Source organism: Manis javanica, chromosome 11 (genome assembly GCF_040802235.1).
Source record: "Manis javanica isolate MJ-LG chromosome 11, MJ_LKY, whole genome shotgun sequence".
Classification (NCBI taxonomy): Eukaryota; Metazoa; Chordata; class Mammalia; order Pholidota; family Manidae; genus Manis; species Manis javanica.
The window spans coordinates 61330387-61402475 of NC_133166.1; the positions used below are offsets into that span (position 1 = coordinate 61330387).

The 72089-nt window shown below is 37.6% G+C and overlaps 2 long non-coding RNA genes across 2 annotated transcripts; one reads left to right on the plus strand and one right to left on the minus strand.

The window, feature by feature from the left end:
* The first annotated feature begins 1749 nt into the window (after window positions 1–1749).
* On the plus strand, window positions 1750–58614 carry LOC140844282 (uncharacterized). Its single transcript, XR_012122429.1, has 4 exons — window positions 1750–1884; window positions 2032–2103; window positions 8907–9083; window positions 58254–58614. It is a non-coding gene; the product is annotated as an uncharacterized lncRNA (long non-coding RNA).
* On the minus strand, window positions 43246–45826 carry LOC140844281 (uncharacterized). Its single transcript, XR_012122428.1, has 3 exons — window positions 45739–45826; window positions 44352–44412; window positions 43246–44018 (listed from the first exon to the last, which is right to left on the minus strand). It is a non-coding gene; the product is annotated as an uncharacterized lncRNA (long non-coding RNA).
* Window positions 58615–72089: the final 13475 nt, after the last annotated feature.

The following is a 72089-nucleotide window of genomic DNA, read 5'->3' on the forward strand; positions in this document are numbered from 1 at the left end:
ATTTTTCTCCCATCCAAGTATTAACCAGGCTTAACCCTACTTAGCTTCAGAGAATAGAAGAAGTCAGGTGCATTCAGGGTAATATGGCTGTAGACCCAAGCTTTTCTATTTTCTAGTGTCTATTTTCTAGCACATCACACTCTAAAAGTAAGTAGCTATACCAGTATATAGAGGGTACCCCTCTCACGATTCATTTCACCAGACTGATTCCTGAATGAAAAACCAAAAGTAAAGAGATAATCAGCTGGACAATCTTTCACCTTGATCATTGTATCAGTCAGCTTCTGTGATGAAAAAAGAATAAGCATTCATTTCTTCTTCCTATGTCTGTAGCTTATGTTGAGTGGCACCACATTTAGGATAAGGATTTAACCAGGTGTGGTTTAGGACTGGAGACTGGTTCATTCTGAGCTCTGGCTCAAGGGGTAGCGTCTATGCTGGGGGGACAGAATTTCTTCTCATGGAGAATCATTCAAGTCCAAGATAGCAATACCAGCTCTATAAGCGTGTGGCATGCCTGCTCATATTCTGCTGGCTAAAGAACATCACATAATCAAGAATAACATCAGTGGATCCATGGGCAGAGAAGTATACTCCTCTCAGAAAGATGAGAAAGAGAGAGAGAAAGAGAGATTACTTGCTGAAGATAATCTTATCTATCTTAATCATATCATCATATTTATGGAATCTTGGTTCCTTTCTCTTAATGATTAGGTTTGAAAGTAAGTGTGAATTCAAGTTGTTCTTTTTATTTTCATTAAATCTAGCTGAACTGCTCTAAATTTTAATCATGCTTCTGCTCCTTTTAGAATTCCACTTATTTTGATTTTCAGGACACTGAGCTCTGTCTCACTGAATACTGTTTAGCTTCACATGACAAAGAGCTTCATATATATTTTGTAGATACAGTCAAGACAACTATGACAGTATAGTAAAGATGGTATCATCCTTTAGTGAAAGAAAAATTAATCAGGAAAGAAAATAGGTAAGGGAAAGTGTCAATATTTGAATTGCTGCAAAAGTGGCAGTATTTGAATTGCACCATAAGGGCATTGACAGCAATATAACCTTAGGCAGGTTACTAAGCCTTAGATTTCTCCTTCATAAACTGCGGTTAATGAAGGCATCTATTCTGCAGATTTGTGGGAAGTAAATGAAGGAGTGCTTTTAAAGTACTTAATACAGGGTTCAGAGGGTGGCCATCCAGTCATAAGTGATCAATCATAATAATGTTATTTTATTTTTACTAGATTTTAAGCAATTATGAGTCTTAGTCTACACACTCAGATGTATAGGACATACAAACTCCATTGTTCTTTTTTTTTTTTCTGATGGAACTTACCTTTTTTTGTTGTTGTTGAAAATTATTTATTTATTTATTTTTATTTTTATTTTTTGGTATCATTAATCTACAATTACATGAGTGACATTGTAGTTACTAGACTCCTCCCATCAAGAACAAATAAAAATACTGAAGGAACAAAACAGCAGCAGACTCCATTGCTCTTTTTTACCCAAAAGTATATACAATACAATAGAATTTTACTTTCTAGACTTCACCTGCCGAGCAGAGGCTGACTTCATCTTCACAACCCTCTTTCAGGGTTGTGCCGTGGCTCCAGACCTTAGTTGCTAACAAGTAGCTGGCGTGGGTCAGGCAGGCCTCCCAACAGGTCGCAGGTTACAGACTGTGTATTTGTCACTGTGACAGGCATTATGACTCCAGTTTACTCCCTTCAGTGTCCATGTCAGTCTAGTGTGTGGAAGGCTGCCTTTTCCAGGCTACCTCTTTTCCTCTTTCCCACCACCTAATGGCCCCAAGGCACCCTTCCTCTCTGGGGTCTTATGGGTACACTGCACCCCCTTAACACCTTCCTGAAGCAGGTACTCTGCTTTCTCTCTTCTCTCCCTTTCTGTTTCAGTGGGGTGATTTCTAACTCCCCATTTCTATCTAAGATGTATCTATACCTTCAACCCTCTCCCCTCTGTTTTTTTGTTTTTAAAATCATAAGCACAAATTTTTCTGTTTAGCTCTGCAGCTTCCCTTGACTAAGAAAAAAGCAGAGGAGGTGGTGTCTGCAGGAACAGGGCCAAAAGGAAAGAGTAAGTCAGGCAGAGTGAGACAGGCAGGTATGTGTCTGTCTGCTAGCACTGCCATTGCCTTTGTGCTCATCCTCCCCATCACCTTTACAGTTATTAATATTGACCTAATCACTGGAGTCTCCAAGTCCCTGTTAATACTTTTTTTTAGAATCTTCAACCCAGGCAAATACTTAAATGTTGTCAGTTTGTCATAGAGAAATTTGCAGTTTGGAACTCAAACAGATATGGGTTTCTCATCCCTATCCTACTGTTCACTATCTTTGGGTAAATATGTGTGAGAGTCTAAGCTAATGTCTGAGTTTCCTCATCTCTAACATGGGGACGAGAAGGATCAGCTTCCAGTTTTGTGATGGGAATAAAGATCACTTATGTAACGCACCTGACACAATTCCAGCAATTAATAAACTCTGGGTAGCTATCGTTAGAAAAGGCCTACTCCTATATTTTCCTGCAGGCCTCTAATTTTCAAGAGCACCCTCTGGAATGTTCGGGAGGCTAGAGTGCCTTGCTATTCTGGGTTATTCTTTGTCCATAGTCCCTTAAAACAACCGCAGTCAAAACCCCTGGCCTTATTGCCTTACTTAATATAATTTGCCTCTGCAGAGTACCTTGCATAGTAATGCCAGAAGCTCTAGGGTCAGGAAATAATTATATGGACAGCAAAACCCAGGAAACTCTTTGGCAGGAGGTGCCCCTATAAAATGGCAATTTGTCAGCCACTGTTGGGGAAATGAAGACAGTAAGCCCAACCAGGCACTTCCATTCCCTTTGGCTTGGCACACGTTGCTTTCATTTATGAGGCCATCAGGTTCAATTAAGCCGCTGCATAACAAGTTGTCAGTCACCATCAAGCACCTCCTGGATACATGTCAGAGCAGCCTCCTCTCTGCCACTTCAATCTCCTTCTAGAAAGCTGTGAGTTGGATTTCAAGGAATTGAGTTGGTGCATATTGTATAACACTGTTTTCCTCCCTTCCTGCCCCTGTTGTGTTTCCAGAGGCTTCTGCTGTGGCAGGTCAGGTTTGCAGGAAGCCAAGGGGTGCCAGGCTTGTGAGTCCTCAGGGAATGCCCATCTTGCTGAGCTTTGACAAGGACAGCGTTTTGGTAGACTGCAGCAGCAGCTTGATCAGACTAAGCAGCCCAAGGCCATAGCTTTTCTAAGGGGTCACATTAACGCAGCCAAGATGAAAAATGAGGGGCACAAATCCCAAAGAGCAAAGATAGGTATTGAAAAGTACTCCTTGGGTGGTAGGCTGAGCTGCAGAGTGGTTGGCTCTACTCACCACCATTTAGAGCAGCTGTGCTTCATTTTTTTTCCATCAGACACACCTGACAGATGATACCTGTATGTTTCAAGCTCATTTGCAATTTCCCAAAGTAGCTCAAACACAATCCCTTTGCAACCACTCAAGAAAGTATATCTGAATGCAAATGAGGGAGAGAGAGGTTATTATGTGGATAACCTTGAATTTGCTCCTTTAAAACAATGCATTGAATTCAACTACTCTGACCATTACAGAGTGAGGCATGCACAGGAGCTGTGCTGGGGATGCTCTCTCCAGCCTGATCTTATCAGACACTCTCATACCTCTGTGATAGGCAAAGCTGTTCTTCTAAAAACAAGGGGCAATGCATTTGGACTCAGAAGACCTGATTTGGCATCCCTCTTCCTGTAGTCTATGGCTTTGGACAAGTTGCTGACATGAACTTCGGACCTTCAGTTTCCTCATCTGTAGAGGAGAGAGATACACTTAACTATACATGAGATACATGAGTTGGTATGGTATTGAATAATAAGTTAACTATACACTAGCTAATAGAATAAGAGCTGTACATGGAAGCTCCTACAGGTCCCCACGTTTGTTCCCTTCATATAGATGAGGAAACTGAGGCTTCAAGACTTAATGACAATGTTTCTGAGCCTAGATTCTAGACTTGATACTGACTCTAGAGTGATACATTGAATCACTCTGCTATGCTGTCTCCATTTATTTAAGTGAACAATTGTTGGCCATTCCCTAAAACTTAGCAGGAATTTTTATGTGAGAGGATTTCAAGAAATAATCAAGCAAAAAAGAATAACGATATTTCCTATAAAATGATACGTATATACCATAAAACAATAAATACAATATGTGTATTGTAGTGCCAAAGGATTTCCGTTCCAGGCAACTCCACTCTGGGTTTGGTGAGTCTGAAAAATAACAACAGAGCCTAGGGAAAAACGTTCTTATCCAGATTTATTCTTGCGGAAGCTGTTCAAGCGCTTAGATTATATGCACTGCATATATATGCAGCAAGTCTGCAATCCATAATCCACAATCTGCCTAGAGCCCTGGGAGGAGGTCTTTATACAGCAACACAGACAATAAAGGCTCATTGCCAACATTTCTGTAAGCATGCGCCTGCTCAGCATAAGCATGAGATATCATTGCATGTCTGCAGTGGGTCAGGTGAACATCCTGGAGATAGGAACTCCATTTTCCCTACACATATGTAAAAAACTATGTGCACAGAAATTATTATCACATTTTATGCACTAAGTAACTGTAGAATGTTACTGCTAGAAGAAACTTTAGAGACCTCTTATTTCAGTAATTTACAATGAACACATCTGTAAGGTCCACTTTTAATTTTTTAGCTTTCCAAGGATGCCACATTCTTTGAGTTTTGCCTACCCACATGAGGTTTATCAAGTGGAAGAGCACTTCTATAATTTAAAAAAGTAGGTGTGTACACCTACTTGACATTCATACATAATACCTAAGTTATGAGCAACTACACAGAAATATCATTCAAGCTGGTCATTAGGAGACCAAGGTATTCTTTAGCTTTTCTCTTTCAGTTTATATAAATTATTTCAGAAAGGTTTTGCCTGACATGTAGGCTAGGTGTGGCTCTGTTATGCTGTATTTTCTTTCTTTTGATGTCCGTCACCATTGCTCTTACTTCTTTGTCCATATGTACTTAATGTAAGACTAAATTCCTAGAGAGTGGGTTGTGTAGGAATTGTTTCCCAAGGCACCCATATAAGCAGTGGCATCTGTATAATCCAGTGAGTTGTCTTTCTGTGTGGAATACCTGTGTCCTTCCAACTTCATTTAAAGATATAATAACAATAAATTCTCCAAGATCGACATGGAATAAAGGAAAGCATGGCACCATTGTACCCTCCATCCTTTGAATATGTCCTCCTTACTGAACATCTATATACTCCTTCTCTTTTAACCTTGGATTTATTCAAGGCTGTTTCAAACATCATCTCTTTTCTCCAGGTCAATTTCATTGGAGTCTCTTGGGTATCCATGGCTATTTGGTGCTCCTTTTGGAACTAGTCCTGAGGGCTAGAGAACGCTTCATGTTTTTTGGACTGTAGGAAACAGAGAAGGAGAGATCACCTGTCCTGCTTTGCTCTCCAATGTGTTTTTCTGGCCCATCAGCAACTCTTTTCAGGGGTGATTGGGAGTTGTGGCGGATACACTGAGTGATGGCTACTGGAAGAAGCAATAGGACATCTTCGTTCATCTCTTCCCTGTCTTCCGCTGAAACTCAGAATGTAGATACATAGGTTGTAATATGTAGTCTCATGGCTTTCAGGCATTTTAAGGTGATGTCAGATCACTGTTTCAATTGACCTTTTCTGGGAATTTAGGCAGAAAAACTCTTTCAAGAGAAGGAAAGTGAACTAGAAAAGATGCATAGTTGTACATAAACTTGGGCCATACAGTGATCATATTTTTTTTGTACTTCTTTGACTGAGAGCACAAAGCCAAGATAAAGATGCATATATAGGGAGGAACGAATGTGCACACTTACCAGTAAATAGAGTGCATGTTACAGATTAAGCTCTTATTCTATGATAGATACTCAGATCAATATTTTAGATACGTCACAGTTCAGGGAGGTGGACGTCATCCTTTTTAACAGACGAGGAAATGATATAAATAACAATAGCTAATGTTCATTGATCAGTTTTACTAATACTTTTTTCTAACTGGATTTCTTGTATTAACTTTTTATGCTTTAATTTACTCTCATAGTAACAGGTGAGATACTTGTTTATCTACATTTTATAAATGAGGAAACTACAAAGTCAAACAATTTATCTGAGGTCACACAGTTTGTAAGAGGCAGAACTGGTAATTGAACCTTGTGGTCCAGCTCTAGTATCCATGCTTGGGATATCCAAGATTAGAGAAGCAGCCCCAGAGCCCCTGATGAAATCACCTTCCTTGATCTAGAATTCTGTTTCTAGACTCCAGATATGTTTAACTATAGTCAAACATTTTGTTACAGGTGGCTTTTGTTTTGTTTTTCTGCTACCATGCTAGATACTATAATTTTCTGCTTGCCATGCTAGATATTATTTAAAGAGAGGTCAGAGGAAGAAATAAAATTAAACACCTTTAATCTATATTATTCAAGAGGAAAATTGGTCTGAGTTGCCTGGATGGTAATTCCTCAGAACCTTCTGAGGAAATCTTAACAATGTGATCTTAGCAATGCATTTCCTTTCGTCCCTTTGATCACACGCAATCATCAGTAATTAGCTAAAAAATGGCTGCCCATAGGCTTCTGTCCCAGCAAACCCAAAGCCTCCAATTTTTCTATGTTCAATGGACGGCCTTGGGCTAAAGTTTATTTTTCATGCTGCCCATCCTCACTTCCCACTGTTCCCAAGTAAGTCCCTTTTAATGGAAATAAGTCCACTGGATTAACAAGAATGCAGCTCTAGAGCCCCTGACATTTCACCAAGGAACAAAAATAGTTCTTTGGTTTTGCTTTTAGCAATTCTATCTCCACACAGACAAAAATAAACAGAAGAGGTGCTTACCTAAAAGATGCTTGATTAGCACTTTTTTGTTGTAAGCTTTGTTTTTAGACAGACAAGTCTAATTCAGCTCAGTCTTGTTGAGTGACATTAAGCAGCCTTTCAGAATCTTTTTGCAGACTTAATTATATACCATCCAGTGATGCCACCTTCCCAGAAATCCTGGCCAGAGCACATGAACTATGGTCAACATTCATATTTATATATAGGATTTTTCTTCCAACTTTCCACAAGAGGAGTATGCTTCAGCATTCTGAATGTAAAAGGTAGTTCAGAGTTTGCCATATGTCTTATAATGCTGATTACATTCCACTTCTGTGCTGTTTTACCCAAGATTAAAAAAGTGATAAATTAATTGAAATCAGCTGAGATACCTACCATCCAAATGACCTGCCGTCATATGAGTCAAATCCAATATGATTAATTAATTAATTAATTATTAGTAAAGACTTTTTGGGGTAGTGGGTTTTTGTATTTTGCTCTAGTTTTCAAAGACATTAAATACCCCACGTCAGGTTCTAATTGAAATGTTAGCTGCTTGATCATACAGGTAGTACAGGTTAATTATCAGGTGGTAGCTGAATAATTACCTAACAATTGGCATCTTAGATTAGTGTTATAATTATTTTGGCCCTCTTCACCAAAAGACAGACTGTCCTTGATAATTACTTATAGATTCATGGGACATTCTTAAGAGGAGGCCTGTTAAAAGCTGCAAACAGATGATAATCATAGCCTTTAAATCAAAAGAAATGAAAGAAGGTCCACATAATCCCCCCAAATTTAATGAGGGCTTTTTCTTGGATGTATTGTATATTATTTTATCTTACATAGCCTATGGGAAAATAAACCTCAGAGCGAACAGGCCCTTAAGCTGTGTCTCACTGGAGGGCTTCAGCTCTGAGAAAGTTCACTCTGGATTTGGTGAGACCAGATAATGACAACGGAGTATTGGGGGTAAAAGGGTTTATACCAAGCTTTGTTCTCACGGTGGCAGGTCAAGTGCTAGAATCATGTCTGCATCTGGCAACTCTGCAATTCACAATCCACTTCAGCATCCAGCAGCCAGAGAGCATTGGGTGGAGCTCTTTATATAGCAGCACAGACAATTATGGCTCCTTGTCAACACATATGGAAGCATGTGCCTGCACAGCAGGCCAAGTACATCATTGCATGTGCACAGTGGGCCAGTAGATTAGGGTCAGGTGAGGATCCTGGCCAGGAACTTCCATTTTCCCTACAAGCTGATTATTTAAATGTTAGTGTTTTCTGTAGGAAAGAAGGAAAAAAGTAAGGAAGGAAAAGAGAAGCAAAGAAAGAGCAAAAGAGAAACAAAGGGAAGGAAAAAATAAGGGAGAAGATAAGTACTGGTAATGGCAGGAAAGTCAGAAGATAAGGATTGAAAAGATGGAAAGGAGGGTTGTTATAAAAATAATAAAAATTAAATACTCTTTGAGGTGAACTGAATATGCCCTTCCCCTAAGAGATATCTACATCTTAATCTCTGGAACCTGTGAATATTGCCTTTCTATGACTAAAAAAGACTTTACAGAAATGATTATGTTAAGAATCTTCAGATGGGGATATTATCCTGCAGTATCCAGGTAGTCTCCAAATACAGTCATATCTTTATTAGAGGGTAACAGAAGGAAATTTGGAACCAACAGAAGAGGAAGAAGCATGTGGCCATCGTGGCAGAGACAGGAATGATGGGGGCACAAGCTAGGGAAGGCCAGAATCCACAAGAGGTGGAAAAAACAGAAAATAGATTCTCCCCTAAATGCTCAGATTAAAAATGGCCTTGCCAATACCCTGAATTGGTTTAGTGATACTGATATTGGTCTTCTGGCCTGCAAAACTCTAAGAGAATACTTTTGTGTTGTAAGCCATTTTGTGGTACTTAGTTACTGTAGCTGTAAGAAACTAATATAGTCATTTGGTCACTCAGAAATTTTTATTTGTTGTCTATCAGTATCAGGTGCTGTCATGGACACCAGGGGGAAAAAAAAAGAGATGCCAAGTGGAGAGAAAAACAAGCAACCTTAAATAAACACAAAAGTGAAACAAGACTATTTCAGATGGTGAGAGGTCCTATGAAGTACACAGAGAAAGCAGAAAGAACAAGACAAAGGAGAAAGGGCAACATGAGGTGGGAACAGGGAAGGCTTTAGTGAGAAGGGCTATGTGAACTAATCATGGGAGGATATAGCATTTTCTAACTTCTTTGAAATCACCATCACTTTTCATTTTCAAAACAGCCTTTGAAAATAATAAGTTATTTTACAGAAGCTGAAAGGATTAAAATATTTGACGGAAGGTTACAGTGTTATGAGTGGTACAGATGGTATTCCACCTCAGGTTGGTCTATCCTAAATCTTGAATGTTTTCCATGCAGCATGTAGGTAGAAAGAGTAATTGCAAGGCATAGATTAAGATGTCACAAGAAGTTTTTCCAACTATTCCTAATGAAGATATTAGATTTTCTATCTAGCCCTACATAATTTGACAGTTCATGTTACCTAGGTCATAATGCATCAAGTTCTAGATGGTATCAGCAATTAACAGTTTAGACAGGGTAATACTCCATGATTTTAAGAGCAAAATCTGCTAGCTCTCTGGGTAAATGAGAATCCGTCTTAACTATGACCACCCCAAAGACTCATCTTCTTTCCCCTCAGCTCTTTCCAAAAAATCTTCCTGACACTTAAGTAAAAATGTCATGTGCAGATGGATGTGAAAGGTAGGTTAATGCCCTAGAGTGGGCAGGGAGAAATAAGTTCTACTGCTGAAGGCCAGAAGAATCCTACTTTGATAGTTAGGGCCTTTGGCTTGATTAGTCTGCAGCAAGAGAGAGGTATTCTGTTCTGTTGTGTCAGTTTGAGGCTTCGGGGAATGGCTGACTGTGAGGCAAGGGCCTGTTTGACTTGTAACCAGCAGGCAAGAGCCCACACACAGCACTCGCACTGTGATTGTTAATGGTGGAGCTCGGCTGGCCGCAGAGACTCCCAGGGGAAGCCTACAAGCCTGTCAGTGCTTGCCCGTGTCACTGTGACAACTGGACACTCAGGAAGGAGCTGTAGGAAAGAAGAGCAGCAGATAACAAGGCCACCTTGAGAAGTCCTATGTCTTGAACATGGGGGGAATACCATGAAGGAAATTGGGAGGATGTGGTTCATATTCCTAGCATATGTCCACAGAAGTGTAATGAGTTTTGACTCCACAAGTGAAACCTGTGTACCAAAACAGCTTTTTCCAGACTCACAAAAGGGTTTTAGAAAATGATACTTTCATCATAGTCTTTGTTGCCTTAGAGAGAAGTAAAAATAACAATAGTCATGACAAAAAATTTTAAAAAATAGCTAGCACTCATTATAATTCTGTCTGGTTCTGTTGTGTTTTGGGCATATTAATTCATTTAATCCTCCCAACTGTCCCATGCAATATGTACTATTATATCCCCCTTCCATACTTCAGGAAATGCAAATGGGGCACATGGCTGAAATGAAAGTATTAACTTCAAGAGGATTTTAAGTCATGGGTAAGGTAAAGGAGTCTATCATTGCCTATACTGTGATACAATGTAATTTTAGAGAAAGACCATAAGCATTGACTCCAGTTAACCTGAATTAGTATCCTGATTCTACCACAAATTATTTAGATAACCTTGAGCAAAATATTCAGCCTAAGATTCAGTTTTCTTATCTGTAAAATGGAGACAATAGTATCTGCTTTGCATACTTGCTTGGAAGGTCAATAAATAATATTGGAAAGGTACTTAGAACAATTTGTAATAAATGTTTCTACACAAATGATCACTAAATCTGCTGTATCAGAGTTGCCTGGGCAGAGTCATGCTATCCAAGGTCAAACTTCACTCAGTCTGTTTGCTCCTGTATAATATGTGTCCATTTATACCTGCATTATAGACTATTGAAAGAATTGTAGTTGATTGTCTTAATGTTCTTGTAAAATATTGGACCCTGTAAGAAATACTGGATAATGTCCTTGATATTTTTGCATCATTAAAGTGGAAATAAAATACGCTAGGTTGTGAGGTCAGGGTCTTGAAGATTGGGTACCTAGCACCTGCTGGTGCCACATACATAGTCTTCACCGAATTAATATCACTTCTAATTCTGGATTTATTTTGATTACAGAAGAATCAATGCTTTGGAATGTGCACAATACCTTTATCTCCAACAGAGATTTCTTTTTTAATTTTTAATTTTTGGCTCAAGGAAAGATGTAATTGCACTAGCCAACAAGCTACTTTCTTGTTAAAGATCTTCTTGCAACTACAAGTCAGAAAGGCAACATTTGAACAAGTTTTAGCTCTCTGGTTAATTTTCTTGGGGGGAAAGTAAGGTCATCCTAGGAGAACATTATTCCACAAAATTGTTGAGCCTGCTCATCCTTTGACTTCTAGGAAGGAGCATAACAAGTCATGGCTGGAGAAAAAGACAAGTGGGGAGCATGTGCATTTTATAAATAATTCATGGACTATTCCTCTGTGCAGAAGCTAATTTGAGATGGTTGGAAAGAGGCTGCTTTGGGTTGTTAAAAAAAATACAAAATCACCCTCTTTCAGTTGACTGAGTTTGCCACAAGCTAGGTTATCTTGATGTTCAACTGAAGAAAGACATCTAGTGTTGTCTGCTTGCTACTTGCTAGGCTGATAATCTGCAGATGCAGCTTTTAGAAAAATCAATGATCACACATCATGGTCTTTGGATCCCAACCAGTTCTTCAAAACTAGCTAACGGACTGAATGCCTGTGATGTGGATAAAGTTAGAAACAGCTCATTACTGAAAGAGATCATGTTGAGAAGCCTTGGTTGCTGGCTTTTACGATAGCAGCTAAAGGGAGTCAGTCTCTCTCCAAGCTTACTGAAATGCTACACAATATACAATTCCATCAGTTCCAATCAAGGACTAATAAAACCAAGGAAGAGAAGAATACTTGTGCAATCAATGATGTCATCTCATAAAATCAGGACCTCAAAGTTATTCTCCACAAAGTGTAGGCTTTCACTTTCAAAATACAGTAGTCGAGTAGAGGATGTGGATTGTGGAATAACAGAGAAGTGTTTTCTGTTTGCTGGTAGAAATATAAACAACATAAAATTCTAGTAGCTTTATTCTCCTCAGCTTCTCCTATTCACATATCCATTTTAAAGAGGAGGAACTGTGGCCAAATATGTGCATTACTGCCCCAAATTCACACAGCTAGTGAATAATAGAGCTAACTCATGGATGCATCAGATCCTCAGAATCAAAGCCCTCTTGCTCTTTCCTCTCAGCAAGTTTCTGAACTACTTAGGAATCACTTAAGTCATATGAATTATTTTACACATGTTCAAACACATACCCAAAGGGTTTAAATGACTTGCCTGCAAGTTGTTGGAAAAAACTTTCTGTGTGTCTCAGGCAGCTGGTATTTTATAGGATCGCACTCACTACCCACCTTCAGAGACAGCTCTCCAAACACCATGCTTACCATGCTACCTCCAATAGAACAAGATTCCTTTGCAGACTTTCTGTGTCACTTCAGATGTTACACTATTAATGAGAACTGATAAGACAAATGCTGAGATGGTGAAAGTACAGTAGAAATAGCATGTACAATTGTAGCTACTACTCAATAAAATAAACTGGAGGGTGCCTGGAAGACTGCCAAGAATGGTGAGGGGGACTCGGAGGGTGAAAATAGATGAGGACTAAGTTATAGGAATTAGGGAAGTCCCTATCCTGGAGAAGACTTACCAGAAACTCTAAGTAAAATGAGTCATAGTGGTCTTCTCAAAGAGAGATTAACCTCATTCTTTATGCCTCTACATGTTCAGAGATCAATGGACCAAGAAGATTTCAGAGAGAGAAATTCAGGCTGATTGTAAGGAAAAATGATCTAATAGTCAGGGTCAGCTATAGATGCCTCAAGAGTAAGCACAGAGGTACAGAGAAAAAAAATCACTGAACTCAGAGACAGGGATCAACCACTAATGAATATGTGGCCATGGGCTGCTCATTTATCATCTCCTGGTCTTGGTTTTCTTTCCACTCAGCAAGTTTCTGTAAAAGGGTGGTATTGGAATAGCTTTTTAGGGTTACTTCCTGTTCTAAAACTTTAATTATAATAATTGAGGTGTTTGCACTGAGGGTAGACTGCTACAGGTTGGAGATATGATAGGAGACTTAATCACTAAATATAAGATGGAATTAAATTTACTTTGAAATTTTTTTTTCTAATTCTAGATTCTTAACCCCTTCTTTCAGGAATTATTAACTAAGGCATAATTGACCATTTCACATTTATCATATAATTCTTAACAAAAGTATTTTATTGCAATGTTTAATTAAATGAGAAAAAGGGAGAGGAAGAGGAGAGAAAGGAGAAAATTTTACTCTCTTTGTATAGATTTTTAGATGAAATTATTTTAATGTGCTAAAATACTTTGGCATTCTTGACCTAGAGTTGATTAAGATAACTTGTGGGATGCATAGCATGTAACCTAGGAGGAAAACCATTAAGAATGATTACAACTATACCCAGCTTCTGGTGATGACATGATGAAAATCCTGCAACTCCTGTTTTGTCACCTGGACTGATTCTGCATATCAGAATCGGGCAGGTATATACGGGCAGGTATGTGTGAGTGCAGGAATTCGGCATGCTCTTGTTTTCAAACTGCCAAGGAAGGATATAAAATAAATGTCTAGAATTTTCCATTTCCAAAATAGAGAAAAAAGTGAGGCTTCTTCAAGGAGAGGAAAGGGACTCAGATGCTAAGCAGCCAAGAAGAATGATGATTATCATTGCAGCCATGGAACCCAAAAAAAGTAAAGGTTTCTTAAAAAAATGAAATGGTCAGTTATGTGAAATGCTGCAGAGAAGCCAAGGAAAATTATAACTGAGATGATGCTTTTGAATTTTGCAAATAGAAAGTTGTTGAAGCCCTTTGTAAGAGCTGTCTTAGCAGAGTGTTGAGATCAAACGCTAGATGTTGCACATTTAGAAGTGAATGTGACCAGAGGAAGTATCATAAATAGAGAGTGCATATCTCCCTATTGATTAAATTCTGAAGTGGGCAGATAACATATTTAATTTTCATCAACTCATAGGCAACTGGCCCTATTGCCCAGAGGTGATTGCTACACTCAGGCTCTCTTGTGGGAAGAATTGTGGATGGGAATGGACCTGAAGTGATTTAAATATGAGTTATGCTTACCAACTTAGTGTGCACTAGTCAACTGTGCTTTGTGTGCCTTTATTTGATTCTAGTTACATTTTAAACTTAACAGCCTCAGCTGTCTTTGTAATGGATCATTCTCTCTGTGATAATATGAAAAACAAAGAAAGGGTTATATGGCTTATAAAGACAGTTGGCAACTAAAGTGGAATTTGCTGCTTTTGTCTAAACTACTTTCACACTCAGCAGTTACTATTCTTCCACCTGCTCAGCTTCTAATAGCCTCTCTACACACATTAACATCATGAGATAATTTCAGGCTTTTTCCATTTTTTTATTTTCTATTTTGGTGATTCTTCAAGTATATGATTGTCTTATTCTGTTTTCACTTCTTCAGTCTTAGACATTGAATTTACTCTTAAGAGGGGTTCAGATATAATTCCCTTACTTCTTAGTCTAGAACCAGAGGTAAAATGTGCCCATTCCTTTATCAGTGCCAGTAATCAATGTCCCTGAGCTGATGCATTTCGGGGTTTCTCTCATAAGAAGGTCAAACAAACTCTTGATAAAGTATGCAATTGTTCAATATCTGTGTCATTATTGTGTTTGTTTACTCATTTATTGATTCAACAAATGTTTGTGGAGCACTGTGTCAAGCACTATTCTTATTCCTATTGATTGTCCCATTTTTGTATTTTTCATGGTATATCACAAGAAAGGGGCACTCAATAAATATTTGCTGAAGGAATAGATGTAAATTGAGGGGACATATGCAATGCTGATAAAGATTATATATAAATAGACACCTTGGAAAACTAATCTAATATTGCATATTTGGAATCATAAATAATTATGTGAAGTTAATTTGGTTCACCAAACATCACCAACAAAGATGTATTTTACAGATAAATTAATGCATGAATGATACAGAGATGCATGCCTCATATTGATGCTATCAGTGGGGATGAAATGCAGTTTGAGGCAGCCACTGGAATTCTCATAAAATTGTAGATGTCAGGAAGTGAAATGCCTGGTGTCAAGCAAAAAGGAAGTGTCTGTCAGAGCATCCTGATGAGGGTTGGGTGTCTGCTGCTGGCAATAATAATGAGCTCAACAGGGTCTCAGAGTTCAGAGTTCCAGGAGGAGAAGCGTCACCTGGGAAATAAAATGTACTTAATGATAAAGAATTAAGATCAGCAAGTTATCAGAATTCCAGGTATTTACTCCATGAGGAAAAAGAAAAAAAGCCAAAGAAGCAGAGTTACAGAACAACACCAGTGGAACAGAAGATAGAAAACAGTAAAATCTGGTTGTTCATATTAACATTTCATAGCTGAAGCATACAGTGAGACCTTAACAATTGCTGAGTCTGAATTTGCATCTTGAGCCATGATAGAGAATTCTGCAGCAAAGAAAAACAGAATTAAAAGACTTGGATGCATTTAATACTAACAACCCATGTTATGGTGGTAACTGCCAAAGTTATAGACAGTATATGAAAAGCTGATGTTGAAAAAGAAATATTAAGAATTTGGTTCTTTTAGATTATTTTCAACATATCTCTTGCCCTTGAGATGTACAAGGAATTTGGAACATGAAATAATTATTGATTATTTATTGAAATCCCCAAAGAAAAACCTGTGAATGCTTTGTAATAGAAACATTTAGAAACTTTAATTTCAAATTTATGATCACTTTCAGCATATTTCCAAAGCAGCAGAGAAAAGTAATTTAAACCCTGAGTTTTGGAGAGCAATAGATCTGTTAGAAACATGGCTGTACCTGTTACAAGGAGTTTGCCCTTCATCCTAAGACTTAGTTTCCTTCTATGTAAACTGAGGTAACAGTGGGATCTACTTTACAGGTGTGTTGGATGATTAAATTAGACTATACATTTAAGGCTTAGCCCTAATGCCTTGCGGTTCAAAATGTTCCTAGTCAATAAATGCTGACCATGATAACAGTTAGTCTTTAATTGCAAATGAAAGAAGTTGCTATTATGTTGTCTTGCTCTTTTGGAAGTAACTATGTTTTGCCTCAGTTTTTATTTTTCATTTAATTTTATTCATTTTATTATCACTAATCTACAATTACATGAAGAACATCATGGTTATTAGACTCCCCCTCCACCAAGTCTCCCCCCACAAACCCCATTATAGTCACTGTCCATCAGTGTAGTAAGATGCTGTAGACTACTTGTCTGCTCTGTGGTGCACATCCCTGCCTATGCCCCCCCACATTATACATGCTAATCGTAAGGCATCCTTTCTTTTTCACTGCCCTTATCCCTCCCTTCCCACCCCTCCTACCCAGTCCCTTTCCCTTTGGTAACCGTTAGTCCATTCTTGGGTTCTGTGATTCTGCTGCTCTTGTGTTCCTTCAGTTTTTCTTTGTTCTTATACTCCACATATGAGTGAGATCATTTGCTACTGGTCTCTCCCCACCTGGCTTATTTCACTGAGCATAATACCCTCTAGCTCCATCCATATTGTTGCAAATGGTAGGATTTGTTTTCTTCTTCTGGCTGGGTTTGGATTCCGTTGTGTATATGTACCATATCTTCTTTATCCATTCATCTATTGATGGACACTTAGGTTGCTTCAATTTCTTGGCTATTGTAAATAGTGCTGCAAAAAACACAGGGGTGCATCGGTCTTTTTGAAACTGGGCTGCTGCATTCTCAGAGTAAATTCCTAGAAGTGGAATTCCTGGGTCAAATGGTATTTCTATTTTGAGCTTTTTAAGGAACCTCCATACTGCTTTCCACAATGGGTGAACTAATTTACATTCCCACCAGCAGTGCAGGAGGGTTCCCCTTTCTCTGCAACCTTGCCAACATGTGTTGTTGTTTGTCTTTTGAATGGTGGTGATCCTTACTGGGGTGAGGTCATATCTCACTGTGGTTTTAATTTGCATTTCTCTGATGACTAGCTATGTGGAGCATCTTTTCATGTGTCTGTTGCCCATTTGAATTTCTTCTTTGGAGCACTGTCTGTTCAGCTCCTATGCCCATTTTTAAATTAGATTATTTGCTTTTTCTTTGTTGAGGTGCATGAGCTTTTTATATATTTTGGATGTCACCCTTTATCAGATCTGTCATTTATGAATATATTCTCCCATATTCTAGAGTAACTTTTTGTTCTACTGATGGTGTCCTTTGCTGTGCAGAAGCTTTTCAGCTTGACATAGTCTGACTTGTTCATTTTTGCTTTTGTTTCCCTTGCCTGGGGAGATATGTTCATGAAGAAGTCGCTCATGTTTATGTCTAAGAGATTTTTGTCTATTTTTTTTCCTAAGAGTTTTATGGTTTCATGACTTACATTCAGGTCTTTGATCCATTTTGAATTTACTTTTGTGTATGGGGTTAGACAGTGATACAGTTTCATTCTCTTACATGTAGCTGTCCAGTTTTGCCAGCAGCATCTGTTGAAGAGACTGTCATTTCCCCATTGTATGTCCATGGCTCCTTTATCATATATTAATTGACCATATATGTTTACGTTAATGTCTGGGGTCTCTAATCTGTTCCACTGGTCTGTGGATCTGTTCTTGTGCCAGTACCAAATTGTCTTGATTATTGTGGCTTTATAGGAGAGCTTGAAGTTGAGGACTGAGATCCCCCCCACTTTATTCTTCCTTCTCAGGATTCCTTTGGCTATTCGGGGTCTTTGGCATTTCCACATGAATTTTTGAACTATTTGTTCCAGTTCATTGAAGAATGTTGTTGGTAATTTGATAGAGATTGCATCAAATCCGTATATTGCTTTGGGCAGGATGGCCATTTTGACGCTATTAATTCTTCCTAGCCAAGAGTATGGGATGAGTTTCCATTTGCTAGTGTCCTGTTTAATTTCTCTTAAGAGTGTCTTATTGTTTTCAGGGTATAGGTCTTTCACTACCTTGGTTACGTTTATTCCTAGGTATTTTATTCTTTTTGATGCAATTGTGAATGGAGTTGTTTTCCTGATTTCTCTTTCTATTGGTTCATTGTTAGTGTATAGGAAAGCCACAGATTTCTGTGTGTTAATTTTGTATCCTGCAACTTTGCTGTATTCCGATATCAGTTCTAGTAGTTTTGAAGTGGAATCTTCAGGGTTTTTTATGTACAGTATCATGTCATCTGCAAATAGTGACAGTTTAACTTCTTCATTACCAATTCGGATTGATTGCATTTCTTTGTTTTGTCTAATTGCTGTGGCTAGGACCTCCAGTACTATGTTTAATAACAGTGGGGAGAGAGAGCATCCCTGTCTTGTTCCCGATCACAGAGGAAAATCTTTCAGCTTCTCGCTGTTCAGTATGATGTTGGCTGTGGGTTTATAATATATGGCCTTATTATGTTGAGGTACTTGCCCTCTATACTCATTTTGCTGAGAGTGTTTATCATCATGAATGGATGTTGGATTTTGTCAAATGCTTTTTCAGCATCTATGGAGATGATCATGTGGTTTTTGTTTTTCTTTTTGTTGATGTGGTGGATGATGTTGATGGATTTTCGAATGTTGTTCCATCCTTGCATCCCTGGGATGAATCCTACTTGGTCATGGTGTATGATCCTTTTGATGTATTGTTGAATTCGGTTTGCTAATATTTTGTTGAGTTTGTTTGCATCTACATTCATCAGGGATATTGGTCTGTAATTTTCTTTTTTGGTGGGGTCTTTGCCAGGTTTTGGTATTAGGGTGATGTTGGCTTCATAGAATGAGTTTGGGAGTATTCCCTTCTCTTCTATTTTTTGTAAAACTTTAAGGAGAATGTGTATTATGTCTACTCTGTATGTCTGATAAAATTCCGCGGTAAATCCATCTGTCCCAGGGTTTTGTTCTTGGGTAGTTTTTTGATTACCGCTTCAATTTCTTTGCTGGTAATTGGTTTGTTTAGATTTTGTGTTTCTTCCTTGGTCAGTCTTGGAAGGTTGTATTTTTCTAGGAAGTTGTCCATATCTTCTAGGTTTTCCAGCTTGTTGGCATATAGGTTTTCATAGTAGTCTTTAATAATTCTTTGTATTTCTGTGGAGTCTGTCGTGATTATTCCGTTCTCATTTCTGATGCTGTTGATTTGTGTTGATTCTCTTTTTCTCTTAATAAGTTTGGCTAGAGGCTTATCTATTTTGTTTATTTTCTCAAAGAAGCAGCTCTTGGTTTCGTTGATTTTTGCTATTGTTTTATTCTTCTCAATTTTATGTATTTCTTCTCTGATCTTTACTATGTCCCTCCTTCTGCTGACTTTAGGACTCATTTGTTCTTCTTTTTCCAATTTTGATAATTGTGACATTAGACTATTTATTTGGGTTTGTTCTTCCTTCTTTAAATATGCCTGGACTGATATATACTTTCCTCTTAAGACTGCTTTCACTGTATCCCACAGAAGGTGGGGCTTTGTGTTGTTGTTGTCATTTATTTCCATATATTGCTGGATCTCCATTTTAATTTGGTCATTGATCCATTGACTATTTAGAAGTGTGTTGTTAAGCCTCCATGTGTTTGTGAGCCTTTTTGCTTTCTTTGTAGAATTTATTTCTAGTTTTATACTTTTGTGGTCTGAAAAGTTGGTTGGTAGGATTTCAATCTTTTGGAATTTACTGAGGCTGTTTTCATGGCCTAGTATGTGGTCTATTCTGGAGAATGTTCCATGTGCACTTGAGGAGAATGTGTATCCTGTTGCTTTTGGGTGTAGAGTTCTATAGATGCCTATTAGGTCCATCTGTTCTAGTGTGGTGTTCAGTGCCTCTGTGTCCTTACTTATTTTCCGTCTGGTACATCTGTCCTTTGGAGTGAATGGTGTGTTGAAGTCTCCTAAAATGATTACATTGCATTCTATTTCCTCCATTAGTTCTGTTAGTATTTTTTTCACATATGCTGGTGCTCCTGTGTTGTGTGCATACATATTTATAATGGTTATATCCTCTTGTTGGAGTGAGCCCTTTATCATTATGTAATGTCCTTTATCTCTTGTTACTTTCTTTGTTTTGAAGTCTATTTTGTCTGATACTAGTACTGCAACACCTGCTTTATTCTCCCTATTGTTTGCATGAAATGTGTTTTTCCATTCGTTGACTTTTAGTCTGTGCATGTCTTTGGGTTTGAGGTGAGTCTCTTGTAAGCAGCATATAGACGAGTCTTGTTTTTTTATCCATTCAGTGACTCTATGTCTTTTGATTGGTGCATTCAGTCCATTTGCATTTAGGGTGATTATGAATAGATATGTGCTTATTGCCATTTCAGGCTTTAGATTTGTGGTTACCAAAGGTTCCAGATTACTTTCCTTACTATCTAAGAGTCTAACTTAACTCACTTAGTATGCTGTTACAAACACAATATAAAGGTTCTTTTCTGTTTCTCCTCCTTTTTCTTCCTCCTCCATTCTTTATATATTAGGTATCATATTTTGTACTTTTTGTATATTCCTTGATTGACTTTGGGGATAGTTAATTTAATTTTGCACTGGTTAGTAATTAGCTGTTCTAGTTTCTTTACTGTGGTTTTATTACCTCTGGTGACAGCTATTCAACCTTAGGAACTCTTCCATCTATAGCAGTCCCTCCAAAATAGACTGTAGAGATGGTTTGTGGGAGGTAAATTCTCTCAGCTTTTGCTTATCTGGAAATTGTTTAATGCCTCCTTCAAATTTAAATGATAATCTTGCTGGATAAAGTAATCTTGGTTCCAGGCCCTTCTGCTTCATTGCATTAAACACATCATGCCATTCACTTCTGGCCTGTAAGGTTTCTTCTGAGACATCTGATGTTAGCCTGATGGGCTTTCCTTTGTATGTGATCTTATTTCTCTCTCTGGCTGCTTTCAACAGTCTGTCCTTATCCTTGATCTTTCCCATTTTAATTACTATGTGTCTTGGTGTTGTCTTCCTTGGGTCCCTTCTGTTGGGAGATCTGTGGATCTCCATGGCCTGAGAGACTATCTCCTTCCCCAGAGTGGGGAAGTTTTCACTAACTACCTCCTCAAAGACGCTTTCTATCCCTTTCTCTCTCTTCTTCTTCTTCTGGTATCCCTATAATGTGAATATTGTTCCACTTGGATTGGTCACACAGTTCCCTCAATATTCTTTCATTCTTAGAGATCCTTTCTTCTCTCTGTGCCTCAGCTTCTTTTTATTCCTCTTCTCTAGTTTCTATTTCATTTTTTGTCTCCTTTACCATATCCAACCTGCTTTTAATACCCTCCATCATGCTCTTCAATGATTGGATCTCCGACTTAAGTGCATTCCTGAGTTCTTGGCTGTCTTTCCGTACCTCCATTAGAATGTTGATGATTTTTATTTTGAACTCCCTTTCAGGAAGAGTCACAAGGTCCATATCATTTAAATCTTTCTCGGGAGTTGTATTAATAATTTTACTCTGGACAAGGTTCCTTTGGTGTTTCATGTTTGTATATGGCACCCTCTAGTGTCCAGTAGCTCTATTCTGGAGTTGCTCAGCCCCTGAAGCAATGCCGGGGGTCACAGGGAAGTGGTACTGTTGCCTGGGGGAAGGTAAAAGCTGTTCCCCACCTCCCGGCTTCTGTGCCTGTCTCCACTGCCTGAGCCAGTGGGCTGGGCACACAGGTATAAGTTTTTGTCCCAGAGCAGCCAGATATGGATCCCTGCTTTCCACAAGCAGCTGGAATCCCAGTCTCCCCAGAAACTCTGCCTGTATTAACTTTCCAACCTGGTAGTCATGCGAGTCTCATGAAAGCACCATGAAATGTAGGTTTGTGCTCCCAGAGCAGATCTCTGGAGCTAGGTATTCAGCAGTCCCAGGCCTTCCACTCCCTCCCTGCTCCGTTTCTCTTCCTCCCACCAGTGACCTGGGGTGGGGGAAGGGCTCAGGTCCTGCGGAGCCACAGCTATGGTACCTACCCCATTCGGTGAGGTCTGCTCTTTTCTCCAGGTGTATGCAGTCTGACGCCATCCTCTTTCCTGTTGCTCTCTCAGGATTATTTGCGCTTACTATGTTTTCTAATTGTATCCAGTTTTAGGAGGAAGCCTCTGTCTCTCCTCTCTCACCATCATCTTTAATGTATTTTCTCGCCTCAGTTTTTTACCTGTAAAATCAGGACTGTAATAAATCCTTCCCCATAGTGTTGATGGGAAGTTTAAATACTTTCTAATAAATGATGCTAGACTATATGGTATACATATGGGAAGAAATTAAATGACCTTTATGTCAAACCATATGCACATAGTAAGCACTCTATAAATATAACTACTTAAACTACGAAACTGAAAAATTTAATGTACTTTTTCCTTTCATTGCCCCCTCTAAATACCTCTTGAAACCTTTTACTTCTAATCCTCTGCAATTTGCCATCTTATCTCTCTTGGAGAATTGTAGTAGCCTCCTAACTGTCTTTCCCACATTTAATTTGTTTTTTTAATATGAAATTTAAAATGTCAGTTATAAAGTAACACACACAGAGAATATATGAGAGTCTACCCCAAACCATATTATTTTTAACTGGAATGCACATATAGCCAATTCCCAGGTATCTTGATTGAGAATTTCAGCACCAGGCAAGTTCACTATGGATTCAGGAAAGCAAGAAACGACAACAGACAAGCTGTCTTGGGGTAACGGGGTTTAATACCCAGGTTTATTCTTCCAGCATAGGCCAAGTACTAGAATTATGTCTGCATCCAGCAGTCTGTAGACCCACAGCCCACCTCAGTCTCTGCCTCCTCTGAAAGCACTGGGCCAAGCTCTTTATATAGTGGCTCAGTCAATAATTATTGCCTATGGGTGTCGAAGCAGTAGCCTAGCAGCAGGCCAGTTACATCATAAAGTAGTTTAGGTTCAGGTGAGGATGCTGGCCATAGGAACTTACATTTTCCCTACACTATGTCAAGACATCAGGAAACACCAGCAGTCTATAGCAACCTTCCCCTTTTTTGTTGTACTGCATATATATATTCTTAAAGACTACAAATCAGTTCTTCCTAATTGAGTTTTTTAAAATTTATCTTTATTTATTTATTTAAGGTACCATTGATAAACACTCTCATAAAGGTTTAGCGTGAAAACATTATGGTTACTACAGACATGCATATTAGTAAGTCCCCCCAAAACCCCACTGCAGTCACTGTCCATTAGTGTAATAAGGTGCCACAGAGTCACTACTTGTCTTCTCTGTGCTGTACTGCCTTCCCCATGACCTCCCCACACACACCATGTGTGTCAATCATAATTCCCCTCAATCCCATTCCCCCTCCCTCCTCACCCACACTCCCAATCCTCTCCCCTTTGGTAACTCCTAGTTCCTTCTTGGAGTCTGTGTGTCAGCTTCTATTTTGTTCCTTCAGTTTTGCTTTATTGTTACAATGCACAGATGTGGGAAATCATTTGGTACTTGCCTTTTTTCACATGGCTATTTCACTGAGCATAATATCCTCTAGTTCCATCCATATTGTTGCAAATGGTAGGATTTGTTTTCTTCTAATGGCTGAATAACATTCCATTCTGTATATGCACCACATCCTCTTTATCCATTCATCTACTGATGGGCACTTAGATTGCTTCCATATCTTGGCTATTGTAAATAGTGCTGCAATAAACATAGGGGTACATGTTTCTTTTTGAATCTGGGATCTTGTTTTCTTTGGGTAAATTCCTGGGGGTGGAATTCCTGGGCCAAAACATATTTCTATTTTTAGTTTTTTGAGGACCCTCCATACTGCTCTCCATAATGGTTGAACTAATTTGCATTCCCACAGCAGTGTAGGAGGGTTCCCCTTTCTCTGCATCCTCACCAGCATTTGTTGTTGCTTGTCTTTTGGATGTTGGCCATCCTACCTGATGTGAGATGATATCTCATTGTGGTTTTAATTTGCATTTCCCTGATAATTAGCAACGTGGAGCATTTTTTCATGTGTCTGTTGGCCATCTGAATTTTTTGTTTGGAGAAGTGATTTTTTCATATCCTCCGCTCATTTTTTAATTGGGTTATTTGCTTTTTGGGTGCTGAGGAGTTAGTGTTCTTTATATATTTTGGTTGTTAACCCCTTGTTGGATATCTCATTTAAAAATATATTCTCCTATACTACAGGATGCCTTTTTGTTTTACTGATGGTGTCTTTTGGTGTGCAGAAGTTTTTTAGCAAGATATAGTACCATTTGTGCATTTTTTTCTTTTGTTTCCCGTAACCAAGGAAATGTGTTCAGGAAAATGTTGCTCATGTTTATATTCAAGAGATTTTTGCCTATGTTTTCTCCTAAGAGTTTTATGGTTTCATGACTTACATTCAGGTCTTTGATCCATTTTGAGTTTACTTTTGTGTGTGGAGATATACTGTAATCCAGTTTCATTCTCTTGCATGTAGCTGTCCAGTTATGCCAACACCAGTTGTTGAAGAGGCTGACATTTCCCCATGGTAAATGCTCCTTTATTGTATATTAATAGATCATATATGCTTGGTTTTATATCAGGGCTCTCTAGTCTGTTCCATTGGGGGTCTGTTCTTATACTAGTACCAAATTGTCTTGATTATCAAAGTGGCTTTGTAGTAGAGCTTGAAGTTAGGGAGTGTAATTGCCCCCAGCTTAATCTTCCTTCTCAGGATTGCTTTGGCTATTTGGGGTCTTTTGTGGTTCCATATGGATTCTAGAACCATTTGTCCTAGTTTGTTGAAGAATGCTGTTGTTATTTTGATAGGAATTCCGTTGAATCTGTAGATTGCTTTAGGCAGGATGACCATTTTGGCAATATTAATTCTTCTTATCCATGAGCATGGGATGCATTTCCACTTTTTGGAGTCTTCTTTAATTTCTCTCATGAGTATCTTGTAGTTTTCAGGATATAGGTCTTTCACCTCCTTGGTTAGGTTTATTCCTAGGTATTTTATTATTTTTGATCAATTGTAAATCAAATTGTTTTCCTGGTTTCTCTTTCTGCTAGTTCATTGTTGGTATATAGGAATGCAACAGATTTCTGTGTATTGATATTGTGTCCTGCAACTTTGCTGAATTCAGTTATTAGTTCTTTTTCTTATCTGGAAATTGGTTAATCCCTCCTTCAACTTCAAATGATAACCTTGGCAGGTAGAGTATTCTTGGTTCAAGGCCCTTCTGTTTCATTGCATTAAATATATCATGTCATTCCCTTCTGGCCTGTAAGGTTTCTGTTGAGAAGTCTGATGATAGCCTGATGGGTTTTCCTTTGTATGTGATCTTTTTTCTCTCTCTAGCTGCTTTTAAAAGTCTGTCCTTATCCTTGATCTTTGCCACTTTAATTATTATATGTCTTTGTGTTGTCTTCCTTGGGTCCCTTGTGTTGGGAGATCTCTGAACCTCCATGGCCTGAGAAACTAGCTCCTTCCCCAAACTGGGGAAGTTTTCAGCAATTACCTCCTCAAGACACTTTCTATCCCCTTTTCTCTCTTCTTCTTCTTCTTCTTCTGGTACCCCTATAATGCCAATATTGTTCCATTTGGTTGGTCACACAGTTCTCTCAATATTCTTTCATTCTTAGAGATCCTTTTTTCTCTCTGTGCCTCAGCTTCTTTGTAATTTGTATTTAATTTACTGTTTCCTCTACTTCATCTAATCTGCTTTTAAATCCCTCCATTGTATGTTTCATTTCAGATACTGTATTTTTCAAAATCCTATCTCCTTCTTGAATTCCTCCCTGAGGTCTTGAATATTTTTCTGTAGCTCTGTGAGCATTGTTATGTTTTTTATTTTGAAATCTTTTTTAGGAATATTAGTGAATTTAGTTTCACTTGGTCCTCTATCTGGTGTCTATGGGATTTTGTTTTGTACCAGGTTCCTTTTACTTTTCATATTTGTAGTAATAACTTGGTGTAGGAGGTTCCTTCTAGTTTCCAGAATCTCTGCTCTCTGAAGTTGCCCAGCCCTTAGAGTGATGGCAGAGGTCACAGGCAAGCAACGCTTGTGCCTGCTGTGAGGAAAGAGTTCTTTCCTGCTTCCAAGTCAAACTGACTGCCTCCACTGCTGCAGCCAGTTGGCCAATCATACAGGGAAGAGCTTCTATGGTATACCCTTGTAGCTGCTGTAGGTTGAGCTGCCCTCTGGCTGGCCTGAAGCAATGGTGGTGGCAGCAGTTTTGTGAGCTGTTGCTGACCAAGAAGAAGGAGCAGTGGGCTGTGTATCAGAGTGGTGGCCTCGTAGCTGTGTTGTCAGCCAGTGGGATGGAGTGCCTGAAGCTCCTGATAGTTCCCAACCTTATTGGCTGAATGTGCCAGGACAATTTTTTCCACCTGTCATTTCTGCTGAGCAGCAAGCTCTGGGTTAGCAGCCCTCTCACTGTTGGGAAGTCTCGCAGAATGCCTGCCTTTCTATTGTCCCAGAGCAGCTGGTTGTGGGTACCCTTTCTCCATAAGGGGGTGGAATCTTATTCTCCATGAGTATTCGCCTGTATTAGCTTTCCAACCCCATCAATCTCCAGAGCACCATGTAATATAGGTTCATGGTCCCAGACCAGAATGCCAGGGCCAGGTGTTCAGAAGTCCTTGGTTTCTACCCCCACCCTTCTCCATTTCTCTTCCTCCCACTGGTGAGCTGGGGTGGGGGAAGGGCTTGGGTTCTTTTGGATCATGGCTTTGGTCCTTTACCTTTTTCTGTGAGGTGTGCTCTTTTCCCCAGATGTAAGCAGTCTGTTGCAGAAAGTTTTCTTTCCTGTTGCTCTTTCAGGGTTAATTGTATTTGCTATATTTTCATATTATATGTGGTTTGGGGAAGAGGTTTTTCTGTCTCACCTCTCAAGCCACCATCTTTAAGCCATTCCCTCATTGAGTTTTATATTAAATAAATTGTCCAATAAGAATTATTCCATGTTTGGATTTTTTATCAGTTTTATGTTTGTGAGACATCTGTACTGTCACATAAGCAATGGTTTATTTTAGTTGTTTTCTAGTATACATTTGTGTGAACATAAAACAATTAACATTTCACAGTGTATTTGTTTTCTATTTCTGATGGATATTTTAGACTCTCATTTGGGGATATTATAAAAAAAATTACCTTACAGCAAATGCTTTTGAACTTACCCCTTGGTGCCCACATTTAAACATTTCTGCAAGTGATATACACTGGTGTGGAATTCCGGAGCATGCATAATTAAAATTTATTACATAATGCCAAACTGGATAATCTAGAAGAGAGTTAGAAATTTGTAGAAACATACAGAAGAAATATAATGGCTGAATGGACCTATGAGTACTATGGATATTGAACAGTAATCAAAAACACAGAAAACCCAAGACCAGATGTTCTTCATGGTTTAATTCTACCAAACTTCCAAAGAATTAATACCAATATTTTTAAAAATCTTCCAAATAATAGGAGTAGAAGGAATATTTTCCAACTCATTTAATGAGGTCAGAATTACCCTTATACCAAAGCCAAATAAAGATGCCACAAAAAAAGGAAAACTACTGGCCAATACCACTGATGAACACAGGCACAAAAATCCTCATTAAAATAATAGCAAACTGATCCAATAACACATCAAAAAGCTTATACACTGTAAACAAGTAGAATTTATTCCTGGGGTGCAAGATTAGTTTAACATATGCATATCAACTGATATGATAGACCATAGTAACAGAATGAAAGAAAAAATCATATGATTAACCACCTCAAAAATGCATTTAAAAATCTGCAAAGTTCAATATCCATTCATGATCCAAAAAATTGGTATAAAGAGAAATTTCTTAAATACAATAAATGCCATTTATGAAAAGCCCATGGCTCACATCATAATCAATTGGGAAAATCTGAAAAATTTTCCTCTAAGATCTGAGAGAAGGCAAAGAAGCCCATTCTCATTACTTTTATTCAACACAGTACTGGAAGTATAAGAAAGAAAAATCCAAAAAGAAGAGAAATAAAAGGCATTCAAATTGGAAGGGAAGAAGTGAAATTATCTTTGTTTCACATGGCATGATCTTATATGTAGAAAATCCTAAAAATGCCATAAAAAGAAAACCATTTAGAAGAAAAAAATTCAGTCCAGTCGCATAATACAAAATAAGCATATAAAAATCAGTTGCATTTATTTACATCCTCAATATTCTATGCATAAAGGAAATGTAGAAAATGATCTCACTGTGATATCAAAAATAATAAATTACTTACAAATAGATTTAACTATGGAGATAAAAGATCTATACACTGAAAACTCTAAAACATTGATGAAAAAAATTGAAGACACAAATGGAAAAAGTCTGTATAAATAGATAAGAAGAATTAATGTTGTTGAAATGTTCAAACTTCCGAAAGCAATATACAGACTCAATGTAATCCCTATCAAAGTTCCAATGGAATTTTTCACAGAAATTGGAAAACAGTTCTAAAATATGTATGGAACCACAAGAGATCCTGAATAACCAAAGCAATCTTGGGAAGGAAGAACAGATATGGAGGCATCACAGTTCCTGATTTTTAACTATATGGCAAAGCTATGCTAATCAAAACAGTATGATACTGGCATAAAAACAGATATATAAACCAAAGGAATAGAACAGACCACACAGAAATAAACTCATGTATATACAGTCAGCTAATGTTTGACAATGGTTCCAAGAATATTTAATGGGAAAAGGAGATTCTCCTAAACAAATGGTGATAGTAAAACTGTATACCCATATCCAAAATAATGAATTTGGACACTTACCTTATTACATACATAAACTCCTACTCAAAATGGATTAAAGATTTAAACACAAGACATGAAACCCTAAGACTACAAGAAATACAGGTAAAAATCCTGACATTAACCTTGGCAGTGATTTTTTTGGATATGATATCAAAGGCTCAGGCAGGATAAGCAAAAATAAGCAAGTGGAACTACATCAAACTAAAAATCTTCATAGCAAAGGAAACCTCCAACAAAATCAAAATGGAACCAACAGAATGGGAGAAAATATCTGCAAATCACATATTTGATAAGAGATTAATATCCAAAATATATAAGAAATTCGTACAGCTCAGGAGCCAAAAAAGAAACCCAATTAAAATATGGGCAAAGGACCTGCAAAAATGTTTTTCAAAAGAAGACATATAAATGAACAAATTAAAACATGCTCAACATTACTGATCACCAGGGAAATACAAATAAATACCATAATGAGATATCACCTCACACCTGTTAGGATGGTTGTCATAAAAAAATACAAGGTAAATTATGGTGAGGATTTGGAGGAAATGGAACCCTTGTAGATGTTTGTAGGACTGTAAATGTGTATAGCCATTATGGAAATCAGTATGGAGGTTGTTCAAAAAATTAAAAATAGAACAACCATATGATCTACCCATCCTTCTTCTGGATATATACCCAAAGGAAATGTAATCAGCACATCAAAGAGATAACCGTAACATATTTATTGCAGCATTATTCAAAATAGCCAAGACATGGAAACAACCTAAGTCTCTGTTGATTCATGAATGGATAGAAATTATAGTGTATTTATATAATCAATATTATCCAACCTTAAAAAAAAGAGATCCTGAAATCTGGAGGGCATTATGCTAAGTGAAATAAGCTAGATACACAAAGAAAAAAACCTGCATGATCTTACTTATGTATGAAATCCAGAAAAGTCAAAAAATAGAAGCAGAACTAGAATAGTGTTTATCAGGGATTGGAAAGTGGAGAAAGGGGGTGATGTTGGTCAAAGGAGATAAAATTGCAGTTACGTAGATGAATAAGTCTAGAGATCTCATGTACAGCATGATTATTAGTTTTTTTTGGCATCATTAATCTACAATTACATGAGGAACATTATGTTTACTAGGCTCCTCCCTTCACCAAGTCCCCCCACAAACCCCATTACAGTTACTGTCTATCAGCATAGCAAGATGCTGTAGAGTCACTACTTGCCTTCTATGTGTTGCACATCTCTCCCCAAGCCCCCCCAACATTATACATGCTTATCACAAGGCCCTCTTTCTTTATCCCCCCACCTTATCCCTCCCTTCCCACCCCTCCTGCCCAGTCCCTTACCCTTTGGTAACTGTTAGTCCATTCTTGGGTTCTGTGATTCTGCTGCTGTTTTGTTCCTTCAGATTTTTCTTTGTTCTTATACTCCACATATGAGTGAAATCATTTGGTACTTGTCTTTCTCCACCTGGCTTATTTCACTGAGCATAATACCCTCTAGCTCCATTCATGTTGCAAATGTTAGGATTTGTTTTCTTCTTATGGCTGAATAATATTCCATTGTGTATATATACCACATCTTCTTTATCCATTCATCTACTGATGGACACTTAGGTTTGGTTGCATCCATTTCTTGGCTATTGTAAATAATGCTGTGAAAAATTAGGGGTGCAACTGTCTTTTTCAAGCTGGGATACTGTATTCTTAGGGTAAATTCCTAGAAGTGGAATTCCTGGGTCAAATGATATTCCTATTTTGCGCTTTTTGAGGACCCTCCATACTGCTTTCCACAATGGTTGAACTAATTTACATTCCCACCAGCAGTGTAGGAGGGTTACCCTTTCTCCACAACCTCACCAAAATGTGTTGTTGTTTGTCTTTTGGATGGTGGCAATCCTTACTGGTGTGAGGTGATATCTCATTGTGGTTTTAGTTTGCATTTCTCTGATGACTAGCGATGTGGAGCATCTTTTCATGTGTCTGCTGGCCATCTGAATTTCTTCTTTGGAGAACTGTCTGTTCAGCTCCTATACCCACTTTTTAATTGGATTATTTGCTTTTTCTTTGTTGAGGTACATGAGCTCTTTACATATTTTGGATGTCAACCCTTTATTGGATCTGTCATTTATGAATATATTCTCCCATACTGTAGGGTACCTTTCTATTCTATTGATGGTGTCCTTTGCTGTACAGAAGCTTTTCAGCTTGATATAGACCCACTTGTTCATTTTTGCTTTTGTTTCCCTTGCCTGGGGAGATATATTCATGAAGAAGTTGCTCATGTTTATGTCCAAGAGATTTTTGCCTGTGTTTTTTTCTAAGAGTTTTATGGTTTCATGACTTACATTCAGGTCTTTGATCCACTTCAAATTTCCTTTTGTGTATGGGGTTAGACAGTGTTCCAGTTTCATTCTCTTACATGTAGCTGTCCAGTTTTGCCAACACCAACTGTTGAAGAGGCTGTCATTTCCCCATTGTATTTCCACAGCTCCTTTATCATATATTAATTGGCCATAAATGTTTGGGTTAATGTCTGGAGTCTCTATTCTGTTCCACTGGTCTGTAGGTCTGTTCTTGTGGCAGCACCAAATTGTCTTGATTACTGTAGCTTTGTAGTAGAGCTTGATGTTGGGAACTGAAATCTCCCCCACTTTATTCTTCCTTCTCAGATTTCTTTGGCTATTCTGGGTCTTTGGTGGTTCTATATGAATTTTTAAACTATTTGTTCCAGATTGTTGAAGAATGCTGTTGGTAGTTTGATAGGGATTGCATTGAATCTGTAGTTTGTTTTAGGCAGGATGGCCATTTTGAGAATATTAATTCTTCCTAACCAAAAGCATGGGATGAGTTTCCATTTGTTAGTGTCCTCTTTAATTTCTGTTAAGTGTCTTGTAGTTTTCAGGGTATAGTTCTTTCACTTCCTTAGTTAGGCTTATTCTTAGGTATTTTATTCTTTCTGATGCAAAAAGAATAAAATTTGATGGAATTGTTGTCCTGATTTCACTTTCTATTAGTTCATTGTTAGTGTATAGGAAAGCCTCAGATTTCTGTGCATTAATTTTGTATCCTGCAACTTTGCTGAATTCTGATATTAGTTCTAGTAGTTTTGGAGTCTAGTAGTCTTTAGGGTTTTTTATGTACAGTATCATGTCATCTGCAAATAGTGACAGTTTAACTTCTTCTTTACCAATCTGGATTCCTTGTATTTCTTTGTTTTGTCTAATTGCTGTGTCTAGGACCTCCACTACAACGTTGAATAACAGTGCAGAGAGTGGGCATCCTTGTCTTGTTACCGGTCTCAGAGGAAAAGCTTTCAGCTTCTCGCTGTTCAGTATGATATTGGCTCTGGGTTTACCATAAATGGCCTTTATTATGTTGAAGTACTTGCCCTCTATACCCATTTTGTTGAGAGTTTTTATCATGAATGGATGTTGAATTTTGCCAATGCTTTTTTAGCATCTATGGAGATGATCATGTGGTTTTTGTCCTTCTATTTGTTGATGGATTTTCGAATGTTGTACCATCCTTGGATCCCTGGAATGAATCCTACTTGGTCATGGTGTATGATCCTCTTGATGTATTTTTTAATTCAGTTTGCTGATATTTTGTTGAGTATTTTTGCATCTACATTCATCAGGGATATTGTTCTGTAATTTTCTTTTTTGGTGGGGTCTTTGCCTGGTTTTGGTATTAGGGTGATGCTGGCTTCACAGAATGAGTTTAGGAGTATTCCCTTCTCTTATATTTTTTGGAAAACTTTAAGGAGAATGTGTATAATGTCTTCTCTGTATGTCTGATAAAATTCCGAGGTAAATCCATCTGGACCAGGGGTTTTTTTCTTGGATAGTTTTTTGATTACCAGTTCAATTTCATTGCTGGTAATTGGTCTGTTTAGATTTTGTGTTTCTTCCTTGGTTAGTCTTGGAAGGTTACATTTTTCTAGAAAGTTGTCCATTTCTTCTAGATTTTCCAGCTTCTTAGCAATAGGTTTTCATAGTATTCTCTAATAATTCTTTGTATTTCTATGGTGCCTGTAGTGATTTTTTCTTTCTCATTTCTGATTCTGTTTATGTGAGTAGACTCTCTTTTTTTCTTGATAAGTCCAGCTAGGGGTTTATCTATTTTGCTTATTTTCTCAAAGAACCAGCTGTTGCTTTCATTGATTCTTGCTATTTTTTTCTTCTCCATTTTATTTATTCTCCTGTAATCCTTATTATGTCACTCTTTCTACTGACTTTAGGCCTCATTTGTTCTTTTTCCAATTTTGATAATTGTGTCTTTAGACTATTCATTTGGGTTTGTTCTTCCTTCTTTAAATATGCCTGGACTGCTATATACTTTCCTCTTAAAACTGCTTTCGCTGCATCCCACAGAAGTTGGGGCTTTGTGTTGTTGTTGTCACTTGTTTCCATATATTGCTTGATCTCTATTTTAATTTGGTTGTTGATCCATTGATTATTTAGGAGCATGTTGTTAAGCCTCCATGTATTTGTGAGCCTTTTTGCTTTCTTTGCACAATTCATTTCTAGTTTTATACCTTTGTGGTCTGAAAAGTTGGTTGGTAGAATTTCAATCTTTTGGAATTTACTGAGGCTCTTTTTGTGGCCTAGTATGTGGTCTATTCTGGAGAATGTTCCATGTGCACTTGAGAAGAATGTGTATCCTGTTGCTTTTGGGTGTAGAGTTCTATAGATGTCTATTAGGTCCATATGTTCTAGCGTGTTGTTCAGTGCCTCTGTGTCTTTACTTATTTTCTGTCTGGTGGATCCATCCTTTGGAGTGTATGGTGTGTTGAAGTCTCCTAAAATGATTGCATTGCATTCTATTTCCTACTTTAATTCTGTTCGTATTTGTTTCACATATGCTGGTTCACCTGTATTGGGTGCATATATATTTATAATGGTCATATCCTCTTGTTGGACTAACCCCTTTATCGTTATGTAGTGTCCTTCTTTATCTCTTGTTACTTTATTTGTTTTGAAGTCTATTTTGTCTGATACTAGTACTGCAACACCTGCTTTTTTCTCTTTGTTGTTTGCCTGAAATATGTTTTTCCATCCCTTGACTTTTAGTCTGTGCATGTCTTTGGGTTTGAGGTGACTCTCTTGAAAGCAGCATATAGATGGGTCTTGCTTTTTTATCCATTCAGTGACTCTGTGGCTTTTGATTGGTGCATTCAGTCTATTTACATTTAGGGTGATTATTGAAAGATATGTACTTATTGCCCATTGCAGGCTTCAGATTAGTGGTTACCAAAGGTTCAAGGTTAGCGTCTTTACTATCTTACTGTCTATCTTAACTCACTTACTAAGCTATTATACACACAGTCAGATGTTTCTTTATTTCTCTCCCTTCTTATTCCTCCTCTTCCATTCTTTATATGTTACGTGTTTTATTTTGTGCTCCTTTGTGTTTCCTTTGACTGCTTTTGGGGGTAGTTGATTTTATTTTTTGCCTTTAGTTAGTATTTGGTTGGTCTGCCTTCTTTGCTGTGATTTTATTTTCTCTGGTGACATCTATTCAGCCTTAGGAGTGCTTCCTTCTAGAGCAGTCCCTCTAGAATATCCTGTAGAGGTGGTTTGTGGGAGACAAATTCCCTCAACTTTTGCTTGTCTGGGAATTGTTTAATCCCTCCTTCATATTTAAATGATAATTATGCTGGATACAGTATTCTTGATTCAAGGCCCTTCTGTTTCATTGCATTAAATATATCATGCCATTCTCTTCTGTCCTGTAAGGTTTCTGTTGAGAAGTCTGATGATAGCCTGATGGGTTTTCCTTGTAGGAGACCTTTTTTCTCTCTCTGGCTGCCTTTAATACTCTGTCCTTGTCCTTGATCTTTGCCATTTTAATTATTATGTGTCTTGGTGTTGTCCTCCTTGGGTCCCTTGTGTTGGGAGTTCTGTGTGCTTCCGTGGTCTGAGTGATTATTTCCTCCCCCAGTTTGGGGAAGTTTTCAGCTATTATTTCTTCAAAGACACTTTCTATCCCTTTTCCTCTCTCTTCTTCATTTGGTATGCCTATAATGTGGATATTGTTCCATTTGGATTGATTACACATTTCTCTTAATATTGTTTCACTCCTGGAGATACTTTTTTCTCTCTCTGCATCAGCTTCTCTATGTTCCTGTTCTCTGATTTCTATTCCATTAATGGCCTCTTTTATCTTGTCCATTCTGCTTTTAAGTCCTTCCAGAGATTGTTTTATTTCTGTATTCTTCTTCCCATCTTTTCCATTAGCTCTTGCATTTTTCTCTGCGGCTCTGTCAGCATGGTTATGACCTTTATTTTGAATTCTTTTTCAGGAAGATTGGTTAAATGTATCTCCCCAGTTTCCTCTCAGAGGATGTCTGGGTTATTCTTGTCTTCATTAAATTCTTCTGCCTTTTCATGGTGATAGAGGTAGTCGTGGGCAGTTGTCATATGTGTCAGCTGGGAGAACAAACTCCCTTCCTGCTTGCTTGTTGCCTTCCTCTCCTGAGAGAATGGCAACCCCTAGCAGCTTGTGCTGGGCAGCTGTGCCCTAGCAGGGTCTCTGAGTCTGGCCCAGGTGTCTGCGGAGTAGGCTCTGCATGGCTGCTGTGGGTGTGGCCGGTATCAGGCTGCTACTCTGCTCTGGCAGGTCCACGCCAGAGGAGGAATGGGCAGGAGGCTGTTTATTGCTGTGAGGGGCCTCAGAGCTGTGCTGCTTCCCAGAGGTTTAGGGCACCCGGATTTCCCCACGATTCCCAACTGCTGGGCTAAATGTGCCAGGACACTTCCATCCAGCTGTGAGGCTCCTGTCCCTTTGAGACTTTCAAAAGGCACTCACTTTTCTTTTGTCCCAGGGGTGCTGGTTGTGGGAACCTGCTCACAGATTTTACTGTTCCGTTTCCCTAATATCCAGCACACCACACACTGTGTGTCTGCACTCCTGGTGCAGATGACTAGGGCTGGGTATTTAGCTGTCTTGGGCTCCCAGTCCCTCCCTGCTCTGAATCCTCTCCTCACACTGGGGAGCTGGGGTTGGGGGCGCACTCGGGTCCCACTGAGCTGCAGCTTGTATCTTACCCCATTTGTGAGGGGCTAGGTTCTTGCAGGTGTAGATGTAGCCTGGCTGTTGTGCTTTATCTTCTGGTCTCTCTTTTAGGGATAGTTGTATTTGTTGTATTTTCAAAAATATATATGGTTTGGGAGGAGATTTGCACTGCCCTACTCATGCTGCCATCTTGGCTCCTCCTCTACAGCATTATTATTACAGTTAATAATACTATATTGAACACAGGAAATTTGCTAAGAGAATAAAATTCATGTGCTCTCATCACACACTTAAACAGCTAACTGTGAGGAGATGATATGGTTATTAGCTTGACTATAGTTATCATTTCACTATGTATGTTGTGAGGATAAACCCGATCTGCTTGCAGACTTTGTCACAGAATAACCATTTGTCAATGTGCCCCCTCCTTTGGGTAGCATTCTAAGTATGTCATATGTCAATGATCTGGGTCTGACCAAATCCAGGTCTGCCTTATTAATGGATATATCTTATTGGAATGCTGACCCCTCTGTCAAAGTTCATTCCTTAGGGCTCTGGTCACACAAGAATGATTCCTTCTACTGTATAATGTAGAATAGTCATAAATCACATACCTTCTCTGGCACACACATAGTCTCTGACCTCTCACCCCTTATAAGCAGTTCCCTACCTGTCCACAATAGTGGTGCACAACCTCATCTGTCAGCCACTCCTGTACTCCCTGGACATAAACCCTCATGTCTCACATGGAATCTCCAGGTCTTTTCTTCAGTTTTTCAAGTGCGTTCCCATCATAACTCACCCATTGGTCATTCAATCAGCTTGTGATCACACACATGTGTTTCAGCCAAGCATGATGACTAACCTCTGAAGATTTTCTATACAACATTTTACCTACAGTCAATAATAATTTGTGGCACAGTTGAAAATTTATTAAGAGGGTAAATCATATTTAAGGTGTTCTTTACACAATAAAACAAAGAGAAAGAAAAAGCAAAAGACAGAGAGACAGAGAAAATTGGCAGACTACACAACAGAAAATTTATAGAAGGCCAATAAATGTAAAAATGCTAAACATAATTCACCATGAGAATATTAAAACCAGAATGAAGTACATTATATACCCATCCAAATGACTAATATTAAAAAGACTGACAATATCAAGTGTTTGAGAGGATATTGAACAACTATGTTCATACATAGCTTTTGGAATGAAAATGATTCAAGAATATGAGAACAGTTTGGCTATTTCTTCAAACGTTAAATATATACTAACCCACAATGTAGTAGTTTCACTTCCAGATACTTATTTAAGGGAAATGAAAATGTATATCCACAAAATGACATGTATCGAAATGTTCATAGGATTTTTATTCATAATATAACTGAACTGGAAAATAGACTAATATCCACCAACAGGTGAATGAATAAATGAAGTGTGGAATATTGATGACATGCAATAATATTTAGAAAAAAATAATCTATGAACACATAGAACAACATGAATATTATTCCAAATGTTATTCAAATAAGTATTCTGAGCAGAGAAAGACACAAAAGATTACACACAGTGTAATTCCACAAATGAAATTGTAGAATAGGCAAAACTAGTTTAGTCTACAACAGCAGAAAGCAGATCAGCTACCTTAGGCCAGAGTACGGGGGACTACCTACAATGATCACAAGGAAAATTTTGGAGTTATGGAAACAGTCTGTGTATTGATTATAGTAGTGGCTACATTGTCAAAGCATTTAAAATGGGTGTATTTTAGTATCTGTAAATTATATCTCAAAATTGTTAAAATTTTCAGCTATTTTCCTTAGTATGATTGGTATATTTTACCTCTTTGCAGTTACCACAGTGTTCCTGCTATCCATTCATTATTGAGCTTCTTCAATCCATTCTTGGCACCTTAATTAGAGTGCTGATTTTCAACTGCAAGTTAGACTTTGTCCAGTCCATAATTACAACATTGCAAAGACTTCTCATTGCCTTTGGGATTGTAGCTCCAAGGGGAAGGATGTTCCTGGCCTGGTGTGAATTCTCTATGAATTTGATAAAACTGAAGGATGACGAGGAAGGACAGATTGGTTAAAGGGATTTATTTCTCACATTCATTAGCCAGGTCCTGCACTGTTGATCCCCTGCAGCCAGGCAGGTGCTCTGCCCCACCTTCCCACCCCCTTCCTGCAGGAACTTCATGGACAGATCCTTGGTGAGTGGCAGATGCCAGACCAATTAGGTAACAGGAATGGAGCGGAGAAGAGAATGGCCATTTTCTCTCCACCCCTTGGCCCAGATTGACAGGTGGCTCTGCTGTGGTAAACATCCATTGGTATGTAAATGGACTAAAACCAGGTGGGAAATTCTGGAAATTGTGAATGGAAATTTATATTTACCAAACACAGGGATTAAGCATTAATCCTTTACCTAGTCCACAGATAAAGGCCCTGTTCATTCAGGCCCTGAGGGTTCAGCTCCCAGTCTGCCTCTTCAGTTTCCCCTTGGCAGCTCTTTAAATTGGCTAGGTGGTCCATTCTATGTTTTGGATATGCCTTATTCATTCTCATCATGCAGGCCTCTGTTTGCCCAGAGTTCTCTTTCTCGCCTCTGCTCTTCCTTTGGCTGGTTGCTTAGTATTCCTGTGGGTGTCAGCTCAATTACACTTCCCATAGAAAGTCTTCCATGACCTCTTAGATTAGGTCAATTTGCTCGATTTTACACTTTCATAGGACCATGCAATAACAGTACAAATCCTATTAAATGGATGGATTGACATTAAAAGGAATCATCATAATCTACTAGGTTTTGAACCACTGAACTAGAGAGTCTCCCCAAAGTTCTTTTAGTACTATAATTTCATAAATTGAATTACTTTTACTTGAATTCTGTGAGAGTCTTGCAAGACAAAATGCCAGATTTCCAAAAGAATACTGTAATTCCTTAATTTATTTACTCTACTACAGCATCATTTTCAATATTTATTTTCTTCTTCTGGTCATGACAATTATACTTCAGAACAATAATGTCATCTGTGACTTGTGAAGTCTTCATACCACCAACCCTGAACACGGGGAACCCACAAAGTTGGATTGGAATGTAAAGTTCCCATTTTCCCAGGGTATTCTCTTGAAGTCATCAGGTAGCCTTGGGTTGGAGCTTGCTCTCATATATGTCTCATACTGGCTGTCCTGAGGTACTAAGTTAATCAATTGATTACATATTTATTCCATTTCCCCTATTTGTAAGCAGAGAAAATATCTATATTATTAACAATATACATTAGAGGCTCTAGCAAAGCCTAACTCACTCCATTTTGAAATAAACTGGAAAATTAAACTTCTCCCTACATGTTGCCCTCTACCCAGACCTTTCTGAGTTTCAGGAATTTCACCTGGAGCCCAGTCTGGACCCCAGCCTGGAGACCACAGGTAAGGGCATTCCATCTCCGGGCAGTTTCTGGAGCACACAGCCTCCTTCACGCCTGCCAGCTGGCTAAGTGTCGCTTCTGTATGTTGGCCCCTCCTGTCTTCATGGAGTTCCTCTCTAAAACACTCTGCTCTGAACGTCACTTTGGAGATGGTCCCAGGATGCTGGTCCGCCATCTTCCCGGGTTGCCGGCTTCCTGAACAGAGCAAACTTTGCTTTTCACCAACACTTGTGTCTCGAGTTATTGGCCTTATTTAAGCAACAAGCAGCAGAATTTGGGTTGGTAGCAATACTATCCGGATTACTACTAAAATACCTCCTATTATGTGAAGTAACTGACATATAGTAGGCAATCATATTTTCATCTAGTAAACGGTAATCATGAAAGAATGCAGCGGTGAAGAAAAAGGTGTTTGATTTTGTTTTGTTTCCATCTATGAAAGCCTAAAGTGCCACTTGAGAGAATCAATACAAGCCACTTCCTTAGGCCTTGAGGCATAATTGAGTTAAAACACTCCTATCCCCATCTGCAATTCTATTAATAGATGCCAGGCATTTTAATCAACGTGTCTCAGGCCTGCCTGCACAGGCACACACCTCTTTAAAGCAGAGATACCTACATTTGTATGAGTCAGAGGGTGTCACAGCTCAGGGATTGAGTAAACCTAGATAGAACTAAACAGTTCCTACTCTGGGGCCAGAAGCCAGCCAAGTGAGTGCTCATTACTTCTCTTTTAGAGTGATTAAAGCAATTCCATTTATATTTATATTCCCCATTTGCCAAGTAGACTTAGCCACCATCCTGAGTTTATCATATCATAATATCACCCCATCTCAATAATTCCTGTTCCAAGATGAAAAACTCAGAATTATCTACATTTTCCTTTTGGGTCCCTGAAATTTTGAGAGTCCATTTTAAAAGGCTGCATTTTGGGAAAATCATTACATTTAAAAATCTGATTTTCATTTGTTACCATTAACATATATTCTTTTTTGTTTATAAAACTTAGATTGGTCTAAATTTAAGTGGTACCTTTTTAATAGTTCTCAATCTGCAACATAGAACTAATGAATTGAGAAAGTCAGGTTTCTATCAAAATAGAACAAAAAATATTTATTTTCTTACTTTCCCCTGGGAAAGGTATTAAGGATTGAGGTAAGAATGTCACCTTGAGACAGGTTTGGGGACGGAGGAAGGGGAGAGGTTGGGAGAGAGACTGAGAGAGAAAGAGAGAGAAAAAAGAAAGAGACACAGAGAATGAAAGAGAATACATTTCTATTTCATGGGTGGGAATGATAAACTCCATCTTTTAATGGCAGATAGTATCCTTTTAATTTTTATGGACTCACACCTCTGTAGTCATTAGTAAATCACCAGGCCCCATTTTCAGATCTACCTATATGTCTTGCATTTTATTTATGTATTATAGTCATCTGCCTTCTGTGAGGTTTCATAAATCCATTTCTCTAGAGGAATTAGCAGGTAACCTCTCCAGGTCGATTTTAGAAGATCATCTACCCAGATAAAACAAATGCCCTAACAACGGATCTTAGCTTCCCTATCAACTGTGTTTCTGTATACACAAATGCTCAAAGTAAAATAATTTAAATTGCTAGATTTGGCTGCAATTTTAGAACTTTAAAATAGCAGATATAAGCATTTCACCTTTCAAGACAAGATAGACATTGATAATTACCACAATCAATACAACAGAATGATTGCTAAGCAATAAAAACAACAACAGTGAAAACTGATCTGGAAAAGTTAGACAAAATAACTTTCCAAAGTCTGTGAACTGATTCAAGTAAGTAAGTTACATATAGGAAAGAGTGAGTTTAAACCTCTATCATTCTCATCTAGTCAAACTAGACTTCATTTTCTTTTCTTTTATAGTTTTATTGAGTGCATATACTTGATAATACAGTGTTGTGCCTTACTGGACTTCTGACATCATGCTTAAATCACAACAATCATCTGTATCTCCCAAACTCTTTTTCTTTAAACATTTCTAACACAAAAAAATTTAAAATATAGAAAATATGTACTTACATACATTCTCTCTCTGTGTCTTTCCACACACACATGCACACATTTTGATGAACATTTTGGAAAAATGTTTGATTATTACAACACTTCATGCCTACTAACTTCAATTTCTAATAATAGGTGTGATATTATGATTTGTATTAAGAAATATTCATTTGGTGTTTGTCCTCATTCCTAGTCCACAGTTCCTAAAACCCTTGTAATTTTCTCAGCAATAAGAGCAATGTAACCATCTCCTATTACAGCATTCCATCTTTTGTCCTCAAATAGTTGCAGTCCCTAAAATAACTAAAGGGTAATAAAGGTAAAAGGAGTATCTACTGTTATTCATAACGAGCCCCTTTCAACCACACCTGAGTTTATGCTCATGTGGTGACTTGTAGGAAGCCCCTAAGGATGGAGGCTGGTTGCCAGGGGAGCCAACATTGTGATTAGAGGGGTGGAATTTTCAGTGCCCCTCCCCTTCCATCCTCCAGGGAGGGGAGATGGCTGGCGCTTGAAATAATCATCAGTGGCCAATGATTTAATCAAACAAGCCTATGTAATGGAACCTTCATAAAACCCTAAACAAAGGGGTTCAGGGAGCTTCCAGGGTTGGTGAACATGTAGAGATGTTGGAAGAATGGTGGGCCCAGAGATGCCAAAGAAGTTCTACACCCTTTCCCACATACCTTGCTCTGTACATATCTTCCATCTGGCTGTTCCTGAGTTATATAATTTTATAATAAATGGGTAATCTAATAAATAAACTATTGTCCTGAGTTCTCTGAGCCACTCTCTAAATTAATTGAACCTGGAAAGGGGTTTGTGGGAACTTCTGGTTTATAGTCAGTCAATCAGAATTATAAGTAACAACTGGAACTTGTGATTGGCATCTGAAGTGGTGAGGGAGGTGCAGTTTTGTGGAACTGAGCCCTTGACCTGTGAGACCTGACTCTATTTCCTGGGAGACAGTGTTAGAATTGAGTTAAATTGTAGGATGCCCAGCTGGTGTTACAAAATTGCTTGGTGTGGGAAAAATGCACATAACTGGTAACTAGAGTGAAGTATTGAGAGTAGAGGAGACCAACAGTAAGTGATTTTTCCCTTACATAGGGATATTTTATCACATAATCACAATAATGTTTTTATAAGAAAATTTATCTGATTTTTCCAATTGTGTTTTCATGGCTTATTTTTTATTTTTGTTTTGTTGACCCAGGAATAAAACAATGCTTACACATTGTATTTTGCTTTTTGTCTCTATCATCTCTAATCGAGACTAGCTTTCTGCCACCTGCCACCTCCTTACCTTCGTTTTTCAAGAGTTCAGGCCAGTTGTCATAAAGAATGTACACATTTTGGACCTTTCTGTTCCCTTATGGTTTCACTTACCTTAACATTCTGTCTTCTGTGTATTTTCTATAATCTGGAAGTGAAATCTAAGGACTTGATGAGTTTTGAGTTAATATTTAATATCCAAGAGTACTTACTTCACATATGATAATGGAAATCACAACAGGGTACAAATATTGTAACAATGTGCCAATATTAATTATGCTAATTTTCATCACTTGGTCAAGGAGTATATTGACAATATAATACTGCTTAACAATACTTCCGCAAATACAGTTAATTAAAAGAGTGCATATTTATTACCTCATATTTTCTCTGGGTCAGAAGTCTGGGCTTGGCCTGCCTTGCTCTTCTCATTCTGAGTCACACTGGTGCAATCAAGACTTCAACCAAGTATATGTTCTCATCTGAGGCTCAACTGGGGAAGGATCTACTTCCAAGTTCATATGGTTATTTGAAGCATTTACCTTCTTACAGGCTGACAGATTTAATACATTAACTTAAAATATTATATTAAAATATTATATTAATGTTCATTTTGAATTGGAAATATTTGAATTTGATACACTGTCTAAAAATTTTAAACATACTGATATAAAATTTATGACACACATACACACAAAAAAATCACATTTATTTATTTATTTATATTGGAATTCTAGCTCATAGATATCCCCAATTCAAAATTAACATTACAGGACCTTTCAAATATATTATTTTCTGTTTGCATGTCATAAGTAAAATATAAATTTTTTTCTCTTCTTTTTCACCCTTAGAATATATCCTATTAGGTTCAAGTGGTCAGAATTGTGTGTTCCACAGTTAATAATTATTGCCTTTATTTATTTTATGTTGTCAATTTATAATACAGTTATGTTATATGTTGGTATTTGAATTAAATTTTAAAGTTTATTGTATTTTGCAAATTTATCTTTATTAGTTGTCTATGAAATGTCTACACATGTCAAACGTCAATTTAAAAGTCAGAGAATTCTAGTCTTATCTCTTTTCTATTTTATTCACACCCATCCAATTTATGTAGCCACTTTCATTTATTACTCTACTACTTTTATATCAAAATAAGCAAATGATTGTTTTTATATTAGCTCTTCTTTTCTCCTATGAAAAGTTTGCATATTATATACACTGTTCTGCACCTTTCTTTCTTTTCTTTATCTTTTTATAATATGGAATATCACTAGTACTTCAGAGAGATCTTCTTTATGCTCTTTGATGGTTGGGTGGTACTGCCTTTTAAGGGCTCCACAGTTTATTCAATGAACAGACCAGCTTTACCAATGGAATTTTGTTCTTACAATTACTGCTGAAATGTGCCCACATTGCTCCCTACCTATATAGGTCCATATTTTGGTAACATCATTGATAGAAGTTGCCAGGAACTCTGAGATAAAGGTTTGCATGCAGGAAGTTTGTTAGGGACTGCTTTCAGTGTCAACACCTGGAGAGAAAAGGAAATAAGCAGGGTTGAACAGAGGGAGAAATAAGGCTGCATTACAGTATTAATGAAAGCCTCAGCCAACCCTCCTAGAAGCTCTGGAGCTGGTACAGTCCTTAAGAGTTATCAAAAATTATGTTGGGAGGTTCAGCCTTTATACCACTGCAACAGTCAATAATTGGATGCGGGATATGCTGCCAGTAACTTAGGGTTAGTCAACCTTCTTCACCTGAGAATTGAAAGTTTTCAGCAAGCAACCTTAGCAGCAATTAGGTGACTGTATCAGCCCTAAAGGAGACATCAGTGCACTATGATGTAGAATCTATGACATGTTACCTCTTATGTCACTTGAATCCACTTGGATCATATCAATTCAGACTTTGATGAGCCTCTTCTCCTGGAAGAAATCACAAGCGAGACTAGTAGGATGAACTGTAGCACTTACCACTATAACTGGTCTTGAAGCTGCAACTAATTATCATTATTTTCTATTACTATCCATTCTAGATTCCCCTCCCTCTCACTAGCACCTCTGCTGGTCTTAGTGGCTCACTCTGTAGAGTGAACAAGACCTTCATCTTTGAGTAGTTTGTAACCCTGCTTCCCGCATCATTTAAATTTTTTTTAATTTTTATTTTTTTATTGAGGTACATACAATAAAATGCACAAATCTTAGTGTACAGCTTGATGATTTTTGATTTATGTGCATACTAATGCAACCATCACCCAGATCAAGATATTAACATTCTCACTATTTTCTCCCCCTTCACCTACTGAGCACTGGCCACTAAACTTACCCATGTATCATCAAAATCGGGCAATGGAGATCTAAGAGATATCCAAGTGGGTAATTTGGATGTCTAGTATATTTCCTCCTCCTTCTATTTTATGACAGCGGTCCTACTTCCTCTTCATGATGCAGGTCAATTACCCCTACAAGGTGAGTTTTATTCTTCCCTGTTGGTCCTTTGAGAGGAGGAGCCCACAATAGTTTAGTGGCAGTCTTAGCTCAAAATTCAGTGGATCTTTTGCTGGTTATTTGATGAAAGATTTCCTCCTTTGGGAAGCAGAATTTCTGATCCAAAATAGCGCAGAGTCAAGGGCAGAGGTGTGAGTCACAAACTCCTCAAGTGGATCACTAGACAATAGAGGAAAGTACAGGCCTTCCATCCCCTAGCCCTTATTTGTCAAATCCATATATTCTACTCATTGGAGACAGAACATCATGTAATGGATGTTGACATATGGGGTCTATGATATAAGGTACATGTGATATAAAGTGTCCTAGGTGCTATGACTACACCATTTCATTACTGAGGCCTCTGAGGCACAGAGAGATTAAGTACCTTGTTCAATATCTCTAGCTAGTCAGAGATGAATCCTGGATTCATCTGAAAATAGGAGAAGATGGAAAAAAATCCAGGATGGCTTTTCTAAGTACTGCCTTAAGCATTCAACATCATAACTGTTCTCCAGCCAGCCATATAAATCTCCAGTACCAGTTTATGAAGGAGAACTTGAAGAAAAGATGTATCTCTGGTCAGGGGGAAGCATGTCAGTCTTGCATTGGAGCCTTGATTCAATCAATTCTGGTCACAAGACCAGAGAAACTCTTAGCCCTTTGGGCTTAGGTTTCCACTGAAGTGAGATTAGATGGTTTCTCAGGTGCTTTGGCTGTTTCATAATCAAACAATAATTATCATTGTGGATTATGTTGAATTACCTGGAATTTGGTAAAATGGGTCCATATTTTCCCACATAAATGGAACTTCAGCTGCTTACGTGAGATGTCAGTACCATCACAGATTTTCTGGAGAAAACATCAAGATGCATCTTTTAACCCTTATCTTTGATGGCATCATTTGAGTGAAAGGTACAGATTTATCCTAGAAATTAAAACCTGGTGACAGAGGGGCAGACACCTTGGGTCACAGTGAAGAAAATTCCTTACTTCAAAGCTAGCAGCCTAAGTGTTATTCTGTGTGACAAGAGGGTGAACTCTAAGAGCCCCCCAAAATTGGTGAATCCATTAGCATTGGCCATTCTCACTGAAAATCAATGACTCATTTTGACATTCTCCTGACAGCTGCTGAATTGTTTCCTTAAGACAACTTCAGTGAAAGTTACTGCAGATCAGAGCTGCATAGTTTCACATAAAGATAGCAAACAGAATGGAGCCTAGGTTCTCTCTCCCCATCAAGAAGCTGAAGCAAATGAGCCATCCTTGCAAATAAACCACTGCTCTTTTTCCATTCTCACAACACTGTCACTTTCTTACTAGTAAGGTTACCTGAAGTTAAGTATCTTCCTTTCAACCAACTTTCTGTGCCTTAAAATGATGTACCACATACATCTATTAAAATATCAGCAACCACATTAAAGAAAAAAAATGAAGGTAGTATATATGTTCATTCAGTCAGTCATTCTACTAAAAAAGGAAGTGTTGGTACTTCTCTATACACCATTTTAGACATAGAAACAAAGAAGTGTATGAAGAAGACAGATTTCCTCTTAATGAGGATGCTTATAATCTAGCAGAGGAAATAGAAAAACACATGCATAATTACAACAATGAGTAGAAAATGTACTGTTCAGTGCAAATACAGGGTGCTCTCAGAGCACTAGAGGGACATCTTAATTCCTCAGGACAATCAGAAAAGGGTTCTTGGAAGTAGTTCCACAAGCTGAGTTTTGAAGAGTGAAGAGTTAGATGAAAGTGCCCAAGATCGCCAGGCAGAGAACGAAGGCTATGAGAAGTAAGGAGGTCTACAAGGGAGGGCTCTGCAGAAAGTGGAAGGCCAGACTGGAAAACATTTCAGTTTCCCAAATCTAAGACTTTCTTATTCAATTTTTTTGAAATGGACTTCATCCATGTAAAAAAATAACAAGTAAATATATAAAAGATAATTTAAAGAAAAAACAAACTTGCTCTCAGATCAAACATATCTTTACCACTGCTGACTACTTCCCTGTTACTACATTTAATCCTTCATCTCAGGACATAAGTGTACAATTAAGAAATCTGTGTGGAAAAGATCTCCATAAGAATACGATGAAAAGAGGGAACCAAAGAATGTATATTTAACCAAAGAATTAATATTTATGCAACAATTACATACAGTATGTAGAGAAACACATGCATATAAATAATGTAGGCTGGTTAAATTGTCATAATATATCTATACTATTTAATAAGATATAGCTTTTTAAAAGAAAGTAATTTGTACATATATTCTCATGGGAAAAAATACATTCCAGTGAATAAAATTTTTATAAAACTCTTATAACCGACCATAGTCAACCATGCCAGTGAATCCATTGTTATCAGCTCACTTTGGCAGACTGGCCCAGCTGATTCAATGCAGAAATCAATTATTAACGTAATTCATTTAGTTTACTTATTTTCCATAGCAATTTGCAGTATTTTATAGTGTAGGGACTTCAGCTTGTCTTCTAAATGAACTATACTCTATTAAAGGGGGTAGATTACAGGAATGGCATGGTTGTAGAAGAGATTGAATTCTGGTGTATTTTGAAGGTAGAATGTTCAGAATTGGTCTGTAGAGCGGAGAGAGGAATGAGGTAAGATTCAAATTGGAAGTTTGTTAAGAATGATGCCAGTGTTTGGTATGAGTGAGTATACTGCCCCTACAGATATGCTTCCATACCTAAAGGTATTCTTATTCCTGAAATTTTCAATTCTGAGGAAAGAGATGATGGAGAAGAGTTGATTTAGTAAAGGGTTTTGTCAATACATATGAAGTTTCTGTGCTTGAAAAGTGATCAGATGGTGTTAGATTTTAGGGAATGGATGTCTTACAGGGTGTCATAATGCTGCAGGTTTGAACTTCAAACAGAAGCCTACATGGACTTGAGCCACAGAACTCCCAGAGCACTGGTCTCTGCCATTCTTACAAACCCTTGAATAGGACAGTCTCTGTCATGGTTTGCCTGGATCACTCTTCCTCAGAGTCTTCCAAATGGTAATTATTCATAAAGCATTAAACCAAATCTTGATTCATTCAATCTTTCCAAACATTTTGAATTTTATTATTATATAAAAAATGCAAAAGGTAAATATGTAAACATAAAATACTGGACACATCTACATTTCTACACTATTTACTGCATAAACTTGGAGTAAATGGTTAATAGAGTATAAAACTCACACCCAGGGATGAAAATTGAGGTCATGCCAGTAGGGAGTGCAGAGGAGAGGAAAAAGAACCTTCAGCTGTGATAATGAAAAAGAAGATGGGCAAATATGTAAAGAACTCACAACACTAGCATACTTGTTGCCATTTTTAACCTAACATTTTATCACTTTTTCCTTTAAAGAACAACCCTGTTGCTTTTGACCATGGGTGTAGAGAATGCACATAATTATTTGGCATTTCAAAGAAATAAAATTGAAAAGAGCCACTAAAGTTATCCATCCTCTTTTCTAAACTAGAAACATCAAAAATAGATGTCCCTGGCATGATAACACACTGAAGTCATTTTGAAAGAAAATTAGAATTTCCATTCCTCATTTTCCTTTCTTCCCAGTAAGGTTTTAAGCAGATGGGAATATCAATTTAGCTACTTGACATTTGGAAGGATAGATGACTTAGCTTTATGATCCCCTCTCATTGAAGCATATTTGACAACATCTGCCCCACATCTTACATTCACATCAGAGCCAAGTATGATTTAACAAGAAGAGAATGGCTAGACTCGAGGACCTCTGGATTCCATCCCTGGTCCTGATACTGACATAAGCAACAGTCAATATCCAATGATAAATAATGCTTCTTATTGTATGGGCAGCTTGTTTATTATTACCATAGCTAATATGTAATTAGTACAACTAAGAAGTTAAATGTATAATAATTTTTTCAAGGAGATAATAATACTGCACATGGGAACAAATCTTCATCCTACACTCTAAGAAAAAGAAAATTATATTTAGACTATATTAGAGAAACTGCAAAAACTACTGGAGACTACAGCTAGTGGTCTCATTCATATAGAAGAAAAGTTTTTCTACTCTGCTATTATTTTTTTTCTGAAGACCTGTTGCCATCTTTACTAGAACTTCTAATTCTCCTTATGTTGTAAATTATAGTACTTCATTTATGTTCTTACCTAACTAGTTATTAGTCTTAAGTCACAAATATTAAAAATACATATAGTTAAACTTTTCATTTTATTGTGTTCTTTTAAGGACAAAAGAAAAGGAGAATGTCATTCCTAAGGCATTTTATGAAGACTTACTGGGCAACCTCCAATAGATAAGAGCCATAAAACAATTAGCAACATTCATCAAGATCATTTTAACAGAGAGCTAGCATCTCCAGACCTGGTATTCACATCTTAGTGAAATATAAATCTCTCCTGCTACCTTGCTTTTGGATATTGGGTAATGAATAGTTTTCACTCCTTCAGAAGTAGCCTCTTTTGGAATATGTGTGAGTCCATTCATGCTCTGTGTCCTGAGAAACTAAGACAGTTAGGTCTCAATAAATATTTGCTGAATGAGTAAATGGACTAATTTATTTGCTTACAGAGCTTTTCCATTCTATTAGGTTGGCTTACTAGATTAAGGAATTTTCTGGTATATGTGGTCTCACTGGAATTCAGTTTGCTAAGTAACTCTATTTAGTGATAATGAAACAAAGAATTCTGAAACATTAGGAGGTCTTAAAGGTCAGCAGACTCAACATCCTGACTTTCTGAATGAATGAATTTAGCATTTCAGGGGCCCTCAACAGTCACCTAATTAAGTCAAAAGCTTGACAAAATGTTTCACAGGGGTGGTAATATATTTTACGCACTGGGTATGAATTAAATGCCAATGGTTTAGTTCAGAAAAAATTTGTTGTTTTATTTCACTTGCTTAAAAAATACATGTGTTCATAAAATATGACTCTGCAGGCACCCATAGCTTGTTAATTGTCTTTAAAACCTACAGGTCCTTATCTGGATAAGGGATATATATGTATTTTATATATATATATATATATATATATATATATATAAAATAGAGATGATCTGCTCCAAAGGTTAAAATTAACATCAACAGGCTACTAAAGAAATGGAAATTTATGATTCAAGGAAAGAAATTCTAATATTCAAACTACATGAAGATAAAATGATATGCCCTTATGATATTAATTTAGCTGTCACCTGGTGTATTCAATTTAATGAGTAAATTTAAATTTTTATATTAACTTGTGGTTTTCTTATCCAATGTCTTTAGAATACAAACTCCGTAAGCATAGGGATTAAATGTGTTCACAACCAAGTACCTTGCTTAATACCTACTGGATAGTTAGTAATTAGTGGATAATGAATGAATTAAAGGAGAAACTAAAGGCCAGCTCGAGTATTTTGTTAAGGTAGTCGCCCCATTGTTAGACCCAAGCACAAAGAAGGCAGAACCAGGGCATCAAGTGAGCAGAAGAGTGCCAGGACTGTGGCATGAGGGTCAGCACACTGATGTGGTATAAAGACTTAGGATCAAAATACTCGCACATCGTTTTTGTTCAATTTTAAGTATCCTCTGATCATGACAAAACATAGTGCTGTTGTCTTTAAAAGAGATCCCTTCCAACAAAAATTTTTTAATGTATATTTGATTTTTACTGTCTACCACCCCTCTTCTGTTCTTACAGTAGCAAATACTGTTTCTTTGGGTACGTCTTGCAGACCAGTACAAGATGCGGTTTGGAAAGACTATTAGGCACAGTGTGCTGTCCATCAAAAAGACATGGGAAGGTGCATAGGTTGGAAAATTGTGTGCTCCTTGCCTGAAAATTGTCAAGAGCCACCAATCGACTGGAAATGTTTGGAGTGGATTCATGCCAAGACCCTATCCAACAATTTCCGCCACTTGGATGCCTAGAACTTCTCTGGTTTTGAAGCTTTCCCTTACATTAATACCCATATCTTTCCAGTAATTCACTTTCTGCTTATATTCGCCATAGCCAGTTTAGTTTTCTTAAAACCAAGAAATTTTAACTGATGACAAATTCAGGTGAGGACTTCAGAATCCCCATATCTAGATTTACATATTTGTTATGTCACTTACTGACCACATGATACTCACCACATTCTTTGCTCTATCTAAGCCCCAATCTCCCATTTTGCAAAATGGAAATAAAAGAATTAATGAAATAGAGTTGGTATAGGAAGTAAATTAAATGGTGCTTGTGCAGTATCAGGCATTTAGTAAATGCTAAATAAATAGTTGTAAGCTAATATGTACATCAAAAGTGAAATGACTCTTCAGAGGAGTATTGTAATCCTAGAACAATTAAAGATAAAATTACTGGTTCTTCAAGAGGTTCAACTAAGGACCTTAACAAGAAGTGTTGATTAGGTATTGACACAATGTTGCCTTGATTTTAAGATGCACAAATTTTTAAAAAACATTTCCTAAGCTGAGAATGACCAGTATTTTCATTCAGAGCTAATGCTCCTCTGACCTTTTTTATGTTCTCCTCTCAAAGTCCTTATTAAATTGGAGATGCTGCTTACTTACAATCAATAGGGTTCTAAACTAGGAAATATGGTAACTAACAGCAATGGGTTGTGAATCACTCATGCACGTTACACAGTGTGAGGGCCCCCTTCCATTGCATATTTTCTCAGCCTTTCTACTCTAAACCAGACATACTGGAGAAAGCAATTTTAGTAATCTGACTAATCACTTGTGCTGACCTCAATTTACCTTAAATAGAAACATAATTCCGGTTTGCATTCATCAAAGGAGTTCTGTGTTCTGCCCTCTGTTGTTGTGACTGCTGTAGTTGAAGTCTGTTTTCTGTTGGGATAGCAGGTAGTTGTTAATTAAAGTGACCTATGGTCTTTCTTCATGTTTATTGCCTATACAATTTGGATCTTAGACCGGAATAAAGAACAAAACACTCTCCTGCTGGAACTGACTTCTGCTCAGTGTTACATGAGCAATGTCAGCATTCACTGAGAGGTACTGATTTTCCTTTAGGGAGACAGAGGTGCGTCAGTGAATCTTGTCAGTTTCCAAGATGCTTCGGTTTACCAACTTATTAAATGAACAAAATACTTGTTACTGTGTAGAAGAGATAAATATGACTGATGAATTTTTAGAAAAGGCCTTAAGATCTAGGAATAGCAAGCAATACAAATACACAGTGCATTGTTTATTGGTGCTTTTTATTAATATTGACTGAGGGATATTGAGCCCGCCATGCACACAGATTTTCAAAGTGAACACTTAACCAATGCATCCCCATTAAATTTTAACATAAACTTAGTGTGGAAGCAAAGCATGATCTCCCTCTTCTAGCCAGGTTTCTTTGATGCAGGGTCATTTGAAACACAAAGACCTTGGTTCCATTAGTGTCCAAAGTGGCTCAATTCCAGTGTTTAAATAGGATATGCTAGTGCCAACATTTGGCCTAGCAGCCCTAATAACTTATTTGAAGGTTGTCAGAACTATGTGATGATTTTGAAGTCAGGGAAGGGAGGAGAAGTATGACATAATTTAAAGAGTAGTAATTTTGGAGTCACACAGCAATGGATTCCAAACCTTGATCCACAATTTGCCTTGTACAAGTTGCTGGATATATCTGAATCTCAGTTTCCTCATCTGTAAAATCAAGATAATCTTACTAATAGCCCTGGACTGTTGCAAAGTTTGAAAGCACACATAAATTAAGCATCTGATTTTTAGTTGTTGGAGTGCTACTGGCTATGGGAAAAAATTCTTTCTATGGACTACAAAGAAGATAACATTGAAATAAAAACTGCTTAGGTTCCATGAGCACAGAAGTTTATACCTAGTCCTTAAACAATCTAGAAAACGACATAACCTGTTCAAATCCACTTCACTTTTCATCAATTACAACATCATAACCAGTATAATGAGGTTAGAGTCTTTTTGGGGAGATGTTTTCCAGAACTGCTTATGCAGAGGCAGTAGGTATTTGGCCTTTAGGAGTCTCAGGCCCCACATGCAGCAATAGCAAATTACAAGTAGAGGGCACTGCATGGAGGAGGGAAAATTTAAAAACTATGATATAATAAAATATCAGGAATTGATCGTAGAATAGGAATATAAAAGAGGAGAACATATTGTGACAGGCATGACCCCTATGAGGAAGAGCCTTCTGAAGAGACTTGAGCAAAGTGAAGAAGGAACTTTGTGGATATAGGGGTTCCTGATGTGGAGGAGGGGGCAAGGGAGGAGCAGTGTGACTGGGGCGTGGGGTCATGAGAAGAGAGGCTGGAGATAAAACCTGAAATGTGGCATAGGAAATACATTGACTTTCCTTCTAAAAACAATGGGCAGTCAACAAAGGTTTTGAGCAATGGAGAGATGTGATCTGATAACTGTATCATCAGTCATATTTGCTGTTTTAGAAGAGGAACATGAGCAAAAAGCTGGTCTCTGCTCACTATATAGCAGTGATGGGAATGCTCTCTATACTGGCAGGGTCTGCACATAGAAATGAAAAGTGTGGGGGCATGGATACCTTAGGAAGAAGTAGTCACCCCCAGAAGCATTTATTCTATGAAACTATAAATATCTTAGAGCAGTAATTAAAAATATTGTATCATCCTTCTCACTGTTTATGATACATTGAAATGAAGTTTCTGGCACTAGCTTTGACTTGGGACCATTTTACTAGTAATGAGGTGTTTATCTTTGAGAATAGACATTGAGTCTTAGTCAGGCTTGTATTTCCAGCTTTACAAAACCTGACACTTTACACAAATTCAATAAATGACTAATTTAATGCATCATAAAGACTAATATTTGTACACACACTACTTCACGGTTGGCAATTCAATTGCTTTCACATTAATTATCATCGTATTTGCTTCTGAGACTAATCCTGAGAGGGGGGTTATGACATATATTATAACCACTTTAAAGACAGCCTCCTCCGAGAGGTTAAGCAGCTGTCCAAAACCACATAACCAGAAGGAACAAAAGTGAGATGTAAGCACCAAGTCACATTATCTCTTGCCCAGATCCTAGGCCACATTTGCCTCAAATGCCCTTCCAATACTCACCTCCTGAGCTGATACCTTAATCTGTCAGTCTGTATCCCAGAACTAATCCCAGTTAGGAACTACCCACCATGTCTCATACATACATAATGGATGAAGGTTGATGCATGCTAGGAACATTTTCTAGGTACCCAAAAAACAGCTGTGTGGAATAAGGGCCTGGCTAAATTTTCAAATATCAGAATGCACATTTGTCACCTTTAATGTGTTGGAACAATGATTCTTCAGAATTGAGTATTGGAAGCTCTGAATGAAGATTGTAATATGACAGATCAACAGCCATTCAGAGTATCTACCCATTCATGCAAGGGTCTTAAGTTTTAAAAAGGCTCCTGAATGCACAGGCAGATTAGATACCTGTTTACACATCAGCATCTTAACTGTTTGTTCTCCTCTGGCAAAACGGCACACTTCTCCTGTGGTTTTGTCGCCCTGTCAGACACCCATTGTTGGCCAATTTCCATTTATAGAGATCAAGTTAGTTTAGCTCACTATACATGTATGCCCTGCCTTTTGTAAACCTTGAAAAGCACCAAACTTGCTCTTGGTTCACAGTTTAAACTCAGAGAAATCAGGTCATTATGGAATGAACATTTAAGCAGTTTTTTTTTTTAACTACTGAGACTCTCTAGAGACAAACCCTATCGATATACTCTCCTCTCCATCAGCGACTCTTGGGGTCTCATTATCTTCTTTGGTATTTCAAAACTGAAGCAATTGTGCTAACACCAAGGGCATCACTTAATGCCACTGGATAAAGAAGGCAGCAAAAAATGCACCAGTGTCAGCAAGCAATGAGGTTCCAAAAGAGAAACAGATGCACAAATGATTCATCATCACCAATAGGACCTGAAAGAATGAAGTGAAAAGGGGAAAATATTAGAAACTCTTTCCAACGTGCTAATGATATCACCAGCCAGGATTGTAGGCAAAAAGAAAGCTCCAAGCATCAATTAGATTTTGCTATTTGATTTAATTTTCTAAAACACTCAGCTCAGAGGCACAGAAGAGATTTATATATATATATATATATTTACTTAGTACTTACAGATGACTTAATATGTGGTCTACTCAATACTATAAGCTTTAAAAATATTAATTCAGAAATCAAATTCTTGGTCAATTTCTGCATAGTTTCTTCAATGTCTCATTCTCCTTTCTCTTATTAATCATTAGTATGTAATATCTGTGTGTATTTCCCAATTTCAGCTTGTCTTATAAATAATAGTTGACCTCCTGTCCTTACTTCAGGGGACATTAAGGAATAAAAATATCTAAAATCCATTTATTTTTATCAGAAATTTTCAAAATTTAATTTTAAATGTGTCACTATAAAATCTTATGCACAAAAACCTAATGATTTCTGCAGAGAAGATATTCCTTCAACTTTGGGGACATCATACAGTTCTTTCTCCTTAAACGCCAGATCCTCATTCACATGATTCCTGCACTACCAATGCAGGGGGAAATAGTTACCCAAGCACTTACCATAGGAATAGTTAGAATGCATCTGTTTACCAGAAAAACTTCTGTTTATAGAAGAAGGCAGTAAGTACACTTCTGTTTATAGAAGAAGGCAGTAAGTACACTTCCCCAATGAATATGTGGTTTTTCTAGGCACTCACTAACAGAAAAGAAAATTATTTGTGTTTTTCCTCTTCATATATTGAAATAGCCATTTGTTCTGAGTGGTAAATATAAACAAGTTGGACAGGAAAAATGAGTTAGGAAAAGGATAGTCCAACTTTTGGCTCCAACCTGCAGAAAAAGAGCTTGACCCTGAAATAATTCTATAAATCAACTAATGACAGTGTTGGATTTTGTGGGAGACTTAGCTTCAGAGCTAATGTGTCCTCTGCTGTGCTGGAATTTTAATATGACAAAGTGACTTTGTTTCCTGTTATTTCTCTGGGAAGGTGGGGGTGGGAAAGGCTGAGCGTTGTAAGCTGTACCGTGGTTAGCAGACACTACTGTCTTCTTGTACATGAATGTGTTAAATCATCGTGACACAACTGACAAAAAGTGTTATGTCTTTTCATGAGTTTGTGTTCTTTATAGCTCATGTTAGCTCTTGCAGAAGAAGAAGAAAAAACAAACAGGTGAATTCAACAGGCTGTAAGTCTTCCCTGACATACAATATGATACTCTCTCCAGGTGGAAGGAAAGACCAAGGGAAAATAGAGTCCCTCCCTACCATGAACGGAGCACGAGGCGGGGACAGAGGGGGATGTCACAAAACCAAGGCTCTGATCTGTCCTCCCCAGATAAGTCCTTGCCTTTATAGCCCCAAAACACACCAACAGTCTCCCTGAACTAGTGTCTCTTTATTTCCAAGAGCTTAATGCTAAGTAAGCAAAACCACATTAAGGAAAATATGCAATGCCCTGTTTACACTGTTAAAAAATATAAAAACACAGCCCCAAAATATTGAAAGAATTAATCTAGCTTAATATTGAAGAATGCTAATAATTCTTGATATGCCTTCCAGTAAGTTTCCTTAAAAATACGGGCATTGATATAAAGAAGGGCAAAAGCTAACAACCAGACTATAAATGAAAAATAGGGCCATAAAGCATGGTGTGAGGGAAAATCTCTAATAACAACATAACCAATGAGGATGGATTGAGAAGAACGTTTTTAAACTACACATGTAATATTTTTTTTCTGAGCCAGTGTAGCCCAGAGGGCCATAAGAAGCTCTAAAAAGAGTTGGATTTACTGGTCTTCCCCCACAATTCTGCTCCTAGTAGAGGGGCTTCCCTAAAACAAGTCAATCTATCTTTCTTAGTGTCTTTCTCTCTTTCTTTCCATCCTTCTTTCTATCTATACACCCATGTTCATATGTACACACAAACACACAAATCCACATACAGTTGTTTTTCTACTGTATGGACACTTAATTTCTGAACAGATGTGTGCCTTCCCTCCATTCACTGCAGACTACTCTCCTGCTTCCCATAGGCTCCTTTCTTACTCTGTACATCTATTAAGGGACTACCTATTCATAAGATTTGTTACAGCAACAAATGGCCACAAAACCCCAGTGGTTTATAACAATAAAGATTTATTTCTTGCACATGTTACATGTCAGCTGGAAGCTGTGTTGACTCAGCTCTTTTCTATTCAGCTGTCTTCCTAAGATTTTCCTTATATTAAGATCTTGCTGAAGGAGCAGCAACAATATAGAGGATGACATTCTTTTGGCATAGGCAAAGAGCATGAGCTGAATAGGAGCAGATTCAGCATTGACCCTCAATTGACATATTATAATATGAAGATAACACATTTTTTTCTTCTAAGCCCCTGAGATTTTGAGGTCATTTGTCAATAATGCAAAAGTGACTAAATAGATGTTTGTACCTGGATACAGGGGACTGTCAAAAAAATAAATAACACCCAAATCTGTGACATTGGTTCAGGGTAGGTATTGAGCAGTGAGGGAACTGTTAATGGAGAATGGAAAAATGACTTTTGTTGGCTTGTATGCTTTTCTCTTTCCAAGTAAGAATGTTATGCAATGGCCAAATATTAGATGTCAATATTGTCTGAGATAATTTGGAAGGAAAACATATCTCATTGCTTTAGGCAAAGGAACAACAAAAATGAGTATTACCAGTTTGCCTTAATTGTTAGTAGGTGCACTTGATACAGTGCTAAGAAAGACATGACTCAGAAAAGATAAGGAGGTTTGCGATCAAGTATTTTGGTAAAAATTTTAATTATTTAAAAAAAGAGGTAATACAGAAATTCTTGCACTTGAGGGATAGAAAGATGCAATAATTTCTGATCACTAAGGAACACAAATTACAACTGAAAAAAATGTTTGGAGTTAACAATGGGAAAATAAGCCACAACCTCAGGGCAAAGACCGAATCAGCAGCATGTGCATAAAGCACTAGGTTAAATTTTCTAAATGGGTTAAGATGGGACCCAGAAGATCCTCTTATTTGGATAAAATGGATCAGAAAAAAATAAGATGAAAGACATAACCCCACAGAAGCCTGATGCATTCACAGTATTTGCAAGTAAGTCTGAATAGCAAGACGCATCAGCACTGAGGGTGATCCTCATGGTTGTAGCCCCTGTCCTTCACACCCTGTGTCATCACCTCGCCCCGATTACATGGACAGGATTGTGACATTTCTAAATGACAGAATATGAAAGTAATGGAATGTTACTCCTATGATTACATTACAGGATGTACATGACTCCTTGCTAGCAGATGCTATCTAGAGATTCTTCTTTTGGCTTGATTAATTCAGCAGCCATGTTGAGGAAGCCTGCGGGTCACCTTTAGGAACTGTGGATGACCTCTCCTCATTGAGGGCAGCGTCTAGCCAACTGTCAGCAAGAACCTGGGTCCCTCAATACTGAAGACATAAGGAAATGGACTTTACAACAACCTGAGTAAGCAGTGGAGCAGATTCCTTTCCAGCTCAGCCTCTAGTCGATAACAGAGCTTAGCAACCCCTTGACTGCAGACTTGTGGAACTCTGAGCAGAGAACAAAGTTTAGTTCTGCCTGGGCTCCCGACGGACAGAAAATGTGAGAAAATAAATGTGTGTTGATTGAACCATTAAGTTTGCACTTACTTATTATGCAGCACTAGAAATTAACACATGGTAACAGAATCATAATAAAAAATATAAAATAAAAAAAAATTACTGAGTTTAGAAAAGGTCTGTATGTACAAAAAAGGACTCAGAGTATTCCAGGTATGATGTATAAAAAGAGGTTTGTATCTTGGGCATAATATTATGGGGATTTGCTATCTTTTCATCAAAACTTGTTCACATGCAGAAACACTATTTGCCATCCACATGCCTAGGTGTGGCCAGGGGACTTCCTTTTCTCAAATGGAATTTTGGAGGAAGCGATTTGCACCACTTCCAGCCTTGGCCTTTAAACCTAAAATCTCCCTCCTGAGTCTTTTCTTCCCCTATCTTCTGGCTAGCTGACCTTGGATGACCTTTGTTGTTGCTGGAAAACCCTTAGTCCCAGAATGACTACATAGAGCAGGACCCCTTGTCAATGCCTACTGATCACTGGTGGTTTTTTAACAGTGTAAACAGGACATTGCATATTTTCTCTAATGTGGTTTGTGCCACACCACTGAGAGACTGTTACTGAGTCAGAGATAGCAGCAGTTAATTTTTTTATGACACATAGTCGTGTCTTACCTAATGCATATATTGAAAACATTATAAATTTATAATTACTTCTCAAGTATCTATGCAGATGACTTTCTTTTTTACTAAATACAAAAAAAAAAGTAAAAGAAAAAGGAGGGGGAAGGGTTTTTAAAGAATTAAAGAGAATCAGCTTTAGATTTCTCCTCAATGTTGAACCAGAGTAAAAGGGAAGTATACATTATTTTCATGAGATACCCTGTAAAAAAATGATGCTGGAAGCCAGGAAGGAGTAAAATGTGGCCTCTCTGAGCCACCTTAAGAGTAATAATGTATGGCAACAGACTGAATAATCTGCAAACACAGGAGTTAAAATCGGGGTTCTGCAAACTGTGATTTACAAGCCAAATATGGCCCTCTGCCTGTTTTTATAAATAAACCTTTATTGAAACACAGTCACACTCATTCACTCATACACTGTCTGTGAATGTTTTCACACTACCATATATTTAAGTAGCTTTGATAGTGACTGCATAGCCTGCAGAGCTGAAAATATTTAATATCTGGCCCTTTATAGGAAAACTTGCTGACCCTGAATAAAACAAAACCAAATAAATAATAATCTATTTAACTTCCTAGCTTATTTGATCATAAAATACATTATTTTGTGTTAACACTTTTTTCCTAGAGGCACATTATTTAAAAAATACTTTGTTCTACAGAGTTTTGAGGAAAGAAAAGTTGAGATTGAAGAAATTTATACCAAGAAAATTTTCACTTATTTATGAATGTGACAGAAAGTCATCATTTGATATTCTATATTTCTGATCATTTGAATAGCCTCTGAGAAAACCAGCTTGAGAAGTATCATAGCTAAGAAAGAGTATAATATCTTGATAATAACTATAGGCCCCATAGATACACAGTCTGCCCTTGAGGCAGACATGGCATGATCAGTTCATGAAACAGTTATATGTTTCAAAAAGATACTGTGTTAAACTGGGTAATTTATATAAGGTCCTTAGGACATGTATGATACAAAGCAATATATTACTTTTTCTTAATATATTGGCTATTATTATCAAGAAAACAAAGAATAACCAAGGCACCTCAAAAATTTTAACTTACAAATTAAAACAAAATCTTTTAAGAGTGATGATACACACTACTCATAATGCAGTTTACTATAGATAACCTAGGTAACAATGGTTAGAGGATTGAATGCAAAAACAAATACTAATCAGGAAAGGTGTTTGATATATAATGTAAAAATAAGATTCTCTCATAAATTTTGTCTATTGCCCAGGATTCAATTTATTAAATTGTGATATGATGTGATAATAGAACACAGGGAAAGAAAAGGCAAACCAACCATGTGAAAAAACCCATATCACAAAAAATCTACAAAACAAGCTATATAACAATAAAAGATATATATATATATATATATATATATATATATATTCACATCTGTATTTTTTTTTTGAGAGGGCATCTCTCATATTTATTGATCAAATGGTTGTTAAGAACAATAAAATTCTGTACAGGGGAGACAATGCTCAATGCACAATCATTAATCCACCCCAAGCCTAATTCTCGTCAGTCTCCAATCTTCTGAAGCATAACGAACAAGTTCTTACATGGTGAACAAATTCTTACATAGTGAATAAGTTCTTATATGGTGAACAGTACAAGGGCATTCCTCACAGAAACTTTCGGTTTTGATCATGCATTATGAACTATAAACAATCAGGTCAAATCTGAATATTCGTTTGATTTTTATACTTGATTTATATGTGGATCCCACATTTCTCCCTTTATTATTAATATTATTTTTACTTTTAAGAAACTGCTGAAGTGGTAGGTAGATGCAAGATAAAGGTAGAAAACATAGTTTAGTGTTGTAAGAGAGCAATTGTAGATGATCAGGTGTGTGCCTGTAGACTGTGTGCTAATCTGAGCTAGACAAGGGCAGTAAAACATCCATGGATGCAGAAGCTTTCTCTAAACACGGGGCAGGGGGGGTGAGGTTCTAAGCTTCACCACTGTTGTTCCCCAATTTCTCACCTGATGGCCCCCCTGCGATTGTGCCTGTCTTAGGTTGTTCCTCCATTGAGGAATCTTACCCGTCTCTGGCTAACCAGTCATCTTCCAGGGCCATACAGGGAGATGTAAAGTTGGTAAGTGAGAGAGAAGCCATATTGTTTGAAAAGGTTATTTTTTTACTTCTTTGCATATTTATGCCCTGTGGCTTCTATGCCCAGCATTTGTCTTGAGGTATCTTTACCACTTGAAGGAATTATGATACTTGGTAAATTCGATATGAGGCATGAATTCTATATAAGGGTTGTAATTAGGAAGGAAGAAGAAAAGCCATAGAGGTAGCAGAAGGAAGAAAACATGGGAGGATTGATTATTTTTTTGACATATCTTCTTGTAGAGTAACTTAAGCATGTATAGGTTTTAAACTACTAATTAAATTGCACACACACATTAACATAATAGGAATACAGTTACATAACCAAAGCAGATCTATAGTTAACAGCCATCTCCAGTGAAGTCACGAAAACCAGTTAGGCACTCTAGGTATTTGTGAAAATTTGTCTATGATATGATGCATATTGTCCAACTGTACTTGAACAGTCAGAGAAATCAGACAAATTAAAACAACCCATTCCTGGGAACTGTTCACATCCCATATGTTCTTTTAACAGTAGATAGTCTGTAGTTGTAATATTTAGGAGCGATACAACTTGCACTTCTCCTAAATCTTGGTTGAGTTCCAACAGTATAGATCCAGTCAAATTTGTTGTTTTACTGAAAGCACAGGCCAGCTTAGATATCTCCTTCTTCATTCCAATGGCAAGTCCAGGGAACTGGTGGGACGGATGCAGCTACAACTGCAGCATCACCTGGATCTTTGTTGAGGTTTTTTGATAATCATCTTCTGGTATGACTCTTCCAGAGAGTGCTGATGTTGGAAGTTCTTCTTCATATCATATCTAAGTTCATTTTCTGGGTAGCCAAATTAGGCTTTGATCCTCTGTATAAACACAAACAGACCCTTTGCCCACACTTTTATATGCCCTTTATACCATTGTGTAGAACACATAGGAGGTCACCACACAGGAACTCCTTTTTTTTTTTAAGAGAAAGGAATATTATCAGAAAAGTGTACCTCCATAGCCGATCATCTGACACCCTTTAAGTGATCAAAATTAAGGATATCTAAAGCATGCATTAATCGTTAATTTACAGTTAGTTTTATCCTATCAAGGAATAATCCCCCTTTTCTTTCTTTCTTTTTTTGTTTTTATCTTTAATCTACACTTACATGAAGAAGATTACGTTTACTAGGCTCTCCCCTATACTAGGTCACCTCTTTAAACCACTTTACCGTTACTGTCCATCAGCATAGCAAAATGTTGTAAAATCACTACTTGTCTTCTCTGTGTTGTACAGCCCTCCCTTTTCTCCCTCCCCCCCCATGCATGCTAATCTTAATACCCCCTTTCTTCTTCCCCCCCCCTTATCCCTCCCTACCCACCCATCATCCCCAGTCCCTTTCCCTTTGGTAACTCTTAGTCCATTTTTGGGTTCTGTAATTCCACTGCTGTTTTGTTCCTTCAGTTTTTCCTTTGATTTTATACTACACAGATGAGTGAAATCATTTGGTATTTCTCTTTCTCCACTTGGCTTATTTCACTGAGCATAATACCCTCCAGATCCGTCCATGTTGCTGCAAATGGTAGGATTTGCCCTCTTCTTATGGCTGAGTAGTATTCCATTGTGAATATGTACCACATCTTCTTTATCCATTCATCTACCAATGGACACTTAGGTTGCTTCCAATTCTTGGCTACTGTAAATAGTGCTGCAATAAACATAGGGGTGCATCTGTCTTTCTCAAACTTGATTGCTGCGTTCTTAGGGTAAATTCCTAGGAGTGGAATTCTTGGGTCAAATGGTAGGTCTGTTTTGAGCATTTTGATGAACCTCCATACTGCTTTCCACAATGGTTGAACTAATTTACATTCCCACCAGCAGTGTAGGAGGGTTCCCCCTTCTCCACAGCCTCGCCAACATTTGTTGTTGTTTGTCTTTTGGATGGCAGCCATCTTTACTGGTGTGAGGTGATATCTCATTGTAGTTTTAATTTGCATTTCTCTGATAATTAGTGATGTGGAGCATCTTTTCATGTGTCTGTTGGCCATCTGTATTTCTTTTTTGGAGAACTGTCTGTTCAGTTCCTCTGCCCATTTTTTAATTGGATTATTTGTTTTTGTTTGTTGAGACGTGTGAGCTCTTTATATACTATGGACATCAAGCCTTTATCGGATCTGTCATTTACAAATATATTCTCCCATACTGTAGGGTTCCTTTTTGTTCTATTGATGGTGTCTTTTGCTGTACAGAAGCTTTTCAGCTTAATATAGCCATGGCTCCTTTATCAAATATTAATTGACCATATATGTTTGGGTTAATGTCTGGAGTCTCTAATCTGTTCCACTGGTCTGTGGCTCTGTTCTTGGGCCAGTACCAAATTGTCTTGATTACTATGGCTTTGTAGTAGAGCTTGAAGTTGGGGAGTGAGATCCCCCCTACTTTATTCTGCTTTCTCAGGATTGCGTTGGTTATTCGGGGTCTTTGGTGTTTCCATATGAATTTTTGAATTATTTGTTCCAATTCATTGAAGAATGTTGCTGGTAATTTGAGAGGGATTGCATCAAATCTGTATATTGCTTTGGGCAGGATGGCCATTTTGACGATATTAATTCTTCCTAGCCATGAGCATGGGATGAGTTTTCATTTGTTAGTGTTCCCTTCAATTTCTCTTAAGAGTAACTTGTAGTTTTCAGGGTATAGGTCTTTCACTTCTTTGGTTAGGTTTATTCCTAGGTATTTTATTCTTTTTGATGCAATTGTGAATGGAATTGTTTTCCTGATTTCTCTTTCTATTGGTTCATTGTTAGTGTATAGGAGAGCTCCAGATTTCTGTGTGTTAATTTTGTATCCTGCAACTTTGCTGTACTCTGATATCAGTTCTAGTAGTTTTGGAGTGGAGTCTTTAGGGCTTTTTATGTAGAATATCATTTCATCTGCAAATAGTGGCGGTTTAACTTCTTCTTTACCAATCTGGATTCCTTGTATTTCTTTGTTTTGTCAGATTGCCATGGCTAGGACCTCCAGTACTATGTTAAATAACAGTGGGGAGAGGGGACACACCTGTCTAGTTCCCAATCTCAGAGAAAAAGCTTTCAGCTTCTCACTGTTCAGTATAATGTTGGCTGTGGGTTTATCATATATGGCCTTTATTATGTTGAGATACTTGCCCTCTATTCCCATTTTGCTGAGAGTTTTATCATGAATGGATGTTGAATTTTGTCCAATGCTTTTTCAGCATCTATGGAGATGATCATGTGGTTTTTGTCTTTCTTTTTGTTGATGTGGTGGATGATGTTGATGGATTTTCGAATGTTGTACCATCCTTGCATCCCTGGGATGAATCCCACTTGGTCATGGTGTATGATCCTTTTGATGTATTTTTGAATTCGGTTTGTTAATATTTTGTTGAGTATTTTTGCATCTACGTTCATCAGGGATATTGGTCTGTAATTTTCTTTTTTGGTGGTGTCTTTGCCTGGTTTTGGTATTAGGGTCATGTTGGATTCATAGAATGAGTTTGGGAGTATTCCCTCCTCTTCTATTTTTTGGAAAACTTTAAGGAGAAATGGTATTATGTCTTCTCTGTGTGTCTGATAAAATTCCGAGGTAAATCCGTCCGGCCCGGAGGTTTTGTTCTTGGGTAGTTTTTTGATTACCGTTTCAATTTCTTTGCTCGTAATTGGTTTGTTTAACTTTTGTGTTTCTTCCTTGGTCAGTCTTGGGAGGTTGCATTTTTCTAGGAAGTTGTCCATTTCTTCTAGGTTTTCCAGCTTGTTGGCATATAGGTTTTCATAGTAGTTTTTAATAATTCTTTGCATTTCTGTGGAGTCTGTCGTGATTATTCCGTTCTCATTTCTGATGCTGTTGATTTGTGTTGATTCTCTTTTTCTCTTAATAAGTTTGGCTAGAGGCTTATCCATTTTGTTTATTTTCTCAAAGAACCAGCTCTTGGTTTCATTGATTTTTGCTATTGTTTTATTCTTCTCAATTTTGTTTATTTCTTCTTTGATCTTTATTATGTCCCTCCTTCTGCTGACTTTAGGCCTCATTTGTTCTTCTTTTTCCAGTTTCGATAATTGTGATGTTAGACTATTCATTTGGTATTTTTCTTCCTTCTTCAAGTGTGCCTGGATCGCTATATACTTTCCTCTTAAGACTGCTTTTGCTGTATCCCACAGAAGTTGGGGCTTTGTGTTGTTGTTGTCATTTGTTTCTATATATTCCTTGATTTCTATTTTGATTTGTTCATTGATCAATTGATTATTTAGAAGCATGTTGTTAAGCCTCCATGTTTTTCTGAGCCTTTTTATTTTCTTTGTAGAATTTATTTCTACTTTTATACCTTTGTGGTCTGAAAAATTGGTTGGTAGAATTTCAATATTTTTGGATTTACTGAGGCTTTTTGTGGGCTAGTATGTGGTCTATTCTGTAGAATGTTCCATGTGCACTTGAGAAGAATGTATATCCTGTTGCTTTTGGATGTAGAGTTCTGTAGATGTCTATTAGGTCCATCAGTTCTAGTGTGTTATTCAGTGCCTCTGTGTCCTAACATTTTCTGTCTGGTGGATCTGTCCTTTGGAGTGAGTAGTGTGTTGAGGTCTCTTAAAATGAATGCATTGCAATTTATTTCCCTCTTTAGTTCTGTTAGTATTTGTTTCACATATGCTGGTGCCCCTGTGTTAGGTGCATATATATTTAGAATGGTTATATCCTCTTGTTGGACTGAGCCCTTATCATTATGTAGTATCCTTCTTTATCTCTTGTTACTTCCTTTATTTTGAAGTCTATTTTGTCTGATATTTGTACTGCAACCCCTGCTTTCTTCTCTCTCTTGGTTGCCTGAAATATATTTTTCCATCCTTTGACTTTTAGTCTGTGCATGTGTTTGGGTTTTAGGTGAGTTTCTTGTAAGTAGCATATAGATGAGTCTTGCTTTTTTATCCATTCTATTACTCTGTGTCTTTTCATTGGTGCATTCAGTCCATTTACATTTAGGGTGACTATTGAAAGATATGTACTTATTGCCATTGCAGGCTTTAGATTCATGGTTACCAAAGGTTCAAGGTTAGCGTCTTTAGTATCTTAATGCCTAACTTAGCTCGCTTATTGAGCTGTTATATACACTGTCTGGAGATTCTTTTCTTCTCTCCCTTCTTATTCTTCCTCCTCTATTCTTCATATGTTGTGTTTTTTGTTCTGTGCTCTTTTTAGGTGTGCTCCTGTCTAGAGCAGTCCCTGTAAGATGCCCTGTAGAGGTGGTTTGTGGGAAGCAAATTTCCTCAGCTTTTGCTTGTCTGGGAATTGTTTAATCCCGCCATCATATTTAAATGATAGTTGTGCTGGATACAGTATCCTTGGTTCAAGACCCTTCTGTTTCATTGTATCAAATATATCATGCCAGTCTCTTCTGGTCTGTAGGGTTTATGTTGAGAAGTCTGATGTTAGCCTGATGGGTTTTCCTTTATAGGTGACCTTTTTCTCTCTAGCTGCCTTTAAAACTCTTGCCTTGTCCTTGATCTTTGCCATTTTAATTATTATGTATCTTGGTGTTGTCCTCCTTGGATCCTTTCTGTTGAGGGTTCTGTGTATTTCTGTGGCCTGTTCGATTATTTCCTCCCCCAGTTTGGGGAAGTGTTCAGCAATTATTTCTTTAAAGACACTTTCTATCCCTTTTCCTCTTTCTTCTTCTTCTGGTATCCCTATAACACGGATATTCTTCTTTTTGGATTGGTCACATAGTACTCTTAGTATTGTTTTGTTCCTGGAGAATCTTTTATCTCTCTCTATGTCAGCTTCTATACGTTCCTATTCTCTGGTTTCTGTTCCTTCAATGGCCTCTTGCATCTTATCCATTCTGCTTATAAATCCTTCCAGGGTTTGTTTCACTTCTGTGATCTCCTTCCTGACTTCTGTGATCTCCCTCCAGACTTCATCCCATTGCTCTTGCATTTTTCTCTGCATCTCTGTCAGCATGTTCATGATTTTTATTTTGAATTCTTTGTCAGGAAGACTGGTTAGGTCTGTCTCCTCTGGTGTTGTCTCTGTTATCTTGGTCTCCCTGAAATTTTGCCTTTTCATGGTGATAGAGATAGTTTGCAGAGCTGGCATGAGTGACGGCTGGAAAAACTTCCCTTCTTGTTAGTTTATGGCCTTCCTCTCCTGGGAGAACAGTGACCTCTAGTGGCTTGTGCTGGGCAGCTGTGCACAGATAGGGCTTCTGCTTCCTGCCCAGTTGCTATGGAGTTTATCTCTGCTGTTGCTGTGGGCGTGGCCTGGATCAGGCTGCTGCTCCAAAATGGTGGAGCCCCGTTGGAGGGGGTGTGGATGGGAGGCTATTTATCTCTGTAAGGGGCCTCCGTGCTCCCTGCTGCCCAGGGAGTTACAGTGCCCAAGAGATCCCCAGATTCCCTGCCTCTGGACTAAGTGTCCTGCCCTGCCTCTTTACAACTTCCAAAAAGCACTCTCTAAACCAAAACAACAACAGCAACAACAACAACAAAAAAAATTAAATCAATAATTATAAAAAAGAAAAATGCACGATTTTCTTTGTCCTCAGGTGCCGGTCTCAGGCACCCGCTCACTGGTCTTCCTGCCCTGTTTTCCTAGTATTGGGGTCCCTGTCCCTTTAAGACTTCCAAAAAGCTCTCGCCAAGAAAAAGGAAAATGGCTGCTCCCGTTTCTTTGTTCTCCAGCATCGGCCTCAGGCACCCGCTCACCGGTCCTGCTGCCCTGTTTCCCTAGTATCCAGGACCCCACGCATGCACTGTGCCTGCGCTCTGGTCCAGATGGCTGGGGCTAGGTGTTCAGCAGTCTTGGGCTCCTTCTCCCTCCCTTCTGACTCCTCTCCTCCTGCTGGGAGCTGGGGGAAGGGGCGCTCAGGTCCCGCCAGGCCGGGGCTTGTATCTTATCCCCTTTGTGAGGTGCTGGGTTCTCACAGGTGTTGATGTGGTCTGGATGTTGTCCTGTGTCCTCTGGTCTCTATTCTAGAAAGAGTTGTCTTTGTTATATTTTCATAAATGTATGTGGTTTTGGGAGGAGATTTCTGCTGCTCTACTCACGCCACCATCTTCGCTCCACTGGCCACATGTGCATTTTATATGTGTTTTATATAAAATATGTAATATAAAAATTTAATGTATGACTATAGACTATCTATGGTTAAAAGAACATATGGGATGTGAACAGATCCCAGAAATGGGCTGCTTTAATTTGTCTGATTGTTCAAGTACAGTTGGACAATATCCATCGTATCATAGATAAATTTTCACAAATGCCTAGGGTGCCTAAATGGTTTTCTTGGCTTCACTGGAGATGGATGGTAATTATAGATTTGCTTTGTTTATGTCACCGTATTCCTATTATGTTAATATGTGTGTGCAAATTAGTTAGTAGTTTAAAACCTATACATACTTAAGGTACTCTACAAGAAGATATGTCAAAGAAATAATCAATCTTCCCATGTTTCCTTCCATATGCTACATCTATAGCTTTTCTTCTTCCTTCCTAATTACAACCCTTAAATAGAATTCGTGCCTCATATCGAATTTACCGAGTATCATAATTCCTCCAGGTGGTAAAGATACCTTGAGACAAGTGCTGGGCATAGAAGCCACAGGGCATAAATCTGCAAAGAAGTAAAAAGCTAACCTTTTCAAACAATAGGGCTTCTCTCTCACTTACCAACTTTACGTTTCCCTGTATGGCCCCGGAAGATGACTGGTTAGCCAGAGACGGGTAAGATTCCTCAAGGGAGGAACAACCTAAGACAGGCACAGTTGCAGGGGGCCATCAGGTGAGAATTTGGGGATCAACAGAGGTGAGGCTCAGAACCTCAGCCCCCCTGCTTTGAGAGAAATCTTCTGCATCCATGGATGTCTTGCTGCCCTTGTCTAGCCTGGATTAATACTTAGTCCATAGGCACACACCTGATCATCTGATCATCTACATTTGCCCTCTTACAGCACTAAATTGTTTTCTACCTTTATCTTGCATCTACCTACCACTTCAGCATTTTATTAAAAATAAAAATAATAATAATAATAGAGGGAGAAATGTGGGATCAACATATAAATCAAGTACAAAAATCAAACGAATATTCATATTTGACCTGATTGTTTATAGGTCATAATGCATGATCAAAACCGAAAGTTTCTGTGATGAATGCCCTTGTACTGTTCACCATGTAAGAATTTATTCAGTATGTAAGAATTCGTTCACCCTGTAAGAACTTGTTCGTTATGCTTCAGAAGATTGGAGACTGACGAGAATTAGGCTTGAGATGGATTAATGATTGTACATTGAGCGTTGACCCCCTTATACTGAATTTTATTGTTGTTAACAACCATTTGATCAATAAATATGAGAGATGCCCTCTCAAAAAAAAAAAAAAATTTAACGTATATATTTTTTAATCTATCAAGCAGAGAAATACTTTCCTAAAATAATACTCACTGCAGCAAGGGCATGTTGACAAAGATATAATTATATATATAGTTATATATATTATTATAGTGATATGAGTGTTTAATTCGATAAAATCTTTCAGTAAGCAACTAAGCAACATGAATAAAAAAAGCTGATATATTTTTTTGCAATTTCTAATGAAATGATTTAAGCATTGTTCATCAATGGTTTGTCAGTCCTCTAAATGAAAAGTAAACGGAACTTGCAGAAAATAAATTATTGCTCCATAAATGATTTGATGATCACATAGGGAAACACACAGCTTTACAACAGTCAGACTGTCACGAGGAAATCAGTCATCTCACCATCACTAAAAGCAGGACACTGCATGATTTCTTATGTGATATAATGTGAAGAACAAAACAACACCTAGAAAGTAATTTTGCCAAGACTTCAGGTCCAACTTTTAGTTTGCAAGGATAAAAGGTGTAGAGAGAGTTGAATGAGACCATGAATAAGCAATCAAGTGAATACCAAATATGGGAAGTTCTACTGAAAAACTGACTTGTTTCCTTAAATCAATTAATTAATAATGGCATAAGAAAGTAAGATAGACAGATGGACACTCATAAATTTTAAAAAATTTAAGAAACACAACAGAGAACTGTTGGGAGCCGGGGCTATGTCCCTTCCCCCACGTCTGAACGCAGCATGGGAAAGCACAAGGTTGAGAGCAACCGGTGCAGTCCTTGGAAGTTATCTGCTCACAAAAACATATCTTGTCCTTGAAGATGGGCCAAGACTCCTCACTCTGAAAATAGGGAGACCTTGAGGATGTGTGAAAACACCTCCCCGCCAGCGCCACCTAAAGTCCAATTATCTCCTGACCCACCCCTTATTTGCTACTTGTATAAATTGAGCCTGTAAACAATAAACTTCGCCAGCTTGATCAGACATCCTGTCTTGCTGGTCATTCTTTGTGTCTCTTGCTTGTCTCATTTCTGCAGGCGTCTCCGGCACACTCCACGTTCGTCCGGCGGGCCAGGACAGAGAACTGCTAAGTGCAGTGGATGAAGCTTGACAGATCCTCATTAACCAACTGACCAATATAGGTTGAGTACTTGATGATGTAAAAAAAGCTAATTTTTAGAATTTAGGTGTTAATTTTTAGATGAATAATGATGTAGCCATTATGTAAGGTATTCTTACTCTTTATTTTTTATGCTAAAAAATGTAGTGGTAGAAAATAATGGTATTTTGGCTTATCTCTAAATGCTTCTTCAAAACTGACCAAAAGAGTGACAAAAAAAGTGAGAAAGGGAATAGATGAAATCTAAGTTTACAAAATATGGATGAAGGGCTAGATGAAGGTTTATTATTGCTATTCTCTTTATTCTTATACACATTTGAGAATTTTCAGAGTGAAAGGCTGATTTCTCTTTTTAACCTCATATCTGTTAGTTTAACTACTTCCCATCTGGGAAACAATGCTATGGCAACCATGAGAAGTGTGAACAAATATTTTTGCAAAAAGATATTGAGAAAACCATTATTTATGCTGGGAAAAATATTGCCTGACTTTAGGGTGATAATTCACACTTAGAGAATTAAACATTAGCAAACCTTGAATTATTATTTTCACAAAGAATTTATAATGACATGAGTAATATTCATGTATTTGATGAAAATGTTAGATAAAAACTATATATATATATATATAATATGAATTATACATAAATAAATAGAGGAAAAAATAATGAATAAGCATACCAAAATGCTGACAACTATCTTCTTTACTGGTGATTTTTTGTTCTGTTTCTTTACACTCTACCGCATTCATAAAAATTTCTAATATATATACACATATTTATTTGATAACTAGTAAAGGGAGCCAACACTTATTCTAAGTAGTTTCTAATTATTTTAAGGGATTCATCTTGAGTTGTAAAACATTTCTTTTTAAAGTACTTATCCTAAAAGTTAAGGAGTGAGCTAAAGAAAAAAAAATTCACTATTTCATAAAGAATTTCATAAAGCCCTTCAGATCCTTGGAGATCTTCCAAAATGTTTAAGAATCATTATTAGTAAACACTTTCTATTTCATAAGAGTGAAAATTATGGAACCAGTCAGTTCTTGATTACATTGAAAATAGTACAATGAAGCCAATCTTGGTGTAATAAGTAGAAAAAGTCCAGTCTATTTTCAGATTAGAATTTTAAGACCAAAATAAAATAAAACAAAAAAGCGAACCAAAAAACCAGAGTCTCAACTTCTTTGACTCTTATTTTTACCTCTAACTCTGCTTCCAGTGATGGAGCTCATAGTATGGACAAG